This window comes from Pinus tabuliformis, chromosome 4_2 (genome assembly GCF_031772625.1).
Source record: "Pinus tabuliformis cultivar Carrire ecotype Pingquan chromosome 4_2, CPIR1, whole genome shotgun sequence".
Taxonomy (NCBI): domain Eukaryota; kingdom Viridiplantae; phylum Streptophyta; class Pinopsida; order Pinales; family Pinaceae; genus Pinus; species Pinus tabuliformis.
The window spans coordinates 533,517,136-533,589,224 of NC_142304.1; positions in this window are offsets into that span (position 1 = coordinate 533,517,136).

Consider the following 72,089-nt stretch of genomic DNA (forward strand, 5'->3'; position numbering starts at 1 on the left):
AAAGTCCATGCCAAGTTATTCTTGACAGCACCAACTACTTCCAATGGTGGTCCTACATTGTGGGTTTACTTAGAAGTAAAGGTCTTTACAGAATAGCCACAGGCCAAGAGACCAAACCGAAAGATGAAGACAAGGCAGCTAAATGGGAAAATAGACAAGACCAAGCACGTGGGTTGATATGGATGTCTATTTCTCCAGATCTTAGATTCCATATTGCAGAACTTGATACTCCTGATGAAGCAATGAAACAGATTACTAAAGTCTTTGGAATTAAAAATGAAGTTAAAGCCCATCAACTTGAAAATGAATTGCTTACATTGGACCCCAATAATTTTTCTTGCATTGAAGATTTTTTGTCCAAGTTCAAGACCCTTAGACTTCTCTTGGAAGGTGTTAAGGTTAAGAAAGAAGATAGTAGCCTTATCTACTCCATTCTTACTAAGTTGGGACCAGCCTATTCTATATTTGTTTCCACCTTCCATTCTACAAGAGAAGCCTTCATTTCTCAAGGACAAACCTACAAGTCCCCTTTCTTTGATTCCTTTTATGATTCTTTAATAAGAGAACAAGAAAAACTCTTACACCTTGGTTTTCTTCATCTTGGAAACTCTTCTAAGTAAGCGTTAGCTGCCCAGCAGCAACCAAATCCAAAGAATCCTAAGAAGTTGTATCCTAAAAAGAATGGTCTTGAACCAAGAAAGGGTCCTAAGCAATTTCAGCCTCAAAATGAAAAATCATTTCAACAAAATGATAAGACAAATAAAAACAAAGGGAAGAAAACTGATAGACATTGTAGCTTTTGTAACCGAGATGGCCACTTAGAATCCAAATTCTTTAAGAATATGGAAGCCTTGGAAGCAGCAATGAAGAAGCATAACATCCATTTGGATCACTCTTCAACTTCAACTTCATCTTGAGGAATGGCACTTTCTGCATGTGGTTGTCAAGCATCTCGGTCTGGCTATGCACTAAATGTATCTTCTTCTTCTCATTCTCATGAGTGGCTCATTGATTCTGGAGCTTCTTATCACATGGCCAAAAACAAAGCCATGTTTTCTTCTTTAAATGATTGTAACACCAAAAATATATATGTTGGTGATGATAGATCTCTTAGTGTTGTAGGGACTGGAACTGTTCATATAGACAATGGTCAGTTTAATGATGTATTATGTGTTCCAACCTTATCATGCAACCTTCTATCTGTATATCAGATAACTCATTCAGGTGAAGGTAAAATCGTTGAATTTTCACCTCACGATGTTGTAATTAAGGACCTAAGAGATCCTAGACAGATTTTAGCTACTGGCATTGTTGATGATTCTACAAGGTTGTATAAGTTTCACAACTTTGGGCCATCAAATCTTCCCTCAGTATTTGTTGCTCATAATGATGAAGTGAGCAAACTTTGGCATGAGTGATTTGGTCACTTAAATTATCGCTCTCTTCAGAATCTATGCAAAGAAAATATGGTGACAGGTCTTCCAATGGTATCTTGCAGATATGGTGTTTGTTCCAGATGTGTACTCGGAAAACATCATCGAGACAATTTTGAAAAATGTGCCTCTTGGCACACCTCAGCCCCTTTACAGCTTGTGCATAGTGATTTATGTGGTCCACTTCCAGTTGCTTCATTCTCTGGCTACAAGTATTTCTTAACTTTCATTGACGATTTCTCCAGACGCACTTGGGTATACTTCTTAAAACTCAAGAGTGAAGTATTTAACATGTTCTTGGCCTTTAAGGCCTTTGTTGAAAAACAATCTGGACATCAAATTCTTAAGCTAAGATTTGATAATGGCGGACAATATGTTAAAATCACATTCATCAACTTTTGCACTGAGAATGGAATTCAAATGCAACATACTGTTCCATATACACCACAACAAAATGGTGTAGCTGAAAGGAAGAATCGCACCTTAAAGGAAATGGCTAATTGTATGCTTCAATCTAAAGGACTTAGTCTTAATTATTGGGCAGAAGCAATTAACTGTGCAAATTACATAATAAATCGCACTCCTACTGAGGTTTTAAAGAATATCACTCCAGAAGAAGCATGGAGCTCAATTAAACCAGATGTAAGTCACTTTCATGTTTTTGGAAGTGAAGCATGGGCCCATATTCCAGATGAGAAACACAAAGCTTTAGAACCTAAGAGTGAAAAATGTATTTTTGTTGGATATTCTGAAGATGTCAAAGGATATAGACTTATTCCACTTAAGTCCAAAAATGTTATCATTAGAAGAGATGTAAAGTTTGCTGAAAATATATCGACCTGCGAGCCTAGTTCGGCGGATGTGCCACCTCTCCCTATCTCTTCTAATTTTGAAAATATTTCTTCTTCAGATGATGAAAGCGGGGATGAAACTCCTCCCCCACCTTCTCAGGATCCTCCTTCAACTCCTCAGCTTCCAAAATGGGTCCATGCTACTCGGGATGCAGCAGGTGATCTTGTTGGTGATCCTACAGATCAGCGACGTACACGTTCTCAGTTCGATAGAGCCTCCTCTTTACTGGCTCAAGCTTCAGTGAATTATGATCCTAACACCTTTGCAGAAGCTTCAAGCCATCTAGATTGGGAAGCAACTATGAATGAAGAATATCATTCATTATTGGCAAATGATACATGGGATCTTGTTCCTCTACCAAAGGGACGAAAACTTGTTAGATGCAAATGGGTTTACAGAACCAAGTATGGACCAGATGGGAAAGTTGATAAACATAAAGCTCGTCTTGTTGCTAAAGGTTTTTCACATGTTGAAGGCATTGACTACACTGAAACCTTCTCCCCTATTGCCAAAATGAACTCTATCCGCCTTGTTCTTCCCCTTGCTGCCTTGTTCAAATGGGAAGTCCATCAGATGGATGTTAAATCCGCCTTCTTGCATGGGGACTTGCATTAAGAAATCTATATGGAACAACCTATTGGCTTTATACAAACAGACTCCAGCCTTGTATGTCGGCTTAAGAAATCCCTTTATGGTCTCAAGCAAGCTCCTCGAGCTTGGTATGCCAAAATGGATAACTTTCTTTTAGAATCTGGCTTTTCTAGGTGTCATTCTGACAATACTGTCTACACCAAGAAAGTGGGCAAGTCTCTTATCATTCTTGTTCTTTATGTTGATGATCTTATCCTGACTGGTAGTGATCCCAACCTTATAAACCATGTGAAGTCTAGCCTTAAAAGGAAGTTTGAAATGACTGACTTAGGACACTTACATTATTTTCTCGGTCTTCAAGTCTTGCAATCCAAGGAAGGTATTTCTCTTTCTCAGTGCAAGTATGCCTGTGATATTCTACGCCACTTTCACATGGAAGACTGTAAGCCAGCCCCTTCTCCCTTTCAGTCTAGAGTCAAACTTACAGTCACTTATACTTCTCCTGAAGTTGATGCTACGTTATACCGTCAACTTGTAGGAAAACTTTTGTATCTAACCTACACTTGTCCTGACCTTTCCTTTGCTGTTGGCCTTGTTGCTCGGTTTATGCAAAAACCACGTGAAAGTCATTGGAAAGCAGCTAAAAGAATAATTCGTTATGTTCGAGGTACAATTCAGTTTGGGATTCATTATAGTGCCAAAGCAGCTCCTCTATTGGTTGGTTTCACTGATTCTGATTAAGGTGGCGACCCTGATGATCGGAAGTCTACTGCAGGTTATGTGTTCACTCTTGGTTCAGGACCTATTACATGGGCTTGCAAGAAACAAGGTGCCATTTCTCTTTCTTCAGCAGAAGCAGAGTATCATGGTGCCGTAGAAGCTAGTAAGGAAGCCTTGAGGCTTCGTCAGATCCTGTCAGAGTTTGGCTTTCAGCAGCAGCATTCGACTACACTTTGGTGTGATAATCAAAGTGCCATTCAGCTATGCAAAGATCCAGTCCAAAATTAGCGCAACAAACACATTGAACTGCACATGCACTTCATCAGAAAGCTCATTCACGACCATGTTCTTGAAGTGCAATATTGTTCAACAGATGATCAAGTTGCAGACATCTTTACAAAGGCTCTCACAGAGGCGAAGTTCACTAAACTTAGATTTATGGTTGGAGTTCAGGAAGTTGTCACTAAGGGGGGATAGGCTCTAGTGCCTCCTTCCTTCTCCTATTGTGTCATATTTGTAAATCCTTCAATCCTATCCCAAGTTGTTCTTAAGGGGGGATGTTAGGATATTCCGACACATAGGAAATAGTTAATTACAACTTGGTCTAGTATAGAGTTATGTATAGAGTTAGGTAAAGTGTGTTTCTTTACTATGTACATTTTGTAACTTACAATTCGACGGTCACGATATGTAGTGATCTAACGATTCATTCTCTCCTCGGTGTTACCGACACTTGATCCATGGCTTAACACCTGATTGGTCCATGATCTCTATTTAAAGAACATGGAGGGTCATTTGTAGTGTAATCCGTCTATGAGAGAAGCATATGTAAATTTTCATTCTTTTATTAATAAATTGCCTGAAGTGGCCGCGTTGGCTCAGGCCGTGGACTGTTTCCCTCTTTGACGGTTTTAACCACATCAAAATACTGGTGTATTGATCTGTGATCTGTTTGTGAGCGGTGTCCTTTGGTGTTCTGTCTGAGGAACTTACCCTGTAAATTCCTACACTTCCGAATTACATTCTAAATAGGTGACCTTGGGAAAATCGTCATAACCTTCTATGTGAGCAACAAATTGAAATTTCATAAGAATTTATAGAAAGAGGACATATTGTAATTTTCTGTGTATATTTTTCAAATCCAAAGGTCGAAACAGTGACATGTGGGATGTCTTACAAGTTCGCTCTACTAAAACATTATATAATCAGGTCATCTTAGGAAATTGGGCATAACTCTTTCTTGGAGAATCAAATTCTAACCAAACTTGCCGGGTTAGAAAGAGGACACAGAGGGCTACTGCAGGACGCAATTTCAGAACTTGGAGATCTGAAATTACCAAATTACAGTCATTTCAAGATCAAGCTCCTAAAATCAAGAAAAGACGATATGAAGAAGTTTGATGGCAAGGATCTGGTAAATTGGATACTACAGATGGGGAAATATGTTGATGTACATGAGGTTTAATTGTTACAAAAGGTACATATTGCATCTTTATATTTAGAACCAAATCAATTTTTATGGTATAAAGGGCTTTGTTCTCGTAAAACACTTGTCACTTGGCCAATTTTCATGGAAGAAATGGTAGCACATTATGAGGATACAAAGAGTAACACCTTCTTTAGCCAATTGCTAAATGTTGAACAAAAGGGTTCGATGTTAGAGCACAATGAGGGCTTTAGAAAATTGACTATAAGGGTAAATGATATTCTAGAGAAGCAAAGGATTGATGTCTTCATAGGGACATTAATGGATAAGATTCAACATGTGGTTCGTCTTTGGGAACTTGGTTCATTGAAGAAGGCATTCAGGTTGGCAAGAAAAATTGAAAGCGAAATTTGGAAACAAGGAATCCCACCACTTACGACTATAATTATGGAAGTGTTTTTTCTCATAGCCTTCCACAACCTACAAGGTTTACACGACAACAATTGGAAGAAAAAAGAGAAAAACGGCTTTGTTACAATTGTGATAACAAATACACTAAAGGTCATAAGTGTGCTGAGAAGAAATCATTTTACATAGATTAAGAAGAGGAGGAAGAAAAGGATCAAGAAACATCAAAAGAAGAGGATATACATCAAGAACCAACCCCTGAGAAAAAATAAATGAATCTAAACATATCTTGTAAAGCATTGGCAAGAATTACCACTCCTTAAACTCGCAAGATAGATGGACATATCAAGAAGAAAAAGGTTCAAGTGAAAGATCACATCAAGAAAGAAGAAATGAATCCGACCATATCTTATAATGCATTGGCCGGAATTGCCACTCCTCGAACTATCAATATAGGAGGACATATCAAGAAGAAAAATGTTCAAGAAGTGAAAGATCACATCGAGCATCAAGAAATGAATCCAACCATATCTTGTAATGCATTGGAAGAAGTTATGACTCCTAAAAATCTCAATATAGAAGGACATATCAAGAAGACAAAGATTCATGAAGTGAAAGATCACATTGAGTATCAACAATAAGTTCTCCAATTTCTAAAGGATAACACCACTTTGGTACAGAATCGAATAAAACAACGGGCAGATCAACATCGTAGTAAAAGAAGTTTTGATGTAGGTGATTGGGTATTTTTATGGCTACATCTCAAGCAAACTATTTATGAGAAGGAAATGTTGGAAATACTATATGTACTTAAGAAATGGCGACCTTTCCTAATGGGAAGAAACTCAAGCTGAAAATGGATCATGATAGTCTTAAATACTTTTTAGAACAAAGATTATCTTTAGAAGAAAAAAAATTTGGTCACAAAAATGTTGGGTTATGACTTTGAAATCATCTATAGAAAAGAAAAAAAATGTTGTTGCAGATGCACTCTCAAGAAAGGATGAGGATGTGGAAGCATTTTTTTTGTTACTTCTATTATCCAACTAGACTGGATAAATGAAGCAAGGGATGAATAGAAGAAGGACAAAGAAGTGTGGCCACTCATTCAAAAGTTGCAAAAGATCCGAGTTCAAACAATATTTACAAAACTTGATGAGGAAGGAAAAATCATATTGGATCCTGGAGTAGTCATAGAAATAAGAACCCGAAAACTATGAAATCGATCAATTTTAGAGTATCTCATCAAGTGGAAGAACTTACCCGCTGAATATTCCACAGGGGAGGATAAGAATTTTATACATAGGAATCAAGAACTACTCAAGCGTTGAGGACAACACTTTTTGAAGGATAGGGGCATGTTAGGTCCCTATATTGCTAGTGTAACTCCTTATTGTTATTAGTACAACCTACTTGTTATATTGTTGTGCCCATGTAGTCCCCATATTGTTATTATTATGTCCCATAGAAGTCCACTATTGTTATTATTGTGCCCTTACATTATTATTGTTATGTCGGCTTTAATTATATTATGAACCCTTAGACTCCTATATATAGAAAGGTGGTCTTTTCATTTGTATCATCGAAGAATTGTTCATTTGTGTAATGTAAAGGAGGTTGCCCTCTCGAAGAGGCTTGTTTCTAAGGAATTTATCTAACTTTTCTTTTTGTGAGCTGGTTTCATAACACCTTGGATAGAAAAAAATTTAAATTTTACTGCTAAAGGTTTTTACAATATCTATTAGATTTATTCACAATTCAAAAAAGATAAAATGAACCCTCTATAATAAAAAAATTTACTATAGTTTATACTAGTAATTTTTTTTTTAATCTTTGTTCCTATCTAAATTTAATTAAAATTTAGAAAATTCAGAAAAAATAAAATAAAAATAAAACAAAAAATAAAACAAAAAAAAAACAAAACATAAACAGAAAACCCTTGCTTATTCTTGCAAAATTTCGCGTTAGGGTTTAACTTCCTATACCAATTTACAATTAGAGTTTTTCATTTTAGGCATTTTAGATCTAATGTGTTTGTGTACTTACTATATATAGTGCATTTGAAATTTAAAGTAGGGAAATCACTTATTGAATTAGATCTAAACCTTGTCGGCCCTCTCAATTTTTTTAAAAGCAGTTATATGTTCTACGATGCTCCCTCTCTAATATAACACACCAGTTGTCCCTATGTAATACAATACAATAGTATATTATAACACTGTTGATTTTGTCGAGTATGTTCATTGTTGCTCCCGGTGTAATATAACACACCAGCGTGCCTCTTCCGAATAACACTGCTAAATAATTGTGGTGTGTTTATCCTTATAAATCACAGCATCATAATTTAAAATTATTTAAAAAAAAACAATTTTCCATAATAATTTTGAACAATTAAACACTTGGTGTGATAAACACACTGGTGCATGTATTCAAATAAACACAATGGTTACGAGAGATCTTTTTTTTGAAAATTATTTGATTTATTTGTACAATGTATTTAATGACTTATATATTAAATGGTACATGTTGTATATTGATAAAAAAATGTCTCATGAGGTGTCAACTAAAAAAAGTAATGATAGATATAATGATAGCACATAAAAAAGGAAGAGAAGGCAAGTTCTTTATAAATTCTTTACAAAACTAATATGTTTGAACTACATGTAAGTTTAACTAATATGTATTGGTTGGTGTGTGTCATGCAGAGCCACAAAATGAAGAAGGTCAATACAATTATTTCTGATGTAAGTGGATAAGATCGTAAAATCCTGATAGAAAAGTTGCCAAAGAGTGAATTAGGTGAATGAAAAATTACTATTCAATATGAGGTTTTTTAATTAATAATATACTTAAGAATATAAGATAACATGTTTCAAACAATTTATTAATTTATATATTTTTAATGTTCTACAGGGAGCAACAATTAAGGAACAGTCGATCAATGTTGTTCTAAGAAAATAAAAAATAAAGAACATGTATATGAAAACGAATTGATCCTTAACTCATCTAGATTGGTGTTGTAGGCTAATGAAATGAGGATTTTTTTTACAAAACTATGAGGGATCTAGTGGAATGAACATATAGACACACTTTCCACTTATAATATAAAATTCAATTCAATGATTCTAAGAACCAAATTACATCTAAACTACAAGAAGTGTTCTAGAGCGATGGTCAATGAGACATGTAAGACTTGTAATAGAAAAAACATACAACAAAAAAAAATAATAATTCAAAAGGTAATATTCCTAGTTAAAATGATTTTCTAGAATGATATGTATATATTACTACAAACCATTCATTTATGATATTGATTTTGTTATATTTATTTTTTGTATATAAATATAAAAATAGTTTATTACTTTTTTTTAGGAAGATTATGAAAATCTCCAATGATCAATGACATAATTTGTGAAACATGGTAGTAGGAATGTCAAAAAAAGTGTACAAGGAGATGGTCAATGAAATGGAGATAATTTTATCACAGGAGGAGCCAACTCAACAACAACGTGATTCAAATGTATGTAATCATGATTGAATTTGTACATATTAAATAACAATTTAACATTAAATATTAATTTTCAAGTATTTCCTTGCAAAAATGAAAATAAAATGGAACTCATTCAGCACAAAAAAAGAGACGACAAGGATGAAAATGGTTGTTTTCAACATTTGTGAGTAATTGTTAATATTTACTTATAGCAACTTAAGATTTCATTTTTGTATATTTTAAGTTGGTTTACAACAACCATCCTTGAATTTTTTTGGCTTACGAGGTCCTGACCTAGGTTCAGATTAGTTGCGCCAACAAACAAAACCCTACATTACTGGCCCTTTTAGAAACAACCTGTGTAGCGCAAACTGCAGTCTTAGCCAAAGCAGTATGGGCGGATGCTAGAACCAAGTTTCTACATCTAGATACTAGTGTGATGTATTTTAGCGCAAATCGATACACTCTTAGGGAACCTTGTTGCAACCCTATTACAATAGCCTTCAGACCTTCAGGAAGGGCTGCGATTAGTCCTTGCGGACCTTTAACAGTCAGTTTTTCTGCTTACGTGCATTAGAGAGAAGTCCTAAATTAGGGTTCACATAGATTTACTTGAGTTATTAATAAACATTAGAGACTTCATTAGAGTCTTCGTGAAAATACTTAGACATGCGTTGCATACATCAATAACACTTATTCAAGATAATCGTGTAACATTTAATAAATATTCCATAAAACACATAATTCATCGACATCATATAACATTAACAAAGATAAACATAAATATCCAAGAATTCTTGAAAAACTATCTTTATTGATCTTCCATTCAAGGTTATAGACTCAAAACTACCCTACGCACATAGCTGCAACGGTCCACACACTTAGCTGCGGACTCTACCTAGGCCTCCACGCACTTAGTTGCAGAGCCTTTCTTCTTGTATCTTACCCACTTATTCTCGCTATCACTTCTTCATACTACTTCTTAATGCCTTAGAATCCCTAAGACACGCCTATTTATAGCCCTTTTCATATAATTCCATAAAAAAATCCACGGACCATGGGTGAATCTCAAAACTGACTCAAACTTTACATAAAACAAGGGGCTAAGCCCATTCTACTCCTATTCATCTACCCACTATGCATCCACAAATCATGGAAACATTACACCTTACAAAAACTGTACCAAAACTTGGGTTATCATAACCCCAAAACTAACCCAGGTGACCCTATCCCAATAGGCCACCAACACAAAGACCATGACTCTCCCTTGATTTGCTCTGCTAGCATTGCGATCTTACTCCGAAGATCCCCCAGCTACACCTGGACCACTGTAACTTTAGCAATGCTCTGTGTTGCTTCCTGTTGAACTTCCTTGACATTTTTCCTAGATGTGTTTTGGAGAATTTAACATCTACGAATAAATACTAATTCACTAGACAAGTAGTTGTGCCTAGAACAACAATTTAAAGTGTTTTAGACTTTTCCTATAAGCAATAGTTAAGAAGAGAGGATAGAAGGCCTACCTGTAGTTCCGATTTCCTCTTGCTTCCCTTATATCAATTCCCTCGCTCCTTCACGTACTTAATCCACTTGAAAAGTACCCTGTAAACACAACAGAAGATGAAAACCGATCAAAGCATATGATCTATTGAGTATTAATGAAAGGAATGAGAAGCAATTCATACATATAAGCATTATGAAAGAACACATCATGTGGAAAAAAAGGTTCAAACCATTTATTAGATAGAAGAAGGAATTACAACGATCCGTGTCTGATCCAAATTCATTCCTTTAGCTTGGATCCCATCCACATCACATCAAAAGTAAGGCAAGCTTCTGGCATCACACCATTTGCTCCAAAGTCAAGTCTCATAACAGCATTATCTCCTTACAATTCAACATATTCCAGCCCCTGATCACTTAGATGAGTGGTCAATTTATAGGAAGATGAAGGAGGTTTTGTCATTAATGGTGACATTGAATGGCCTTCCATACTTAGAATTGGTTCCATGGAGGAAGGGATGAGAGGATAGGATGATCCTTAGCTCATTCCTCATCCATTTTTGAGCTCATAGGAGTAGATAACTGAGGGAAGCTTCTAGATGACTCCAAGAGATAAGAATATTCCCCAAGCCCCAATTGAATTTCACTCATTCTCTCCCAACGCAGGTGAAAGGAAGCCTAAGTGCTCTACAGAGCACCTTGGCAGTGGACTCAACTGCTCTGCAGCACACCTTCATAAGGGCTTACCTACGCTGGTCCCTCTAGAGGAAATTTCTGGATGTCTTCAAGTCATGAAACTATCTAGGAAGGAGGCACTCAAAGGGTTGACTTGTTTAGGGCATGAAACAACTTATTTTAGGGTTTGATGAGCCCTAAAACACTGATCTGAATGTTGGGATTTGATGTGCCCAAATGGATCTATAACAGTTGCCCCCTAAAGCATGAAGTCAGAAAAATGCCAATGTCAAATGAAATTCTTTACGATGTGATGAGGAGGTATCGAAGTGGAAGGTGATCTGCATCAATTACAATACACATATCATGATATTTTATTTCACATGAATTGCTGAGGGAAGGCATACCCATGCTCAGCTTATAATCTTTCATTACATGTACATAAATAGTCATCTACAGATATAGACCCATGATCAGAGTGACTATCAATGTAAAGCCATTGTACACATGAATTAGTACTCTTTATATTCAAGCCCGGATGGATGAAACTAGATTTGAGGTCTCCAATCTCTCTCAACTGTTCACTCAAGTTTGATTCTAACCATGTGAATATGTGTTCTAAAGTCAAACATGGGAAGACACCATTTAATTACCAGCCAATGATGTAGGCTGTTAACAGATGCGAGAGAAATCACTGATAATGATAATGATCCTCAAGGTACTGCAGTACATTCTTCATGGTGTGAATGGATGATTTGATTTTGAACACCATACAAAGTCTTTTTGTCGAAGGCCATTGATGTATGCCTATTGCCAAAATTGAGAAACCTGCCATTGGTGCATGCAAGCCTCAAGGTACTAAATGAGTGTTTCTAAGTCTACTTCTTTGATAATGAGTTGATGTCAACAAGAAGTGACTCGTCACAGGAGGGTCTTGATGTATCCCACATCAATGACATGAAACAAGTGTAGTGATTCTAGAGATGGAATTTGATTGATGACACAAGGTTCAGGAATGTCGGTCATGAAAATGAAGGTTTATGGTATTACAAAAGATGGATTTTGATTGAATGACTTCTCTTGAACATGTCAGCGACACTAAAGTGAATTGGTAGCATTGACCCAAAACAAATTGATGGATGGTATAACAGACCAATGGTGTGATAACCATCAAGCTAGTAACCCAACCAAAATAATCACGGTGGTGGAGTGAAAGTGTCATGTTCAAGAGCGAGTTGCTACCATAAAGTGTTTTTCCCTCTTCTCCATTTTGCCTAGTTGTTGCTGACCAATACCACTTTATTGTTATCAAGACTGAGGAGGATAACATTTGCTTGTTGTATAATTTCACCCTTCGGGTGAATCCATCATTATTTGATGTTTTAATGACTCTAGTGAAGGTGAAACTGGGTCTTGTCTAGATGGACAAGTTTGTCGCTATTTGATGTTTTTAGTGAGTTTAACGACAAATATAACTCGGTCCTTTTCATGTTTATAGAGTTTGAAAAGGGACAGAACAAAAACTCCACAAGTTTGTTTTCGTAAATTAATCTCTCAAGCTGAAAAAAGTGTAAAATAATACAAGAGAGATATCATTTCCAATCCGTTAACAAGCTAGAAAGGACAAGCACTCGGCAATCTTTTCATATTTAGAGAGTCTGAAAAGAGCTTAAAGAGGACTCCAAGGGGGTTCCTTTTACATTTTTAACAAAGCTCGAAAAAGAGATAAAAGTGTGCTTGGTGGTCAAAAGTACAACTTAGAATCGAGCACATTGAATTATGCAAATCAGTCACAAAACATGCTCAAAACATCACCAAATGGATTAAAAATATTTGTTTCATAAGAAAAAATAGGTAGATAATAATGTTTAGTTGATTAATTAACATGAAATAAACATATAACAAGTTTTTACCATATCATTTTACCATTTGGAACTTACCATCCAGTTTTGTGCTTTGAGCTCAGTTTTTACGTCGAACTTCACCAACTGATTGTGAAAGATTCTATGGACCATTTCTCCGGCCGTCCAAACCAGGTACATAGTCTTGCAAGGATGGGAAAATAAATATTAGGGATGTAAGTGATTTTCCTTTAAGAACAATCCTCTTCACAATCGAAAAATTAGCTGGCAGTGTGACACTACATCTGGCAAACAGATCTTATATGCAGTATGCAGTGGAGTGTCTAAAGCCAAAAGTTTTCAACTACAGTGAGGTTGTACTTTCACTACTGAAAGAACAACTTACTAAGGTAAAAAGCGGGAAGACAAAGAATTTCTGCTATGGTTCGATCTTGATTGCTTTTCCTTAGAGAAAATCCCATTGATGCAACCACAACATGTATTATTGGATGTGGCTGGTCTTAGAGATTTACGTATGTAGAGGTGGGTTGAATTTATGGCTCAACATGCTAGTTAGTCAACAATCATTTTCCCCCTTGCACTTTTCAGTTGGCTTCAACAACAACATGTCGTTATCGAAAAGCATCCATACTTAGGGATGGATTATTGTGGAGATCCAGATTTGATTCTACCAGTTGGAGCACAATGGGGTGCTATGGGTAAGTTGTTTGACCAAAGTGTTTTTTGATTTTTCAAGTTTCTACATGTTTTTTGTGTTTTTTTAATGTTCCCAAGACTAAAATAAAATTACTCTTATGCATTCAAATGTGGGTATTGTTTGAACTGTAGTACACCAACAGGTTGCAGGTGGACCAACACAGAGGAACATCGTCAGAGCAATTCTCCAGGACTTGGATTTGGCCAAGACCTTAGCAGAGTTACAGGATCTCACAGAGGGATTAAACCTTGGTATTCCGGATATCCGAAGGGACGAGTTACCTATGAGGTTGCAACACCATAATATTGGTGTTCCTAATTGTTGGGCTAGGCTTTTACACATGATAGCATAGGCTATGACTTGTTACCATGAGCACCACTAGATCTACTTAGGATGTTTTGTATGCATTTTTGAGTTTTTGGGTCAGATGACCAAATGTGTCTTGGGCACAAATTTTCTAATTTTTTTTAAAAACACCTATCTATTTTACTCTCATAGTTTCTTATGGTTATATGCAATCCTATTCAGTTGATGATGTGAATTGAAACACTATTTTTACATGTGTCGCAAATGTCTATTTAACACATAATTCGCTAGAGAATCAGTTAATGTGTCAAGATTTTTGGAAATGTGTAATATTGAATATGTTCAGAACGTCTTTCCAAACTATGAATTCTAAGGAACATTCGAAAAATTGTTGGATTTCAGATAGTATAAATGTTTGTTAGTTGTAGCACAATGAGTTGCGAGTCCATCCTAATGATGATTCGTCAAATGTGAAGTAAAATGGCATCAAAGTGTAGTTCAATCAATGCGCTATACTCAGTGATATTGTTTTTTGATTGACCGTACAAATCCCCTGGAAACTCACTAACTCACCACTTGGAGCGAAAATAGCCCATGCTGCAGAAGATAAATTCTACGTACTACAACTAGCACCATCAGCGTAACCAATAAAAGGTTCTGAAGACTCTGACATCCGCAACAAATGCAAAGTGGATTACCAACTAGATAAAAATCTCTAAAAGGCACACACACACACATGCAATGAAAGCATATATACAGTTTGTTTTACTACACTTAATCAAGCTTAGTAATGTTTGAGGTACAACTCATTTCGAGGTTGTGACAATCAAATCCCGTCATAATCTACTAACTCATAGGCTCCTTATGTCAGAACACGCTTGATAACATAAGGACCCATCCACATTTGTTCGAATTTCCCTGCTCCAAGTTTATCATCTTCCTGATCGTAAAGTAGGACGGGTCTCCTTCTAAGAAGATACGAGGATCGACATTCCTATCAGATTTCACCTTAATACATTTCTTATGCACTTCATTAGCCAATGCGAAAGTACGACAAGTTTCATCCAGATGGATTAATTCCAGGAAACGTGCTTCTTCTTCAAAAATGTCGGGTAACAAGTTAATCACAAGTTTAAGCGATGAAATTTCACATTGTGTCAGTAAGATTGCTTCCAAACCATACACCAACTGAAAGGGTGTAAATCCAATTGCATTTCTCACCAAGGTTTGATATTCCCACAAGGCAGAGTACATGATTAAGTGTCAGTTTCTTTTATGAACCCCTATCATCCTTTGCAACATCCACTTCAAGACCTTGGTTATGGCCTCAACTTGTCCATTCACTTGCAGGTAATACGAGGTAGAACTATCATGTGACAATGCTAACTTAGCAGTCAACTCAACCATCATGTGATTGCGAAAATGTGACTCATGATCTGTAACTATGGTTTGTGATACACCAAACCGAGCAACCACATGGTTAAAAAAGAAAAGAGTAGTCGTTTCGCCACTGTTGTTCAATGTTGCCATCGCCTCGGCCCATTTGGTAAAATAGTCAACAACAACTATAATATACCCATGCCCCCCAGCCGAGGTGGGGTTACATTTCACAAAGTCAATGCCCCATTTGGTGAATGGGCCAAAAGAAATGACTGGATGTAGTGGTGTAGGTGGTAATCTAGTTTTTCAGTCATATATCTGGCATGCATGACAACTTCTGAAAACAATAATACAGTTCTTAAATATAGTTGGCCAGAAGTAACCGGCACAAAGAATCCTTTGTGTGGTTTCATATCCAAATAAGTGTCCACCATAGACACTGGAATGGAAATCATTCAATGCTTTCTTGGCCTCCTCATGCATGAGGCACCTCCATAAAACTATATCGATACCATGACGGTAAAGTGTGTCGCCAATGATCAAATAATCTTTGGCTTGGTAATGAATACACCATTGTTGCAAGCGAGAGGTATCTTGCCAGAAAGTTTGGGTCTGGAGATAGATCAGCATATCTCCATAACACGCGTCAGATGACGAAATTAGAAATAGAGACTCATCCATAATCGATGGTTCAAATGTTGAATTGATGGAGGTCGAAGGTCACATAGTAACTCTTCAAAAACTAGTGATTTCTTTGATTTAGACTTGATGAATTCCAAATCAAATTCCTGTAGAATAACTATCCATTTTGAATATTCCCCCCCCGGAAATTGACTTGAAAAAATGTATGTCATAGGGTTGCAATCTGAAATGACAGTTGTTTTTTGTAACAGGATATAGTAGTGAAATCATTGAACAGCTTGCACAACTGCCAAAGCTAGTTTTTCAACATAAGACTACTTACTTTCTATATATTTTAGATTACGACTCAAGTAATAAATAGGATGTTCAATCCAATTTTCTTCCTAGACTAAAACCATGTTAATGGTTGTATTTGTAGCGACGAGATACATGCAATAGTCATTTTGGTAATTTGGAGAATACATTAATGAATCTATAATCAGGGTATCTTTAAGAGCATCAAAGGAAGCTTGCGTGACCTGATCTCAATGAATGGGTATCTCCTTTTCCAAAACATGTGTAAAACTTTTAGCCATCTCAACGTAATTAGGAATGAACCTCCTCAGAAAGTTTGCTTTCCCCTGGAGTCTCTATAACTGTAAAATATTTGAAGGTGGAGGCAAATCCAGAATTGCCTGAACCTTTAATGGATCAAGTTGAATCCCTTCTCGAGACACTACGAATCTAATCAAGTGACCAAAACCAATGCAAAACACACATTTTTGTGGATTGAGTTGAATGTTGTAGTGTCGGCACCGTAAAAATATTGCTCTCAAGTGTTATTGGTGATCAGTCCACTTTCATGAATGAGCAGGTACAATGTGCTTGATATCATGGAAGGCATAATTCATTGCCCTCTAAAATGTGGCCCGAGCATTCTTCAAACCGAATGGGAGTTTCCTATAGGTGAATGTGCCCCATGGACAAATAAAAGTTGTTTTCGATTGGTCATGTGGGTGCATATTGATTTGATTGTAGCCATAAAAACCATCCATAAATGAAAATATTTCACGTCTCACACATTCATCAATAATATGGTCGATAAAAGGAGTAGGATAATTTTCCTTTGGACATGCCTAATTTACATCCCTACAATCAACGCACACTCGTATTTTTCCTTGTTCTTTGATGAAAGGAACAATATTGGAAACCCAGTCAGTAAGAGAAACAGGGTAAATGAAACTAGCCCGCAAAAGTTTCTCAAGCTCTGCTTTAATTATAGCAGCTTTCTTTGGATGAGGAGGTGTAAGCCGCTGTCGAATTGGCTTGATATCAGGGTACATTTTGATTTCGTGTTCAACAATACTTGAGTCAATGCCTAGCATATCCTCGTAAGACCATGCAAATATATCTCTAAATTCACGAAAGAGAGCATGGTAATTATCGAGTTTTGATGGAGAACAAGATTTTCTGACATGAATATTCTCTACAATATTAGGCTTCATCGAAATATTAATAGAAATCGTTTCTTCAATATTTGACACGTTTTTCTCATATTCGATTGTGTCTATGAAAACCAAATTAGATAGGAAATCAATGATTTATGGGTGGTTTATTTCATTCGAATAATCTTCAATGTCATTTGGAAGATGAGAACAATGATGAAAATCTTCCCATGGTTCCTCTCCTATCATCATTGATTGGATGATTACTTCATCCATAGAATGTATACGTGAAAAAGGATCTGAAGAGGTACCATATTCTAACGACCTATCTACCCATACAATTGTTGAGTGTGGTTTTGGGTTTGCCGCACAAGCCCGGAAAATTGATTGTTATGATGATCCAATGGGGCTTAATGGCATCACTTCAATATTACTATCAACTTCAACTTTGTTGCTAATTCTCCTTAAATTAGATGAGGTGGAGGAAATCACGTTGCAAGTCTCTACTCTTGCCACTTCCACCAAATTAGATGGTAATGGTAGGGTAAAAGTACCCATTAGTATGTGTTCACTCTTGGTTCAGGACCTATTACATGGGCTTGCAAGAAACAAGGTGCCATTTCTCTTTCTTCAGCAGAAGCAGAGTATCATGGTGCCGTAGAAGCTAGTAAGGAAGCCTTGTGGCTTCGTCAGATCCTGTCAGAGTTTGGCTTTCAGCAGCAGCATTCGACTACACTTTGGTGTGATAATCAAAGTGCCATTCAGCTATGCAAAGATCCAGTCCAAAATCAGCGCAACAAACACATTGAACTGCACATGCACTTCATCAGAAAGCTCATTCACGACCATGTTCTTGAAGTGCAATATTGTTCAACAGATGATCAAGTTGCAGACATCTTTACAAAGGCTCTCACAGAGGCGAAGTTCACTAAACTTAGATTTATGGTTGGAGTTCAGGAAGTTGTCACTAAGGGGGGATAGGCTCTAGTGCCTCCTTCCTTCTCCTATTGTGTCATATTTGTAAATCCTTCAATCCTATCCCAAGTTGTTCTTAAGGGGGGATGTTAGGATATTCTGACACATAGGAAATAGTTAATTACAACTTGGTCTAGTATAGAGTTATGTATAGAGTTAGGTAAAGTGTGTTTCTTTACTATGTACATTTTGTAACTTACAATTCGACGGTCACGATATGTAGTGATCTGACGGTTCATTCTCTCCTCGGTGTTACCGACACTTGATCCGTGGCTTAACACCTGATTGGTCCATGATCTCTACTTAAAGAACATGGAGGGTCATTTGTAGTGTAATCCGTCTATGAGAGAAGCATATGTAAATTTTCATTCTTTTATTAATAAATTGCCTGAAGTGGCCGCGTTGGCTCAGGCCGTGGACTGTTTCCCTCTTTGACGGTTTTAACCACATCAAAATACTGGTGTATTGATCTGTGATCTATTTGTGAGCGGTGTCCTTTGGTGTTCTGTCTGAGGAACTTACCTTGTAAATTCCTACACTTCCGAATTACATTCTAAATAGGTGACCTTGGGAAAATCGTCATAACCTTCTATGTGAGCAACAAATTGAAATTTCATAAGAATTTATAGAAAGAGGGCATATTGTAGTTTTCTGTGTATATTTTTCAAATCCGAAGGTCGAAACAATGACATGTGGGATGTCTTACAAGTTCGCTCTACTAAAACATTATATAATCAGGTCATCTTAGGAAATTGGGCATAACTCTTTCTTGGAGAATCAAATTCTAACCAAACTTGCCGGGTTAGAAAGAGGACACAGAGGGCTACTACAGGACGCAATTTCAGAACTTGGAGATCTGAAATTACCAAATTACAGTCATTTCAAGATCAAGCTCCTAAAATCAAGAAAAGACGATATGAAGAAGTTTGATGGCAAGGATCTGGTAAATTGGATACTACAGATGGGGAAATATGTTGATGTACATGAGGTTTAATTGTTACAAAAGGTACATATTGCATCAATATATTTAGAACCAAATCAATTTTTATGGTATAAAGGGTTTTGTTCTCGTAAAACACTTGTCACTTGGCCAATTTTCATGGAAGAAATGGTAGCACATTATGAGGATACAAAGAGTAACACCTTCTTTAGCCAATTGATAAATGTTGAACAAAAGGGTTCAATGTTAGAGCACAATGAGGGCTTTAGAAAATTGACTATAAGGGTAAATGATATTCTAGAGAAGCAAAGGATTGATGTCTTCATAGGGACTTTAATGGATAACATTCAACATGTGGTTCGTCTTTGGGAACTTGGTTCATTGAAGAAGGCATTCAGGTTGGCAAGAAAAATTGAAAGCGAAATTTGGAAACAAGGAATCCCACCACTTACGACTATAATTATGGAAGTGTTTTTTCTCATAGCCTTCCACAACCTACAAGGTTTACACGACAACAATTGGAAGAAAAAAGAGAAAAACGGCTTTGTTACAATTGTGATAACAAATACACTAAAGGTCATAAGTGTGATGAGAAGAAATCATTTTACATAGATTAAGAAGAGGAGGAAGAAAAGGATCAAGAAACATCAAAAGAAGAGGATATACATCAAGAACCAACCCCTGAGAAAAAATAAATGAATCTGAACATATCTTGTAAAGCATTGGCAAGAATTACCACTCCTTAAACTCGCAAGATAGATGGACATATCAAGAAGAAAAAGGTTCAAGAAGTGAAAGATCACATCAAGAAAGAAGAAATGAATCCGACCATATCTTATAATGCATTGGCCGGAATTGCCACTCCTCGAACTATCAATATAGGAGGACATATCAAGAAGAAAAATGTTCAAGAAGTGAAAGATCACATCGAGCATCAAGAAATGAATCCAACCATATCTTGTAATGCATTGGAAGAAGTTATGACTCCTAAAAATCTCAATATAGAAGGACATATCAAGAAGACAAAGATTCATGAAGTGAAAGATCACATTGAGTATCAACAATAAGTTCTCCAATTTCTAAAGGATAACACCACTTTGGTACAGAATCGAATAAAACAACGGGCAGATCAACATCGTAGTAAAAGAAGTTTTGATGTAGGTGATTGGGTATTTTTATGGCTACATCTCAAGCAAACTATTTATGAGAAGGAAATGTTGGAAATACCATATGTACTTAAGAAATGGCGACCTTACCTAATGGGAAGAAACTCAAGGTGAAAATGGATCATGATAGTCTTAAATACTTTTTAGAACAAAGATTACCTTTAGAAGAAAAAAAATTTGGTCACAAAAATGTTGGGTTATGACTTTGAAATCATCTATAGAAAAGAAAAAAAATGTTGTTGCAGATGCACTCTCAAGAAAGGATGGGGATGTGGAAGCATTTTTTGTGTTACTTCTATTATCCAACTAGACTGGATAAATGAAGCAAGGGATGAATAGAAGAAGGACAAAGAAGTGTGGCCACTCATTCAAAAGTTGCAAAAGATCCGAGTTTAAACAATATTTACAAAACTTGATGAGGAAGGAAAAATCATATTGGATCCTGGAGTAGTCATAGAAACAAGAACCCGAAAACTATGAAATCGATCAATTTTAGAGTATCTCATCAAGTGGAAGAACTTACCCGCTGACTATTCCACAGGGGAGGATAAGAATTTTATACAGAGGAATCAAGAACTACTCAAGCGTTGAGGACAACACTTTTTGAAGGATAGGGGCATGTTAGGTCCCTATATTGCTAGTGTAACTCCTTATTGTTATTAGTACAACCTACTTGTTATATTGTTGTGCCCATGTAGTCCCCATATTGTTTTTATTATGTCCCATAGAAGTCCACTATTGTTATTATTGTGCCCTTACATTATTATTGTTATGTCGGCTTTAATTATATTATGAACCCTTAGACTCCTATATATAGAAAGGTGGTCTTTTCATTTGTATCATCGAAGAATTGTTCATTTGTGTAATGTAAAGGAGGTTGCCCTCTCGAAGAGGCTTGTTTCTAAGGAATTTATCTAACTTTTCTTTTTGTGAGCTGGTTTCATAACACCTTGGATAGAAAAAAATTTAAATTTTACTGCTAAAGGTTTTTACAATATCTATTAGATTTATTCACAATTCAAAAAAGATAAAATGAACCCTCTATAATAAAAAAATTTACTATAGTTTATACTAGTAATTTTTTTTATAATCTTTGTTCCTATCTAAATTTAATTAAAATTTAGAAAATTCAGAAAAAATAAAATAAAAATAAAACAAAAACAAAAAACAAAAAAAAAACAAAACATAAACAGAAAACCCTTGCTTATTCTTGCAAAATTTCACGTTAGGGTTTAACTTCCTATACCAATTTACAATTAGAGTTTTTCATTTTAGGCATTTTAGATCTAATGTGTTTGTGTACTTACTATATATAGTGCATTTGAAATTTAAAGTAGGGAAATCACTTATTGAATTAGATCTAAACCTTGTCGGCCCTCTCGATTTTTTTAAAAGCAGTTATATGTTCTACGATGCTCCCTCTCTAATATAACACACCAGTTGTCCCTATGTAATACAATACAATAGTATATTATAACACTGTTGATTTTGTCGAGTATGTTCATTGTTGCTCCTGGTGTAATATAACACACCAGCGTGCCTCTTCCGAATAACACTGCTAAATAATTGTGGTGTGTTTATCCTTATAAATCACAGCATCATAATTTAAAATTATTTAAAAAAAAACAATTTTCCATAATAATTTTGAACAATTAAACACTTGGTGTGTTTAATGGGATAAACACACTGGTGCATGTATTCAAATAAACACAATGGTTACGAGAGATCTTTTTTTTGAAAATTATTTGATTTATTTGTACAATGTATTTAATGACTTATATATTAAATGGTACATGTTGTATATTGATAAAAAAATGTCTCATGAGGTGTCAACTAAAAAAAATAATGATCGATATAATGATAGCACATAAAAAAGGAAGAGAAGGCAAGTTCTTTATAAATTCTTTACAAAACTAATATGTTTGAACTACATGTAAGTTTAACTAATATGTATTGGTTGGTGTGTGTCATGCAGAGCCACAAAATGAAGAAGGTCAATACAATTATTTCTAATGTAAGTGGATAAGATCGTAAAATCCTGATAGAAAAGTTGCCAAAGAGTGAATTAGGTGAATGAAAAATTACTATTCAATATGAGGTTTTTTAATTAATAATATACTTAAGAATATAAGATAACATGTTTCAAACAATTTATTAATTTATATATTTTTAATGTTCTACAGGGAGCAACAATTAAGGAACAGTCGATCAATGTTGTTCTAAGAAAATAAAAAATAAAGAACATGTATATGAAAACGAATTGATCCTTAACTCATCTAGATTGGTGTTGTAGGCTAATGAAATGAGGATTTTTTTTACAAAACTATGAGGGATCTAGTGGAATGAACATATAGACACACTTTCCACTTATAATATAAAATTCAATTCAATGATTCTAAGAACCAAATTACATCTAAACTACAAGAAGTGTTCTAGAGCGATGGTCAATGAGACATGTAAGACTTGTAATAGAAAAAACATACAACAACAAAAAATAATAATTCAAAAGGTAATATTCCTAGTTAAAATGATTTTCTAGAATGATATGTATATATTACTACAAACCATTCATTTATGATATTTATTTTGTTATATTTATTTTTTGTATATAAATATAAAAATAGTTTATTACTTTTTTTTAGGAAGATTATGAAAATCTCCAATGATCAATGACATAATTTGTGAAACATGGTAGTAGGAATGTCAAAAAAAGTGTACAAGGAGATGGTCAATGAAATGGAGATAATTTTATCATAGGAGGAGCCAACTCAACAACAACGTGATTCAAATGTATGTAATCATGATTGAATTTGTACATATTAAATAACAATTTAACATTAAATATTAATTTTCAAGTATTTTCTTGCAAAAATGAAAATAAAATGGAACTCATTCAGCACAAAAAAAGAGACGACAAGGATGAAAATGGTTGTTTTCAACATTTGTGAGTAATTGTTAATATTTACTTATAGCAACTTAAGATTTCATTTTTGTATATTTTAAGTTGGTTTACAACAACCATCCTTGAATTTTTTTGGCTTACGAGGTCCTGACCTAGGTTCAGATTAGTTGCGCCAACAAACAAAACCCTACATTACTGGCCCTTTTAGAAACAACCTGTGTAGCGCAAACTGCAGTCTTAGCCAAAGTAGTATGGGCGGATGCTAGAACCAAGTTTCTACATCTAGATACTAGTGTGATGTATTTTAGCGCAAATCGATACACTCTTAGGGAACCTTGTTGCAACCCTATTACAATAGCCTTCAGACCTTCAGGAAGGGCTGCGATTAGTCCTTGCGGACCTTTAACAGTCAGTTTTTCTGCTTACATGCATTAGAGAGAAGTCCTAAATTAGGGTTCACATAGATTTACTTGAGTTATTAATAAACATTAGAGACTTCATTAGAGTCTTCATGAAAATACTTAGACATGCGTTGCATACATCAATAACACTTATTCAAGATAATCGTGTAACATTTAATAAACATTCCATAAAACACATAATTCATCGACATCATATAACAATAACAAAGATAAACATAAATATCCAAGAATTCTTGAAAAACTATCTTTATTGATCTTCCATTCAAGGTTATAGACTCAAAACTACCCTACGCACATAGCTGCAAGGGTCCACACACTTAGCTGCGGACTCTACCTAGGCCTCCACGCACTTAGTTGCAGAGCCTTTCTTCTTGTATCTTACCCACTTATTCTCGCTATCACGTCTTCATACTACTTCTTAATGCCTTAGAATCCCTAAGACACGCCTATTTATAGCCCTTTTCATATAATTCCATAAAAAAATCCACGGACCATGGGTGAATCTCAAAACAGACTCAAACTTTACATAAAACAAGGGGCTAAGCCCATTCTACTCCTATTCATCTACGCACTATGCATCCACAAATCATGGAAACATTACACCTTACAAAAGCTGTACCAAAACTTGGGTTATCATAACCCCAAAACTAACCCAGGTGACCCTATCCCAATAGGCCACCAACACAAAGACCATGACTCTCCCTTGATTTGCTCTGCTAGCATTGCGATCTTACTCCGAAGATCCCCCAGCTACACCTGGACCACTGTAACTTTGGCAATGCTCTGTGTTGCTTCCTGTTGAACTTCCTTGACATTTTTCCTAGATGTGTTTTGGAGAATTTAACATCTACGAATAAATACTAATTCACTAGACAAGTAGTTGTGCCTAGAACAACAATTTAAAGTGTTTTAGACTTTTCCTATAAGCAATAGTTAAGAAGAGAGGATAGAAGGCCTACCTGTAGTTCCGCTTTCCTCTTGCTTCCCTTATATCAATTCCCTCGCTCCTTCACGTACTTAATCCACTTGAAAAGTACCCTGTAAACACAACAGAAGATGAAAACCGATCAAAGCATATGATCTATTGAGTATTAATGAAAGGAATGAGAAGCAATTCATACATATAAGCATTATGAAAGAACACGTCATGTGGAAAAAAAGGTTCAAACAATTTATTAGATAGAAGAAGGAATTACAACGATCTGTGTCTGATCCAAATTCATTCCTTTAGCTTGGATCCCATCCACATCACATCAAAAGTAAGGCAAGCTTCTGGCATCACACCATTTGCTCCAAAGTCAAGTCTCATAGCAGCATTATCTCCTTACAATTCAACATAGTCCAACCCCTGATCACTTAGATGAGTGGTCAATTTATAGGAAGATGAAGGAGGTTTTGTCATTAATGGTGACATTGAATGGCCTTCCATACTTAGAATTAGTTCCATGGAGGAAGGGATGAGAGGATAGGATGATCCTTAACTCATTCCTCATCCATTTTTGAGCTCATAGGAGTAGATAACTGAGGGAAGCTTCTAGATGACTCCAAGAGATAAGAATATTCCCCAAACCCCAATTGAATTTCGCTCATTCTCGCCCAGCGCAGGTGAAAGGAAGCCTAAGTGCTCTACAGAGCACCCTGGCAGTGGACTCAACTGCTCTGCAGCGCACCTTCATAAGGGCTTACCTACGCTGGTCCCTCTAGAGGAAATTTCTGGATGTCTTCAAGTCATGAAACTATCTAGGAAGGAGGCACTCAAAGGGTTGACTTGTTTAGGGCATGAAACAACTTATTTTAGGGTTTGATGAGCCCTAAAACAGTGATCTGAATGTTGGGATTTGATGTGCCCAAATGGATCTATAACAGTTGCCCCCTAAAGCATGAAGTTAGGAAAATGCCAATTTCAAATGAAATTCTTTACGATGTGATGAGGAGGTATCGAAGTGGAAGGTGATCTGCATCAATTACAATACACATATCATGATATTTTATTTCACATGAATTGCTGAGGGAAGGCATACCCATTCTCAGCTTATAATCTTTCATTACATGTACATAAATAGTCATCTACAGATATAGACCCATGATCAGAGTGACTATCAATGTAAAGCCATTGTACACATGAATTAGTACTCTTTATATTCAAGCCCGGATGGATGAAACTAGATTTGAGGTCTCCAATCTCTCTCAACTGTTCACTCAAGTTTGATTCTAACCATGTGAATATGTGTTCTAAAGTCAAACATGGGAAGACACCATTTAATTACCAGCCAATGATGTAGGCTGTTAACAGATGCGAGAGAAATCACTGATAATGATAATGATCCTCAAGGTACTGCAGTACATTCTTCATGGTGTGAATGGATGATTTGATTTTGAACACCATACAAAGTCTTTTTGTCGAAGGCCATTGATGTATGCCTATTGCCAAAATCGAGAAACCTGCCATTGGTGCATGCAAGCCTCAAGGTACTAAATGAGTGTTTCTAAGTTTACTTCTTTGATAATGAGTTGATGTCAACAAGAAGTGACTCGTCACAGGAGGGTCTTGATGTATCCCACATCAATGACATGAAACAAGTGTAGTGATTCTAGAGATGGAATTTGATTGATGACACAAGGTTCAGGAATGTCGGTCATGAAAATGAAGGTTTATGGTATTACAAAAGATGGATTTTGATTGAATGAATTCGCTTGAACATGTCGGCGACACTAAAGTGAATTGGTAGCATTGACCCAAAACAAATTGATGGATGGTATAATAGACCAATGGTGTGATAACCATCAAGCTAGTAACCCAACCAAAATAATCACGGTGGTGGAGTGAAAGTGTCATGTTCAAGAGCGAGTTGCTACCATAAAGTGGTTTTCCCTCTTCTCCATTTTGCCTAGTTGTTGCTGACCAATACCACTTTATTGTTATCAAGACTGAGGAGGATAACATTTGCTTGTTGTATAATTTCACCCTTCGGGTGAATCCATCATTATTTGATGTTTTAATGACTCTAGTGAAGGTGAAACTGGGTCTTGTCTAGATGGACAAGTTTGTCGCTATTTGATGTTTTTAGTGAGTTTAACGACAAAGATAACTCGGTCCTTTTCATGTTTATAGAGTTTGAAAAGGGACAGAAAGAAAACTCCACAAGTTTGTTTTCGTAAATTAATCTCTCAAGCTGAAAAAAGTGTAAAATAATACAAGAGAGATATCATTTCCAATCCGTTAACAAGCTAGAAAGGACAAGCACTCGGAAATATTTTCATATTTAGAGAGTCTGAAAAGAGCTTAAAGAGGACTCCAAGGGGGTTCCTTTTACATTTTTAACAAAGCTCGAAAAAGAGATAAAAGTGTGCTTGGTGGTCAAAAGTACAACTTAGAATCGAGCACATTGAATTCTGCAAATCAGTCACAAAACATGCTCAAAACATCACCAAATGGATTAAAAATATCTGTTTCATAAGAAAAAATAGGTAGATAATAATGTTTAGTTGATTAATTAACATGAAATAAACATATAACAAGTTTTTACCATATCATTTTTACCATTTGGAACTTACCATCCAGTTTTGTGCTTTGAGCTCAGTTTTTACGTCGAACTTCACCAACTGATTGTGAAAGATTCTATGGACCATTTCTCCGGCCGTCCAAACCAGGTACATAGTCTTGCAAGGATGGGAAAATAAATATTAGGGATGTAAGTGATTTTCCTTTAAGAACGATCCTCTTCACAATCGAAAAATTAGCTGGCAGTGTGACACTACATCTGGCAAACAGATCTTATATGCAGTATGCAGTGGAGTGTCTAAAGCCAAAAGTTTTCAACTGCAGTGAGGTTGTACTTTCACTACTGAAAGAACAACTTACTAAGGTAAAAAGCGGGAAGACAAAGAATTTCTGCTATGGTTCGATCTTGATTGCTTTTCCTTAGAGAAAATCCCATTGATGCAACCACAACATGTATTATTGGATGTGGCTGGTCTTAGAGATTTACGTATGTAGAGGTGGGTTGAATTTATGGCTCAACATGCTAGTTAGTCAACAATCATTTTTCCCCTTGCACTTTTCAGTTGGCTTCAACAACAACATGTCGTTATCGAAAAGCATCCATACTTAGGGATGGATTATTGTGGAGATCCAGATTTGATTCTACCAGTTGGAGCACAATGGGGTGCTATGGGTAAGTTGTTTGACCAAAGTATTTTTTTATTTTTCAAGTTTCTACATGTTTTTTGTGTTTTTTTAATGTTCCCAAGACTAAAATAAAATTACTCTTATGCATTCAAATGTGGGTACTGTTTGAACTGTAGTACACCAACAGGTTGCAGGTGGACCAACACAGAGGAACATCGTCAGAGCAGTTCTCCAGGACTTGGATTTGGCCAAGACCTTAGCAGAGTTACAGGATCACAGAGAGGGATTAAACCTTGGTATTCCGGATATCCGAATGGACGAGTTACCTATGAGGTTGCAACACCATAATATTGGTGTTCCTAATTGTTGGGCTAGGCTTTTACACATGATAGCATAGGCTATGACTTGTTACCATGAGCACCACTAGATCTACTTAGGATGTTTTGTATGCATTTTTGAGTTTTTGGGTCAGATGACCAAATGTGTCTTGGGCACAAATTTTCTAATTTTTTTTAAAAACACCTATCTATTTTACTCTCATAGTTTCTTATGGTTATATGCAATCCTATTCAGTTGATGATGTGAATTGAAACACTATTTTTACATGTGTCGCAAATGTCTATTTAACACATAATTCGCTAGAGAATCAGTTAATGTGTCAATATTTTTGGAAATGTGTAATATTGAATATGTTCAGAACGCCTTTCCAAAATATGAATTCTAAGGAACATTCGAAAAATTGTTGGATTTCAGATAGTATAAATGTTTGTTAGTTGTAGCACAATGAGTTGCGAGTCCATCCTAATGATGATTCGTCAAATGTGAAGTAAAATGGCATCAAAGTGTAGTTCAATCAATGCGCTATACTCAGTGATATTGTTTTTTGATTGACCGTACAAATCCCCTGGAAACTCACTAACTCACCACTTGGAGCGAAAATAGCCCATGCTGCAGAAGATAAATTCTACGTACTACAACTAGCACCATCAGCGTAACCAATAAAAGGTTCTGAAGACTCTGACATCTGCAACAAATGCAAAGTGGATTACCAACTAGATAAAAATCTCTAAAAGGCACACACACACACATGCAATGAAAGCATATATACAGTTTGTTTTACTACACTTAATCAAGCTTAGTAATGTTTGAGGTACAACTCATTTCGGGGTTGTGACAATCAAATCCCGTCATAATCTACTAACTCATAGGCTCCTTATGTCAGAACACGCTTGATAACATAAGGACCCATCCACATTTGTTCGAATTTCCCTGCTCCAAGTTTATCATCTTCCTGATCGTAAAGTAGGACGGGTCTCCTTCTGAGAAGATACGAGGATCGACATTCCTATCAGATTTCACCTTAATACATTTCTTATGCACTTCATTAGCCAATGCGACAGTACGACATTTTTCATCCAGATGGATTAATTCCAGGAAACGTGCTTCTTCTTCAGAAATGTCGGGTAACAAGTTAATCACGAGTTTAAGCGATGAAATTTCACATTGTGTCAGTAAGATTGCTTCCAAACCATACACCAACTGAAAGGGTGTAAATCCAATTGCATTTCTCACCAAGGTTTGATATGCCCACAAGGCAGAGTACATGATTAAGTGTCAGTTTCTTTTATGAACCCCTATCATCCTTTGCAACATCCACTTCAAGACCTTGGTTATGGCCTCAACTTGTCCATTCACTTGCAGGTAATACGAGGTAGAACTATCATGTGACAGTGCTAACTTAGCAGTCAACTCAACCATCATGTGATTGCGAAAATGTGACTCATGATCTGTAACTATGGTTTGTGATACACCAAACCGAGCAACCACATGGTTAAAAAAGAAAAGAGTAGTCGTTTCGCCACTGTTGTTCAATGTTGCCATCGCCTCGGCCCATTTGGTAAAATAGTCAACAACAACTATAATATACCCATGCCCCCCAGCCGAGGTGGGGTTACATTTCACAAAGTCAATGCCCCATTTGGTGAATGGGCCAAAAGCAATGACTGGATGTAGTGGTGTAGGTGGTAATCTAGTTTTTCAGTCATATATCTGGCATGCATGACAACTTCTGAAAACAATAATACAGTTCTTAAATATAGTTGGCCAGAAGTAACCGGCACAAAGAATCCTTTGTGTGGTTTCATATCCAAATAAGTGTCCACCATAGACACTGGAATGGCAATCATTCAATTCTTTCTTGGCCTCCTCATGCATGAGGCACCTCCATAAAACTATATCGATACCATGACGGTAAAGTGTGTCGCCAATGATCAAATAATCTTTGGCTTGGTAATGAATACACCATTGTTGCAAGCGAGAGATATCTTGCCGGAAAGTTTGGGTCTGGAGATAGATCAGCATATCTCCATAACACACGTCAGATGACGAAATTAGAAATAGAGACTCATCCATAATCGATGGTTCAAATGTTGAATTGATGGAGGTCGAGGGAAGGTCACATAGTAACTCTTCAAAAACTAGTGATTTCTTTGATTTAGACTTGATGAATTCCAAATCAAATTCCTGTAGAATAACTATCCATTTTGAATATTCCCCCCCCCGGAAATTGACTTGAAAAAATGTATGTCATAGGGTTGCAATCTGAAATGACAGTTGTTTTTTATAACAGGATATAGTAGTGAAATCATTGAACAGCTTGCACAACTGCCAAAGCTAGTTTTTCAACATAAGAGTACTTACTTTCTATATATTTTAGATTACGACTCAAGTAATAAATAGGATGTTCAATCCAATTTTCTTCCTAGACTAAAACCATGTTAATGGTTGTATTTGTAGCGACGAGATACATGCAATAGTCATTTTGGTAATTTGGAGAATACATTAATGAATCTATAATCAGGGTATCTTTAAGAGCATCAAAGGAAGCTTGTGTGACCTGATCTCAATGAATGGGTATCTCCTTTTCCAAAACATGTGTAAAACTTTTAGCCATCTCAACGTAATTAGGAATGAACCTCCTCAAAAAGTTTGCTTTCCCCTGGAGTCTCTATAACTGTAAAATATTTGAAGGTGGAGGCAAATCCAGAATTGCCTGAACCTTTAATGGATCAAGTTGAATCCCTTCTCGAGACACTACGAATCTAATCAAGTGACCAAAACCAATGCAAAACACACATTTTTGTGGATTGAGTTGAATGTTGTAGTGTCGGCACCGTAAAAATATTGCTCTCAAGTGTTATTGGTGATCAGTCCACTTTCATGAATGAGCAAGTACAATGTGCTTGATATCATGGAAGGCATAATTCATTGCCCTCTAAAATGTGGCCCGAGCATTCTTCAAACCGAATGGGAGTTTCCTATAGGTGAATGTGCCCCATGGACAAATAAAAGATGTTTTCGATTGGTCATGTGGGCGCATATTGATTTGATTGTAGCCATAAAAACCATCCATAAATGAAAATATTTCACGTCTCACACATTCATCAATAATATGGTCGATAAAAGGAGTAGGATAATTTTCCTTTGGATATGCCTAATTTACATCCCTACAATCAACGCACACTCGTATTGTTCCTTGTTCTTTGATGACAGGAACAATATTGGAAACCCAGTCAGTAAGAGAAACAGGGTAAATGAAACTAGCCCGCAAAAGTTTCTCAAGCTCTGCTTTAATTATAGCAGCTTTCTTTGGATGAGGAGGTGTAAGCCGCTGTCGAATTGGCTTGATATCAGGGTACATTTTGATTTCGTGTTCAACAATACTTGAGTCAATGCCTAGCATATCCTCGTAAGACCATGCAAATATATCTCTAAATTCACGAAAGAGAGCATGGTAATTATCGAGTTTTGATGGAGAACAAGATTTTCTGACATGAATATTCTCTACAATATTAGGCTTCGTCGAAATATTAATAGAAATCGTTTCTTCAATATTTGACACGTTTTTCTCATATTCGATTGTGTCTATGAAAACCAAATTAGATAGGAAATCAATGATTTATGGGTGGTTTATTTCATTCGAATAATCTTCAATGTCATTTGGAAGATGAGAACAATGATGAAAATCTTCCCATGGTTCCTCTCCTATCATCATTGATTGGATGATTACTTCATCCATAGAATGTATACGTGAAAAAGGATCTGAAGAGGTACCATATTCTAACGACCTATCTACCCATACAATTGTTGAGTGTGGTTTTGGGTTTGCCGCACAAGCCCGGAAAATTGATTGCTATGATGATCCAATGGGGCTTAATGGCATCACTTCAATATTACTATCAACTTCAACTTTGTTGCTAATTCTCCTTAAATTAGATGAGGTGGAGGAAATCACGTTGCAAGTCTCTACTCTTGCCACTTCCACCAAATTAGATGGTAATGGTAGGGTAAAAGTACCCATTAGGGAAGAATATCTAAAGAGACCTACTCCAACACTTTGAAGTGACAGCAGGGGTCCCTGTACCAACGGAATGCTTCCCACAAAATGTTAACTATTGGCAAAGAAGCCTAGCTGATCAATGATTGTGCTTCCACCCTTAAAAGGGAATGTGATAGTATGAAAGTACGTGGAAACCACAACAACCATAACATATACCCAAGGCCTTCATAGTAAAATGTTGTAATTGAGGGGTCCATCAACTACCTAAATCTTAACAGTAATTGTCTTTCCCCCCAGTTCGATTTGTAGGTTACTCAAAATCCCACATGGAGTATATGTTCTTCCATCAAAAGCTTTCAACGTGGTTGGTGATTGTGACAATGGCGGTGAACCAAGTGTTTTTCAGCAGCTCATTGACATAATGCAAGTAGATTCCCCCTCGCTAATAATAATTCGGTGAACACTATTATTGAGAGATTTTACTTGAATTAGGAAAGCTATCTGTGTTATTAATTGTGGTGTATATCCCGCATGGTTAAAAACCACAAGATTTGAATATGTAGGACCTATTCTACCTATTACTGACAGTAAAGCCTACTTTTGTGAGCGATAGTTTTGCAACAACTCGAGTGTCGACATAGCAGAAGCCGATTGAGCAAGGTCTTCCATTATGTTATAATTTTGAGCTGATCGAGCCTGAGGGTTAAATGTCGATTTATGCACAACTCCCTTTGGTGGTTTTATTTTCAATTCATGTACAATGGGTGGATCATTTTCTGATGAAGTCAAGGTCAAAGGATTAGGTTGATCAATGGCATGATTATTTGACGATGACGAGGGACTTCCATAATCTTTGTTTCTTGTTGACACCAAAACTTCATTTTTTGGCTTGTGATTGATAACATGAGTACTTGGGATGTGGAAGCATGGTTTGTTGCAACCAAATGTGTCTTCGGGGTTGGAAACGGATCATTCAACACTGTCGATGTGTTTGAAGTCATTAAAAGTTTAGATACCTCATAGCGGTGTGGACAATCTCTTGTAAAATTCTCTTCATTACAGATTAGACATGGATAGCAAGGTTTCCTTGCCGAAGCAGAGGAATTATATGATTTCTCTAGAGGGGAATTATATTGTTTCTTTTTGTTCTTCCCCTTTTTCTTTCTCCCTTGTTGCTTTGGATTTTTTCCTTTGTCCGATGACACAGCATTAATCTCGGAGGCAAGAATATTTTCTGATGCTTTGGTAGTTTGATTGGTAATGGCAAGGGTTTGAACATATCATCTTCTTTCCGTTTGCATGCTTGAAGAACTGATCACACCATCGCCGGCATGACAGCCCTTAATCGATTATGGAGGAGGAGGAATAGTGAAAGCTGGTCGAGGTGCATTAGGAATTTTATCATAAAGCGTGACGGATTGTGTTTAGATAAAATCCAAGTACTGGGCACGAGCAATAGCTTGCTCTTCTCTGACAACTCCACCTTTTACCACATCCTCGGTGATTGATGGCAACAAGGATTTTATGAATCACTTAGCTAAAAGATGATTGGGAACATATGTCTTAACCATTCAATGGTGACACTGCCACTCATGAATATGATCTGATATATGGTTAGCAGTAGTTTGTTTAAAATTGGTTAGGAGTTCCGTTCGGGTATCGTATCTGATGGATAACTAGAAGTGGGTCAAAAAATTAGTGAGTAAAGTGGTGAAATTATCCAAAGAAGCTCTTAGTAACTCAATGTACCATTTAGTAGCTGGACCAGTAAGTGTTCTTTGGAAAAGACAAAGTCTAACCGAATCATCATTTAAGGAGTTTGATGAACACCACAAATGAAAGGTCATGACATGATTTGATGGGTCTTGTCTAGGATTTCTATTAAATTTTGGAATGTCAGATGGTAACTTATGCAGAATTATCGGCCACCAAGGTGCATATAAGATTGGATCATTAGTGAGCCGATTTAAATCTAGTAACTCTAAAGTTTCTACAAATGCAAACTATCGATTCAAGTTAGGTTGAGCATATTGATGATATGATGGAATTGCCTAAGCAATAGGTCTTTCCATACCAACATAGGGCATCTCCATTTGGTAACCTTGGTATGGTTGTTGTTTAACAAAACCAGCATAAGGTGGTTGTTGATAACTAGGTTGAATGTGTGGTTATCCAAAACCTACAAACCCTTGTTGACCAAGACCTTGGTAAGCTTGAGATTGACCAAAACCAGGTTGAGCCTGTGGAACAAGTCCAAACTGGGGTTGGAATTGGGGTTGTTGAAATTGAGGCTGCCACAGTTGTTGAATCAACTGTTGTTGTTGTTGGTACAATTGTTGTTGATTTAATGGTTGTTGTTGCCCAACAATGAAAGGTTGGCTAGTTTGTGAATAAATTATACTAGTGTAAGCTTGTGTCAATCCAGATAAGGGTATACTAACCTGAGGTTGATGCTGAACCTCATAAACAAGTGGTTGTTGTATAGCAACTTGAGGGATTTGAAATTCTTGACCTGAAACCTGGGGTTGAAAGGCAGAAGGATCAATTTGTACTGGTTGATATACAATAGTTCGAACTTGTGACTATGGTACGGTAGTAACAAAAGGTGTAGTAGGAACAACTGACATAGTTTGAATTGGTTGCATTGGATACACAAGCCTGAGTTGAACTGGCATTGTTGGTTACCATTGACAAACTCTAATTCCAGATTCACCTGAATACTACGGGATATTACCATATGATGGTCCTCCAGAATAAGGAGGATATGGTGAATAAGCATATTGTTATCCATATGGTGGCAATCCAATATTTAATGGATACAGAGGTCTTTGTTAACAAGATTTCCCAGCTTGATATTGATATGTAGGAGCAAACTGTTGAGTTCCCATTAGAGAAGAACTAGGTAGAATTCTAGTTGAGGACATGGATTATGACCATGGTGTAGAAGCAACCCCTGAGTTGGTTCCAGATAAAGATTGGTAACCAACTGAGACAGATGGTTCACCATATAGGTGTGACTCAGGTGTGGTAGAAAACATCGAGGAGGTTGCAACAAAATATTCTACTACATCTGCATCAAATGATACAGTTTGAGATGTTGATGGTTGTTCATCCATAGTTAACTGACCCAAAATTTGTCCTAAAGATTCGACGGGTACTTGAAAATAAGCAGGATCAAATGGAGCAGTAAAATGAGGAGTATGAGGATAGAGATAAAGCCAAACTCCAAAATGGAAAGGGGTTCCTAGTGTAGAATCTTCTTCCAATTATTCCTCTATAGCAATTAGACTTGGTGGAAGAACTTCGTTGTCAGGTCTGTAAAATATTTCTGGTGTTGATAAAGTTGAAGTTTTAGTAGTTACTGATGTCTGAGGGGTGACCAGATGATCGCCTTCCAGTAGAGTAACCACTTCTGAATTTTAAATTGCGAAGTCTAGATGTTCAGGTAAATGAACAACAATTTCAGTAATAGGTTCCTGAACAATTTCAGGTTCAGATGTAACTTCCTTTTGAACTGGGATAGGTTCTGGATCAACTTCTGGTTGAACTGATTCAAATTCAGAAGTACTTTCTTGTTGAGCAACTTCAAGTTGACGATCAACTTGTTGTTGAACAACTTCGGTTACTGTTTCACTAGGATCGGTGCTAATGTCCTCAGGTAATTGTGAAACTCCTTCTTCAAGAACATGTGTACTAGAAATAGTTGGAGTAACTGGAGTCTCAGTACTTACCGAAATAGATGATTTAGCTAATTCAGATGAATAAGTAGAAGTTATTGATGTACTAGACTCAGTTAAGCGAGATCATTTTGCCCGTATTGGTGTTGCTTCAGGAGGCAAAGGCAGTTTTCTCACTGTTCTTCGTGAATGACGGGGTAAGGGTTGATGTTACTCCAAGATTGCTGACTAATTTTACTATAAAAAAGAAATAAATGAAAAGGGGTATACTAGGAAAAATGTTTACCAAGCAATTTTGAACTGCACAATACCTCTTGGCGAACCAAGAAGTACGGGCAGGCAATCTCCCCGAATGCTATGTTCAGTGTATCATAGTTTAAAAGGTAGCTGAATCGGTTACTTAAGGATGGATAGTAGCCTAAACTTGTTCTCCCATATATACCTGAAGGTACATGGAGGCCCAGTCCTTATAAGCATTGTATAACACAAAACCGCACAGTGAGAGCATTCCCATATACTTTACGTACTGTAACACCATCCTATATACCTGAAGGTACATGGACGAGCTACGATATACTCACGTACGTCGAATGAGGTATCACATTCAGGATGTATTGCAGACAAGTTAGCAACAACTTCTTTGTTTTACGACACTGGGACAAGGCTCTAGCCTAGAACCACTAAATTTTCTCATTAATGACAATGCTCCGTTAGGTAAATTGATTTTTATTTTAAGTTGATCTTGCTTAGGAATTTTCCTTTCAAGTTCACCACGTAATGTATTCTGAAATTCCTAGGAATGAAACTATCATGATAAGCATTATTTCCATTCAATTTAACGATGAAAATCCTAAGCTCTTAGGGATAGAGCAATCGGTTTTCTTTTGATCAAAGAGCAAAAAGCACAATATAAATGCAATTTCCCTACACTATTCCTATCAGCACACACAATATTTTTCATTGTAACATGCATGTATTTCTTTTTCGATTTCCTTAATGTGAATATGAACAAAAAGGAAATATGCACATACAATTAATCAATCTTTCATATGAATGAAGACTTTTATGACAGTTCAAATTCGAAGGAAGAGAAGACTTTATGACACTTTCTTTCGAATGAAGACTAATCAACTATATCCTAACTTTGACTATTGATTTATAATGACAAAGAAAACATGAAGAAACATTAATCAATCAAATCAAAGTCTGGCTAGACCAGAAGATAACAACTCATTTTCTAAGACATATCATTCATTGATCAATCAACAAACAATCAAACAGAGAGAACTTGGCAAAAACGCTTTCCAGAAGTGGGAAACTGATCCTAGGAGGATCAACGTAGACCAGAGTGGAAGACAATGTGCTTCAGAGCACTGTCCCTAAGCCAGGGATGCTCTACAGCGCATTGTGTCCCTCACAAGCCTACGCTAGTGAGAGTAAGCCATTTCAAAAGGCAACTTGACACAGTTTTGACCAATTTTTCAATATAAACAATTGAATTACAATCTATGAACAAAAATGAGGTTTACAAGGATGTCTTAGGAGGTGGATATGATACAAGGAAAGAGGATTCTTCCCCAGTAGAGTCGCCAATTTGTTTTGGATATTTTAGCATCTACAAATAAATACTAATTCACTAGACAAGTAGTTGTGCCTAGAACAATAGTTTAAAGTGTTTTAGAATTTCCCTATAAGAAATAGATAAGAAGAGAAGATAGAATGCCTACTTGTAGTTCCACTTTCCTCTCGTCTCCCTTATATCAATTCCGTCGCTCCTTCCTATACTTAATCTGCTTGAAAAGTACCCTATAAACACAACAGAAGATAAAAACCGATCAAAGCATATGATCCATTGAATATTAATGAAAGGAATGAGAAGCAATTCATACATATAAGCATTATGAAAGAACACATCAAATGGAAAAAAGGTTCAAACACTTTATTAGATATAAGAATGAATTACAACCATCTGTGTATCATCCAAAGTCATTCCTTCAGCTTGGATCCCATCCACATCACATCAAAAGAAAGACAAGCTTGTGGCATCACATCATTTGCTCCAAAGTCAAGTCTCATAGTAGCATTATCTCCTTACAATTCAACATAGTCCAGCCCCTCATCACTTATATGAGTGGTCAATTTATAGGAAGATGAAGGAGGTTTTTTCATTATTGGTGACATTGAATGGCCTTCTGTTAGTTACCTATACCAATAGGTTTCATATTTCATGATTGGCAAAGAAAGTTCCAAATATGCTCTGCTTTGATGATGCAAAGATCCCATATTTCCAAGAGAAGACAATGTGTGTACATAGCTTGATGTGGACTCAATTTTGATGGATGGTCCAACAGCATAATCTGGATCATGCCATCTCTCAATTTTCTGTTGTAGAATAGAGGAAGAAGTCTGTCCAAACTGATTAATCTTGGCAGACTAGTAGCTAGGTAGAGAAGTAAGGTTCCCAACTGCTTAATCTGGGACCTTGGAAGCAATAAGGGTAGAATTAGGTAGAAAATCAAAAGGAAAAAGCCAAGGAAAAGAAAAGGCATATGAGGGTCTGCAAGTCTAAGTTCACCCTCCAGGAAATAACAAAAAATGCTAGGAAATAGATGGGTAAGCAGATGGGGTTGCATAAATATAATTCTTTTCAATGGAGGGTTTGATAACCTGGTCATAAAGGCAAATCAGTGGATGGAGAGGCTCCTCTTCTACATCATGTGCAGCAAAGAAAAGGAGCATGTCTAACTTCCCATTTTCCCCCTTCACATTCATTTACTAACATCCCTTAATTAGCTAAAATTCATGGAAGAATTTGAGGTTTTATGCTGGTTCTTATGCCTTTAAAAGCCACATTTCCTGTGTAAAAATCTTTTCATTTTGATCTACTCTTAAAGCTAAGTGGTTTTCAAATAAACTTAGTGATTTCACTCCTCATTCACCTTTTCATCCATATTAACCCTTAACTTTTATTATCTAAAGCCCCTATGTCACCCTTTCCCTACTATTATAACACTATGGTGTATAAATCCCAGCATTGTATAAATATCCTCCCTCTTTAGCACTATAGCTAAATAAGTTAGTCTTGGGGGACTTTAGTCCAACAGGGACTATGGTCAACCCTGTAATGGGATTGCTCCAACCTCTGGTTGGAGTGATAACCTCCTCCTAAGCCCTCACCTTCCCTCTGCTCAAAAATGCCATAGAAAACCCCCTTCCCCCTGCTAAACCCACTCTTAACCTCCTTTTCCTAATAAAAAACCCTTGAAAAACCCAAAAATCCCGAAAAAAACCCACCAAAACCCTTTTATCCTAAGTTCCGCGCATTTAAATTAAATTGAATATTTTAATATGGGCGGGACCCAACCCAGAAAGCTGCGCGACCGTCGGCATTACCCGCCAGCCGTCCGATCTCTGCTGCCCAGATCTAACGGTGGGCGGTCGATTTCGCTCCCCGACCTGCTTCCCTTTAACGTCCGGGGAAAGGCGGTATTGGGCGCCGTACCTGGGACGTGTGGCAGGCGGCGGGGTTGTTCGGAGCCCCCCTCCCCGATACCGCCTTTTCCCAAAGGTGGTGCGGGGAAACCGCTTACCACCATCCCCGTTACCACCTCCCCCTTACGTCATACATACGTCATCATGACGTAGCACCCTCCCCTCGCCCCCGCGCCGTGTGGCCCTCCACGTAGCCCTGCCACCTTATCCGCCCGCCACCGTGTCAGTCCACTCTGGCCGCCAGCTCAGCGCCCACGTCACCTCCGTACCCAGGCCCGCCATGACGTCATGCTGACGTCATCAGCGGAAAGGCGCCAATTACTCAATTTTTCCGAATTTGTCGTTAAAAGTCGCGGTTTGGGCCGTTTTATGTCATTTTCGAGCGAAAAAGACATAGTCGTTGCCGCTGGTTCACTGCCAAATCGCCTCCGGACCTCCAAATTCAAACTTGCGGCCGTGCCAACTCATCAACCAAGCTACATTCAGCCTTCACAGTTCGGCCCGCAGGCTTTCTAAGCAATTTTATACAGGTATTCACCATAATTCCCCCATTTCGCCCATGCATACCATTTCTCTATAAATTCACCATTAAAACACCTGTAAAGTTCCACAATTAATCATTGTCTGCTAGTTAAATGAGAGTTAAAGAAACCTGCATTGCCACAGCCCTATAATTCGACATTGAAATAGTCAAATTCGCACACCAAAATTGCAAATTCGTCCCCAAGGTGCCCAGCATTGTTCCCTTTTGCCAGGTGTAGACCAGCTGCAGTTTCTTACCAGAGTAAACCTCACATACCCTCTGCAATTTACCCCTAGCAATTCACAACCCCTGTGAATTTACCAAAAACTGCAGAAACAAGCCTGCTTTTCCACTGTAAAAAACATTTCAGACATTGTCTACAGTTGGCCTATCATTTAAGCTCTTAAGAACTTTGCAAACCATTGCACTCACCTTATTCAAAATCAGATCATACAATGGCTGCCCCTGCACCCACAGCTCTCAGTGTTGCTCCATTAAATCCACCCAATAAAGACCTGTAGTCCTTGCCTCTTGCTGACAAGGACTACCTTATTGAAGACTGTGTGGGAAATAGGGACTTTCTGCAGACCTTCAGGCAGTTGAGAGAGGGCTACCTGAATGGTCATGATACATATGGGATATGGGAGTCAAACCTGCCATACTATTGTCTCCCATATGTAAATGTCTTTCCTGAAATCATTTGCCTATGTGCTGAAAACTATGATGTGCAGCACAGAGCTATTAGCACTCCATCTGGGAGGATCCTCTTCTACATTAATCCTGAATCCACCAAAAAAATGCTACATTTTTATCAGACAGAACTGCTAATCCCATTCTCCATGAACTATCTGCTGGACACTGGTGCCAAGATGACCAGTGAGGAGATTCAAAAGGTCACCAGGAAATTCATGAGACCTGAGTGCCAGCCTGCAGGGCCACCTCCTTATTTAGATGTCTACTTCACTGAAGTAGGTAGATTATTCCTGGACATGATTGCTTATGTGCTGGGATACAGAACCAGCGAACATGTGGATGAGACAATGCTAGTATTACTAGCTGTTTATAGCCCAGGCCAACCCCTTGCCCGCAAATATAACTTTGCCAAGTTCATAGCTAACAAAATCCATGATCAGTTGGGTGCAGTGGATAGACAAGGGGTCTTCAAGTACTCGGCCTATATCTATCACCTTTTCATGTACTATCAGTCTGAGGCTTTTCCATGCTATATCAAAAAGCTGGATTATAGAGGGGAAAGAAGATCTGTGATCTTCTGGACCTCTGTCTATCACAAAGTCACAAACTCACCCTATTCTTATTGTGAATTTTTTGACCAATTTGTATATCTAGTCTCTTGCCTATTGATGAGGTCCCCTCCTCCCAGAATATCAACTAAGATACAGAAAGCTCTGCAGCTTTCCAAAAAATACAAAATAGGTGATTGGTACCTATATGAGGATCATACAGTCATCAGAGTCTATGGCTGTGAGCTCTGTCCATACAGGCTCCCAAAATATGTGCCTATGAGGTTATTTTCCTTGGAGTACTACAAGCAGCTGATTCAGTCCGACCTCACTCACTTCCATAGCTCCAAGAATAAGGCCCACCTCAAGTTCAAACACCAGTTGGGCCCCTTCATCATGAATCAGAAAGAACGATGGGAAGATGCTGACCTCATCCTCAAGGACAAATATAAACTGTCATATAGTTTTCGATGGGTCCCTTATGACCCTGAGGGATTCATTACTGCCAGAAGAAACAAGTACAGGCTTCTAGGTTATAGGCATTGTCAATACCCACACATTGAAAGATATGCCAACCAACAAGAATGGCAGCAGGGTACTCTAGTTGAAAAGCTAACTGAAGAAGAGACAATGCTAAAGAATATAAAGGAGCTTGAAAAAACTATTGACCTGGACTCTGTGCAGCAGGTACCTTTCAAACGGCCTTATTCAGCAAGAGATGGGACCTCGGTCTCAAGGACTGCACCAGTCACACAGGCACCTTCCACAGCAGCACCAGCTGTAGACAAAGGCAAAGGGATAATGGGTGCAGAAGAAGAAACAGTGAAAGAAAAACCTGCCCCTTCAAATGAGCAGCAGCAAGAGCCCAAACAAGGGCAGCAAACAAAACAACAACAAGAGCAAACTACCCCTCAACAAATGGAGCTACCAGCAGCTCCAGTAATGCAAACTCCACCTCCACAGACTGAGCCATTGACTTCTCCAAGTTTGCAGACCCCGGCACATGAGGAAAGGGGTATGAAAAGAGATAGAGAAGAGTCCACCCCTATCAGTGGATCCTCCCAACAACCAGGAGCCAAAAGGCAAAGGCTAGACTCCCCAGAGGTAGAAGACATCACTGAAGAATTCCTTGACAGCTCAAGGAAAAACAAGGAGGGCAGCCAGCACACAGGGACAAGCTCCTTTCAGCAGGAGCAAGGATTGCAACTTGGTTTGGAGGTGTCTTCCTCCTCCCAGCAGAGCAAGAAGCCTAAGAGCACTAAGGCTTCTTTCAAACAAATAAAGGCTCAGAATGATCTACTGAGGGCTGAGGTCTACAAGCAATTTCTAGATGCAACACCAGCCCAGCAAGAAAGGCTAATGTCCGTGTATGACATTAAAGAGGAAAAAATAATCCTAAGTCACTTTAAGCCTACAATACCACAGCCTAAGTCAGCTCTAGATTTTGTGAAGACAAGGGTGGAGGTCATGGCCAAAGACATCCATCCCATGGACCAAATCGAACTCCACAAGCAAGCTGGAGGGATGGTTTATGCAACCTTGGTGGAGAGGGCAACCATGGCCCATGAGCTAAAAGAGTCCCTGAAAAACACCAACACACAGTTGGATTTTGAGAGAATGTCCTCCTTGGCCAAAGACAATAGAATAAAGTCTCTTGAGGACATCATCATTGATCTAGGACATGATCCTAATGATCCAAAGGGTGTAAAGGCCCTTCTGAAGAAGAAAGAGGATGACCTGAATGCATTAAAGAAGAGGTTGAAGCTGCTGCCCACAGAGCACCCTCAAACCACAGAGCTTCAAAAGGAAAAACAGGTTGATGACCAACTGGACCTCATAATGCAGCTAAACCAGAGGATCCTAGATTTGGAGAAAGAGCTGGAAGGAGCATTATAGGATAAACAGGGAGAGTCCACATCCCAAGCTCCTCCAACTACTTCAACAACAGCAACAACTACAGGGGCAGCAGTGGCCCCCTCAACAGAAGCAGCAGGAACAACAACAGCTCCAGATGCCAGCGCAAGTGTAGAAGAATTGACTAAGGCCATCAAGGAAATGGAGCTCCAGGCAAATGAAATAAAGAAGGCCAAGGAAAAATTGGCAGAACTGGATGCCAAATATGACAAATCAAAAGTAACTGTAGCAGAGCAGGGCAGAGAAATAAAGGCCCTAAAAGACAAGATAAAGGCCTTAGAGAAGGAGCTAAATCTAGAGACTGCCATGGCCGACATAAAGAGGATTCTATGGGCCAAAATTGGCCAATCCATCAGTCAACAATGGAGGTCAATCAAAACAATACATGAACAGATGGACTTAATGGGCCAAGCACAAGCAGAAATCCATAAGGCCAAGACAACACTGGGAGACAAGCCAGAACAGGCCAACAGGATGATAGACTTCCTGAACAGGCAAGAAAAGGAGGAACTGGCAGCCATAGGCATTGCCAACAGAACCGAGGCTGTCCTCACTGCTAAGAAGGTACTAACTCTCAGAAACTATGTACAAACTGTGGAGAGGAAGTGGTATGATATACAAGCTGAGGTGGAGGAATATAAAGTTAAGATGGCAGTACTGCAAGCAAAGGGACTGCCCAGCCTCCTAAGCGGTGCAGGAAGACTGATCTCTCGAGATCAATTTGCCAACAGAATGGCAACCTCTATTGAAAATCAAATTATTGCATCTGGCAGTACATCTGAGCAAACAGGGCCCCCCACAGGACAGAACTTGTATGATAAACTTGAAGGCATGTTCTTCATTGAAAATGAGGTAAATCATCTGTTTGAAACTCCTCCTAACTTTTATAGGTATACAGAGGCTGATGAGACCTTGATAAAAATTCGGAGACATCAAATGCCTAAGGAGGATTGGTGGCAAGCGATGCTTCAGATTTTGCCACGGTAGCCTCAGTTGCTCGGCCACTGCCAGCTCCAGGTCACTACAAAACAAACAGCATGACAAAGTCAGTAATAAAGGCAGCTGAAAGGGTGACTCAACACAAGGACAATGACAGCTAGCCTAAAGGATAAGAAAATACGCATATTTGGATAGCTTAGCCTCAGCCGACTTCGACACCCACCAAGTCATCAATTTCTGACTATTTTTGACAGCTAAAGCAATAAAAGTTACTGCAGCTTTTACTTTCTCAGCTACCAAGCTCCAAGAGTTGGCATAACATTTATGAGCCATTAACTCCTTTTCTTGATATTTTTAGATGTAAATTTTGTATAAATACTCCCCTTAGTAACGCATAAGGGGTTGGTGATTTTTAACTCTAGGGAGAATCTATTGTATACTTTCAGTTTATCTAATACAAAGGGCTGGACCAGCTCAGTAATTTCCTGAAATATTTGATGTCTGGATGATGCTAGGTGTGCTGATGCAGAATTCCTGTGCTGTCTAATGAAATAACAAGTTTTCCTCAATCTCTGTTTCTTGTCTTCTTATGTTTATCAAACCATACTCATGTTGTACTAAGCTAGCAGTGAAGAAAAAGAATAGTACAAGATTTGTTTTATTACACCTTGTGCTCAATTTTTACTGCTGTGAATGTTTGTCTTCAGGATTAACGATGTACATGAATTCTTAACTGCTCATGTGTCTATTAATTCTATATGTGTGAATGTTAACTAGAAATTCTTCATTGCTTCTAGATTGATATTCTTACTGTCTTTTCTTTAGCAGTTTACTGTGAGATTCTTAATTGCCTTACATAAACTGGATACACCCCACTTAATAACTATTATGAACGTTTTTCCTCAGACACAAATCTGGCTCTGCAGCATCACTACGGTATCACACAGCATCTCAGACAAACTAAAGGACCACTGACTCCATGCCCAATGGACTAGGACATACTAGTGAGAACATATACATGTTGACTAAAGTCATCACCAAACACATTCCGAAAACAAAAGCCTGAATATCATAGCTAGCCTAAAATACTATCAAAACAGAGCTAAACCTTAAAGAGAGAGCCCTCTCTGATTACAGCTTGGCTAGAAGCTGCAATCCAAAGACTGGTTAGTGGTTACCCCAGCCGTATTCCCTTGGGAGTCATAGGGAACAACCTGGGTGTTAACATAAATGGCGACTCCACTGGGGAACTGAGCATATTGTTCTTCAACTGTTGTCTGCTAAGACAGTGGTTTTAAAAGCTTGAGCAGTCCCTTGAAACAGTCCTAAAAAATATTTTAAAAATACCAAAAAGAAGTTCAGAAGCTGGCTCCTAAAAAGGAAATCAGGCACACTAGGTCAAATCCTGACCCTAATCCACCAGCTATTTTTGAAAACCCCAATACAATCCCAAAAATCATCAGGAGGAAACAAAGGCAGGGAGATCCTACTGATTTGAGCCCTGAGATAGCTAACCCTGAACCAGTTCCAACTCCAATCAAGGTTCTATTTCGATCTACCCTTGATTCCCCCAGTTCACCATCCACCTCTCAAAGTCCTCTTTTCACACCTCCATCCACTGCACATACCCCCTTGACCAACACTTTGGTTTCCACTATCCCCATCACCCCTGTAGTACCAGTCATTCATACTATCCCAGTTGCCCCAAACAATCCTATAAATCCTGTAAACATGGCTAATAGGTATGCACCCCTGCAGTTGCCTGCTAATGCTACAGCTCTGCCTCATGAGTACCAATCCAAGATCACATATTTTGACTCCACTGGCCCTTTTTCAGCAATTCAGCATGCCAAGAGGATGCAAGACCATTTTGAGAACTATGAAATAGACGATGATAGTGTGAGAATGAGAATCTTTGTTCAGAGCTTGACAGGGGATGTAAGGACTTGGTTTAGATCCCTGGCTGCAAATTCCATCACAACCCCTGATGAGCTTTATCAAGCCTTTACTAACAGATGGGAGAAGAAGAAAGATCCCTTGCACATACTTGGTGAATATGATACAATCAAAAGAGGTCCCCAAGAGACTGTCTTGGAGTATTGTGCAAGATTCAACAATGTATATAATGCAATACCACAAAATTTGAGACCTCCTCCTGATTTAGCCTTGTACAAATTCCCTGATGGTTTTGACCCTGACATGGCATATCAGTTAAAGGAAAGAGCACCTGAATCCCTTGAAGAAGCCCAGAAGGTTGCTGTCACAGTAGAGGCTAACCTAATTGCCAAGAGAAACCGGGCAAGGTTGGAAAAGAGAACTACCTTCAAAGATGAACCCTCAGCCTTTGATCAAAAATTGGATGCAATACTCACTGGTATGAAGAGGTTGGGAGATAGAGTAGAATCAGTGGAGAGAAAATCATCATGGGAAGCACCACCTAACAACCCTAACAGGAATCCAAATTTTAGGAGAAATCAAAACCCAAACGTTGGCAAGACCGGTTCTGACCCAGACATAAGACCTCCTTTCCAGGAAAACTATACTGAGGCATCCACTTCAGATGAACAAACAGATGATACCCACATCAACCTGATGGGCCTGAATGATGAGCAGCAAGTCTTTCTAAGTCAAGAAGATCATGAGGATGATGACATTCAACAATTCCAAACTAGGTCAGGTGAGTCATTTGACTTTAAACAAGGCTATGACACAGCTGTTTATGAAGTTCATAAACAATACAAGCTAAGGAGTAGAACTATAAATGTAACACAGCCTGAAAAAACAAAGGATAGTCAGCAGCCTAAGAAAGCCATTATCACAGAACCAAGTGACAAAACTGGTCCAATTACAGATGAGGTAACCGTTGAGGAAATAGCTGAAACTTTTTCCTCAAAACAGCAACCAGTAGATCCCTCACCCTTGCAGCCCAATCTAAGTAACACCTCTCAAGAAATGAGTAAGAAGGACAAGCGTCCAGATCAAGAAAAGAAACAAGAGGAGGACTTGGTAAACAAGGAAAAGGCTGCCACCCACAACACCAAGATCCAATCTGATAGACCCTTTGACTTAGAAACTGAAATTGGAAAATTGAAGGTAGTTGTTCCCCTTTCAGAACTGGCCAAACATGACATTTATAGGCAGCAAATCAAGAAGTCCCTTTTCGGTCCAGAAGTTGATGGAAAAGCAGATGTTGCCGGTATCTTACCCTTTTATGTTAGTTTACATGTTCATGATAAGATATTACACAATGCAATGTTTGATTCAGGTGCCTCTCACAACTTGATGCCCAAATCAGTCATGGAAAGATTGAATCTAGACATAACAAGGCCATATAAGGACCTATTCTCATTTGACTCCAGCCAAGTTAAGTGTTTAGGTCTCATAAAAGATCTCTGTGTCTCACTTGTCCAATATCCCAATAAGACAATCCTGATGGATGTTGTAGTTGCTGATATCCCACCCAAATATGGGATGCTGTTATCAAGGTCATGGGGGGCTAAACTCCAAGGTTCTTTGCAGTTAGACATGCCATATGCCACTATCTCTATCTTTGGGCAACCAAAAAGATTGTACAGAGAAACACTTATGAAATACATGGTCAGCAGTGAAGAAAAACCCCAAAATTTCCCCATATATGTTGTTCACTCTGATATAGATTCATACATTCTTTTCAATGATAATACAGGTCTTACAAACAATGATGAAACCAAGGCACTTAAACAAGAGCAGGACATCAATCAACCAAATGTTACCCCAGAAATAATGGCTGATCAATCATCAAACAAAGCTGCTGCTCTAGAAGTCAAATTGATCCAATCAAGAGATGAGACAGTCCTAAAAGACAAACCAGAACTTCAACTTACAATTCCAGCTCATGAAGAGGTCACCAACTCTTCCCTAGAACAAAATATCCTGTGGTTCCTTGAATTTGATGGGTCAGTAAACAAATTAGGGGCAGGAGCTGGAGTTTGGATACATAATAAACAAAACAGTCATGCAGAAGGCAGAGCCTATAGACTAAATTTCAGATGCACTAATAACATGGCAGAATATGAAGCTCTCTTACTAGGCCTTAAACTAGTAAAGTCCTTACAAGCCATAAAGGTCTCAATTATGGGAGATTCAGATTTAGTCATCCAACAAGTAAAGGGAAATTTTGTCACTAATGACAAAAGATTGAGGTCTTATAGGACTGCTGTTGCTGAAATACTAAACTCCTTCACTGAATTTCAGATTACCAAAATTCCTAGAACCCATAATCTGCATGCCCATAGCTTGGCCACATTTGCAAGTACCTGCAAGCTACCTTTTGAGCCCCACCATTGCTTCACAGCTGAGGTAAAACATAGACCTTCTGTCCCAAACAATGTCAAGGACTGGCAAGTATTTGAAGATGATGCACAAATAAATAATTTCTTGACCTTGCAACAAGAATTTGTAGGACTAAATATTGACACTGATAGAGCAAGTCAATCACAAATACTTGAAAGAGCAAGTCAATCACAAATACTTGAAAGAGCAAGTCAATCACAAATACTTGAAAGAGCAAGTCAATCACAAATACTTGAAAGAGCAAGTCAATCACAAATACCTAATCAACAGAATCATAAGCCAATATCACCCAAAACAGCCAACCAAATCCTACATCCAACAATTTTCAACAAAGACAATATACTACAAATTCAACAAATTGGTTGTGAAGAAATGGCTGATGCTGAGGCTGAAGTTATACAATTGAAAGATAACTTTCTACCAACAGGCCTAGCTCCACTAGAGGATATTTTTGATTCAAATGATGTCCCTAGGAAACCAAAAATGCAGCCCCTTAACTCTGCTATTGAAGAATGCAACATAGGAACCGTGGAGGAACCCAAGATAATAAAATTATCTGCATCCCTACCTCCTGATCAGAAGCCCAAATACATTGACCTCTTCAAAGAATTCCAAGATGTCTTTGCATGGAGTTATGAGGACTTAAAATCCTATGACACCTCTGTTATCCAACACACAATCCCTCTCAAGCCAAATCAAAAGCCATTTAAGCAAAAATTGAGAAGAATAAACCCTATGCTTCTCCCTGCAATTGAGAAAGAGGTACAAAAAATGTTTAAAGCTGGTATCATAGCACCAATCAAGTTTTCTGATTGGATTTCAAACTTGGTGCCTACAAGAAAGAAAACTGGTGAAATAAGACTTTGTGTTGATCTGAGAAATCTAAACCAAGTGTCCCTCAAAGACAACTATCCCCTACCTAAGATGGATCACATTCTCCAAAGAGTGGTAGGAGCATCAAGGATCTCATTACTTGATGGATTCTCAGGCTTTAATCAAATCCTAGTGCACCCTGATGATCAAGACAAAACTGCATTCACAACCCCATGGGGAACTTTCAAATATGTGAAAATGCCTTTCGGATTGAAAAATGCAGGGGCAACATTTCAAAGAGCAATGGACATTGCTTTTGCCAAGGAGATTCATGACTTTCTTGTCATTTACTTAGATGACCTTACACCTTTCTCAAAATCAGACCAAGAACACTTGAAGCACTTAAGGCAGATCTTCCTAACATGCAGGAAATATGGAATTTCATTGAATCCAAAGAAGTCCCTGTTTGGTATGGAAGAAGGAAAGCTCTTAGGGCATATCATTTCAAAGGATGGCATCAGAATTGACCCAGATAGGATACAAGCTATCCTGCAAATGCCCCACCCTAGAAACATTAAAGAATTGCAAGCCTTCTTAGGGAAGATTAATTTTTTAAGAAGGTTTATCCCAAACTTAGCAGAACTGATCAGATTACTGAACAACACGCTAAAAAAGGATTCAAAGGTGAAATGGACAGTGGAAGCAAATCAAGCCTTTGAAGGTATAAAATTGGCCCTTACCCAAACCCCAGTCTTAACAAATCCTCAATTTGATAGAGAATTTATCATTTTCTCTTTTGCCTCTCAGCATACTATTGCTGCAGTTTTATTGCAGAAAGATAACCAAGGAAATGAGAAACCCATTGCTTTCTTTAGTAGAGATCTTAGAGATGCACCTTTGAAATATCAAATCATGGAGAAACAAGCTTATGCTTTGGTCAAGGCCATTAAAGACTTTAGGATTTACATCCTTTATTCTCATGTTATAGCTTATGTGCCAAGTCCCATTGTAAAAGACATACTCACCCAAGAAAATTTAGAAGGCAGAAGAGGAAAATGGATTGCCAACATTTTGGAATTTGACATTGAAATAAAACCTACTAAACTGATAAAAGGGCAAGGTTTGGCCAAACTAATGACAGAAGCAAATTTCCAAGCCTTAGACATAAACCAGCTGGACAATGAAATGGAGTTGGCGACTCCAAAGATCAATGTAGCCTTCGAAAAATCCCCTTGGTATTCTGATATATGTTATGTATTACAAAACCTGTGTGCTCCACCAGGATTGTCCAGAACTAAGTGTAGGTTCCTAAAAATGAAAGCTTCTAAATTCTGTGTTATGGATGGCAATTTGCTTTGGAAAAGCCATGAGGGTATACTGTTAAACTGCTTGACTGAAGATGAGACTAATAATATCACCAAAGAATTTCATGCAGGTGACTGTGGTGGACACTTGTATTGGAAGTCCACTGTGGATAAGATACTGAGGGCTGGTTATTATTGGCCCACCATTTTCTATGATGTCAAGAAATTCACCACCTCATGTCACAAATGTCAAGTGTTTGAGGGAAAGAGAAAGTTACTGCCACTTCCTTTGAGGCCTATTGCAACTGAGAGACCTTTTCAACAATGGGGCTTGGATTTCATTGGGGAAATTCATCCCTCATCTTCAGGCCAACATAGATGGATTCTGACAGCTACAGACTATTTTACTAAATGGATTGAAGCTGTTCCATGCAGACAAGCAAATGATTCCACTATCATTCAGTTCCTTGAGACCAATATTCTTTCTAGATTTGGCTGTCCTGATAAAATAATAACAGACAATGCTGCTGCTTTCAGATCTAAGAAGATGGTGAATTTCTGCCACAAGTTTCACATTACCTTGGGCCATTCAACTGCATACTATCCTCAAGGAAATGGCCTTGCTGAATCATCAAATAAAAGCCTGGTAAACATCATAAAGAAGGTATTGGAGGAAAATAAAAAGAATTGGCACAAGAAGCTTGTGAATGCCTTATGGGCAGATAGACTAACAACCAAGAGATCAATTGGGGTCAGCCCATATGAGTTAGTCTATGGACTAGAGGCCAAATTCCCTTCATCACTAGGGGTTCCTGTTATGAAACTACTGCAAGAAAGTCAAGCTGAACCAAATGACATGCAAAGAAGGATAAATCAAATAATATGTTTGCAGCAAACTAGAGAACAAGTTTACAGCAGAGTGCAAGTGTTACAAGAAAAGTTAAAAAAAGCTTTTGATAGAAGGACCAAGGCAGAAGATTTCAAAGTTGGTGACAAAGTCCTTAAGTGGGATTCCAGAAGGGAAGATAAAGGAAAACATGGAAAGTTTGATTCCCTTTGGAAAGGACCATTTGCTGTTCAAGCAGTCCAAGGAAACAATACTTACTTCCTTAAAGGACTTGATGAAGCTGGTCTAGATGAAGGTCCTGTAAATGGCAGGATGTTGAAGCACTATTTTGACTACTATCCATAAATGCAGCCCGAGTTGCCCTTGTACATACTCAGATGTATATATTACTTTCTGTTAAAATGTAAAAATGCAGTTTCTCAAGTTTTATTGGTTCTCAGCAAAAGCTAATCAGTGCAGAGAGCTACCAAGATGGGAAGAGTACAATTTGGCATGTCAAAGCAGCATACTTCAAGTTTTGGTAAAAGCAGTCAAGGGCCAAGGCATTCTGACCTGCTGTTCTTGGTCTTTCAAATGGAAAAACCATCCCCATGTGGAGCCACTGTTAGTTACCTATACCAATAGGTTTCATATTTCATGATTGGCAAAGAAAGTTCCAAATATGCTCTGCTTTGATGATGCAAAGATCCCATATTTCCAAGAGAAGACAATGTGTGTACATAGCTTGATGTGGACTCAATTTTGATGGATGGTCCAACAGCCTAATCTGGATCATGCCATCTCTCAATTTTCTGTTGTAGAATAGAGGAAGAAGTCTGTCCAAACTGTTTAATCTTGGCAGACCAGTAGCTAGGTAGAGAAGTAAGGTTCCCAACTGCTTAATCTGGGACCTTGGAAGCAATAAGGGTAGCATTAGATAGAAAATCAAAAGGAAAAAGCCAAGGAAAAGAAAAGGCATATGAGGGTCTGCAAGTCTAAGTGCACCCTCCAGGAAGTAACAAAAAATGCTAGGAAATAGATGGGTAAGCAGATGGGGTTGCAGAAATATAATTCCTTTCAATGGAGGGTTTGATAACCTGGTCACAAAGGCAAATCAGTGGATGGAGAGGCTCCTCTTCTACATCATGTGCAGCAAAGCAAAGGAGCATGTCTAACTTCCCATTTTCCCCCTTCACATTCATTTACTAACATCCCTTAATCAGCTAAGATTCATGGAAGAATTTGAGGTTTTATGCTGGTTCTTATGCCTTTAAAAGCCACATTTCCTGTGTAAAAATCTTTTCATTTTGATCTACTCTTAAAGCTAAGTGGTTTTCAAATAAACTTAGTGATTTCACTCCTCATTCACCTTTTCATCCATATTAACCCTTAACTTTTATTATCTAAATCCCCTATGTCACCCTTTCCCTACTATTATAACACTATGGTGTATAAATCCCAGCATTGTATAAATATCCTCCCTCTTTAGCACTATAGCTAAATAAGTTAGTCTTGGGGGACTTTAGTCCAACAGGGACTATGGTCAACCCTGTAATGGGATTGCTCCAACCTCTGGTTGGAGTGATAACCTCCTCCTAAGCCCTCACCTTCCCTCTGCTCAAAAATGCCATAGAAAACCCCCTTCCCCCTGCTAAACCCACTCTTAACCTCCTTTTCCTAATAAAAAACCCTTGAAAAACCCAAAAATCCCGAAAAAACCCACCAAAACCCTTTTATCCTAAGTTCCGCGCATTTAAATTAAATTGAATATTTTAATATGGGCGGGACCCAACCCAGAAAGCTGCGCGACCGTCGGCATTACCCGCCAGCCGTCCGATCTCCGCCGCCCAGATCTAACGGTGGGCGGTCGATTTCGCTCCCCGACCTGCCTCCCTTTAACGTCCAGGGAAAGGCGGTATTGGGCGCCGTACCCAGGACGCGTGGCAGGCGGCGGGGTTGTTCGGAGCCCCCCTCCCCGATACCGCCTTTGCCCAAAGGTTGTGCGGGGAAACCGCTTACCACCATCCTCGTTACCACCTCCCCCTTACGTCATACATACGTCATCATGACGTAGCACCCTCCCCCCGCCCTCGCGCCGTGTGGCCCTCCACATAGCCCTGCCACCTTATCCGCCCGCCACCGTGTCAGTCCACTCTGGCCGCCAGCTCAGCGCCCACGTCAGCTCCGTACCCAGGCCCGCCATGACGTCATGCTGACGTCATCAGCGGAAAGGTGCCAATTACTCAATTTTTCCAAATTTGTTGTTAAAAGTCGCGGTTTGGGCCGTTTTATGTCATTTTCGAGCGAAAAAGACATAGTCGTTGCCGCTGGTTCACTGCCAAATCACCTCCGGACCTCCAAATTCAAACTTGCGGCCATGCCAACTCATCAACCAAGCTACATTCAGCCTTCACAGTTCGGCCCGCAGGCTTTCTAAGCGATTTTTACAGGTATTCACCATAATTCCCCCATTTCGCCCATGCATACCATTTCTCTGCAAATTCACCATTAAAACACCTGTCAAGTTCCACAATTAATCATTGTCTGCTAGTTAAATGAGAGCTAAAGAAACCTGCATTGCCACAGCCCTATAATTCGACATTGAAACAGTCAAATTCGCGCACCAAAATTGCAAATTCGTCCCCAAGGTGCCCAGCATTGTTCCCTTTTGCCGGGTGTAGACCAGCTGCAGTTTCTTACCAAAGTAAACCTCACATACCCTCTGCAATTTACCCCTAGCAATTCACAACCCCTGTGAATTTACCAAAAACTGCAGAAACAAGCCTGCTTTTCCACTGTAAAAAACATTTCAGACATTGTCTACAGTTGGCCTATCATTTAAGCTCTTAAGAACTTTGCAAACCATTGCACTCATCTTATTCAAAATCAGATCATACAATGGTTGTCCCTGCACCCACAGCTCTCAGTGTTGCTCCATTAAATCCACCCAATAAAGACCTGCAGTCCTTGCCTCTTGCTGACAAGGACTACCTTATTGAAGACTGTGTGGTTAACAGGGACTTTCTGCAGACCTTCAGGCAGTTGAGAGAGGACTACCTGAATGGTCATGATACATATGGGATATGGGAGTCAAACTTGCCATACTATTGTCTCCCATCTATAAATGCCCTTCCTGAAATCATTCGCCTATGTGCTGAAAACTATGATGTGCAGCACAGAGTTATTAGCACTCCATCTGGGAGGATCCTCTTCTACATTAATCCTAAATCCATCAACAAAATGCTACATTTTTATCAGACAGAGCTGCTAATCCCATTCTCCATGAACTATCTGCTGGACACTGGTGCCAAGATGACCAGTGAGGAGATTCAAAAGGTCACCAGGACATTCATGAGACCTGAGTGCCAGCCTGCAGGGCCACCTCCTTATTTAGATGTCTACTTCACTGAAGTAGGCAGATTACTCCTGGACATGATTGCTTATGTGCTGGGATATAGAACCAGCGAACATGTGGATGAGACAATGCTAGTATTACTAGCTGTTTATAGCCCAGGCCAACCCCTTGCCCGCAAATATAACTTTGCCAAGTTCATAGCTAACAAAATCCATGATCAGTTGGGTGCAGTGGATAGACAAGGGGTCTTCAAGTACTCGGCCTATATCTATCACCTTTTCATGTACTATCAGTCCGAGGCTTTTCCATGCTATATCAAAAAGCTGGATTATAGAGGGGAAAGAAGATCTGTGATCTTCTGGACCTCTGTCTATCACAAAGTCACAAACTCACCCTATTCTTATTGTGAATTTGTTGACCAATTTGTATATCCAGTCTCTTGCCTATTGATGAAGTCCCCTCCTCCCAGAATATCAACTGAGATACAGAAAGCTCTGCAGCTTTCCAAAAAATACAAAATAGGTGATTGGTACCTATATGAGGATCATACAGTCATCAGAGTTTATGGCTGTGAGCTCTGTCCATACAGGCTCCCAAAATATGTGCCTATGAGGTTATTTGCCTTGGACTACTACAGGCAGCTGATTCAGTCCGGCCTCACTCACTTCCATAGCTCCAAGAATAAGGCCCACCTCAAGTTCAAACACCAGTTGGGCCCCTTCATCATGAATCAGAAAGAACGATGGGAAGATGCTGACCTCATCCTCAAGGACAAATATAAACTGTCATATAGTTTTTGGTGGGTCCCTTATGACCCTGAGGGATTCATTACTGCCAGAAGAAACAAGTACAGGCTTCTAGGTTATAGGAATTGTCAATACCCACACATTGAAAGATATGCCAACCAGCAAGAATGGCAGCAGGGTACTCTAGTTGAAAAGCTAACTGAAGAAGAGACAATGCTAAAGAATATAAAGGAGCTTGAAAAAACTATTGACCTGGACTCTGTGCAGCAGGTACCTTTCAAACGGCCTTATTCAGCAGGAGAAGAGACCTCGGTCTCAAGGACTGCACCAGTCACACAGGCACCTTCCACAGCAGCACCAGCTACAGACAAAGGCAAAGGGATAATGGGTGCAGAAGAAGAAACAGTGAAAGAAAAGCCTGCCCCTTCAAATGAGCAGCAGCAAGAGCCCAAACAAGGGCCGCAAACAGAACAGCAACAAGAGCATACTGCCCCTCAACAAACAGAGCTACCAGCAGCTCCAGTAATGCAAACTCCACCTCCACAGACTGAGCCATTGACTGCTCCAAGTTTGCAGACCCCAGCACATGAGGAAAGGGGTATGAAAAGAGATAGAGAAGAGTCCACCCCTATCAGTAGATCCTCCCAACAACCAGGAGCCAAAAGGCAAAGGCTAGACTCCCCAGAGGTAGAAGACATCACTGAAGAATTCCTTGACAGCTCAAGGAAAAACAAGGAGGGCAGCCAGCACACATGGACAAGCTCCTTTCAGCAGGAGCAAGGATTGCAACTTGGTTTGGAGGTGTCTTCCTCCTCCCAGCAGAGCAAGAAGCCTAAGAGCACTAAGGCTTCTTTCAAACAAATAAAGGCTCAGAATGATCTGCTGAGGGCTGAGGTCTACAAGCAATTTATAGATGCAAAACCAGCCCAGCAAGAAAGGCTAATGTCCGTGTATGACATTAAAGAGGAAAAAATAATCCTCAGTCACTTTAAGCCTACAATATCGCAGCCTAAGTTAGCTGCAGATTTTGTGAAGACAAGGGTGGAGGTCATGGCCATAGACATCCATCCCATGGACCAAATCGAACTCCACAAGCAAGCTGGAGAGATGGTTTATGCAACCTTGGTGGAGAGGGCAACCATGGCCCATGAGCTAAAAGAGTCCCTGAAAAACACCAACACACAGTTGGATTTTGAGAGAATGTCCTCCTTGGCCAAAGACAATAGAATAAAGTCTCTTGAGGACATCATCATTGATCTAGGACATGATCCTAGTGATCCAAAGGGTGTAAAGGCCCTTCTGAAGAAGAAAGAGGATGACCTGAATGCATTAAAGAAGAGGTTGAAGCTGCTGCCCACAGAGCACCCTCAAACCGCAGAGCTTCAAAAGGAAAAACAGGTTGATGACCAACTGGACCTCATAATGCAGCTAAACCAGAGGATCCTGGATTTGGAGAAAGAGCTGGAAGGAGCATTACAGGATAAACAGGGAGAGTCCACATCCCAAGCTCCTCCAACTACTTCAACAACAGCAACAACTACAGGGGCAGCAGTGGCCCCCTCAACAGAAGCAGCAGGAACAACAACAGCTCCAGATGCCAGGGCGCAAGTGTAGAAGAATTGACTAAGGCCATCAATGTTGGGGGGAAAAGTATCTAATGCAGAATGCCCCTATCCCACTCTGAAGGTGATAGTACTTCAGCAACAACTGAATGCAAAGCTATTCAAAGTTTCTTCTTTATGAGATGAGAGAGGGAAGAAAAGGATGATCTACTAACCGTTATCTTGCACTAATAGTCGATCCAGTCTTCACTCCTTGCCGCTTGCTCCTAGCTCCTTGTTCTTTCACCGGCCCAGCTGCACACAGATCCTGTAAAAGCACAAGAAAAGGAAACTACGAGAAGCATACATCCATAATCGATTATAGGATTAGCATAAACCAAATATACAAGCATCTATTCATCATAAAGACACATGCATATAGAAGAACCTCAAATACTTTATTGATAAGAGAAGTAAAGTTCTGAGGGAGTTACAACCATAATAGGCCCAATCCAGCAACAACTCCTAGCTGAAAGAAATCTCCTCTTCACCTCCTTCAAGCAAAACACCCAATAGCTCTATACTCAAACCAACAGCACTTCCTTACTTGCACAAAATTCCAGCCTCCCTAGACCTCATGAGAGAGATCTATATATAGGGTTTTGGAGAAAGGATGAGTCATCTTGAGACTGGCATGAAGCTGACTAGTGTCCTCTCCCACTTTAGTTAATCTTTAGTTCTTGAGTCCAATTGGAGAATCTTGCTTCCACTTGGAGATCAAGACCCTCTTACTCATCACTAGGCAAATTCCTTGACCCAAGTGTCAGTTTGGAAGCTTCCTGGGCAGTTGACACCTTGCAGAATGACTGTGCCACTTGGCCAATCTCGCCCAGCGCAGGTAGCCTTCATTAATTTTGACCTTCAGCGCACGTACAGAGAGGAGCAGTTGACATTCAGCGCAGATGCTAGAGGAGTGATAGCTTTTCATCCTCCTTTACATCCCTTAGTGTGTCCTTGACTGATAGCTTCTGATTTGAGCAAAAACTGTGAATTTTTGAGCAATCTGTGACCCGGAAACCAAGACGGACGAAAGTCTCGTTCTTCAGTGCAGGCTATACAAAGGCTGTCTGCATTTCAGCGCAGTTCCCGAAGGGGCTACCTGCGCTGAAGGTCAAACAGGCAGTGTTCCACCTGCGCTGGACCAGTCTTGGCTTGAGCTACTGGGGTTTCCTGCTGTGTCTTGCCTTGTTTTCACTATTGTTTTGCTGTTTGTTGCCAGTCAGTGGGCCTATCTGAAACCATCTTCCTTTGTCATTATTCCGCCTCAGTTGTATAAAGAAACTGTATTTGTTCTTTTGTATTTCTTGTGTCATTTACAGTTTCCCATAACGAAAGTGAACCAGTCTTGCATTGACCTCTTAGATCTAGACCTGTGATTAAGTGTCGTTCTGATCTTAAGAGTTAGTTTATTTGCTATTCATAGCTGATTGAGTTTGAAGCTTTCGTTATATGGTTTGAATTTATATATTTCTAAGTGTCGAAACAAGTGAATCGTAAGGTGTCTTTCGATTTTGGACAAACTTGTTTGCTTTCGCTTGAAATTGAATTCAAAGTTATACAACAGCTTTCTTTTTGCATTTCATCAACATTAAGAAAGAGAAAAGAAATACTTGCATTGTGCATGTGCATTATGACAGTTTGCATGTTGATTTAGGAAAGTGCATTAGTGTGTGCTCTATGATCTGTGTGAAAAGGTGTTATCTTCCTTCTCCCTCAGTAGTTAAGGTTTTCAAAGTTGAAAAATTGAAAAGCTTGCTTATCATCTTAGATTGCATTCAGGAGCGTTTCTATACATCTCGCGGTGATCCATAAAGGCAAACTGCTAAACAAGATCAACCTTAAAATAAATTGAATTTACATAACAACGCATTGAAACATAACGCAAACATCTAGAGGTCTAAGCTAGAGACGTGTTCCGGCGTCGTTAAACGTGATATCTTAGCGTTGAGTGGTTGGGTGATTCCTCCACGGTGAAGCGATAAGTATCAATACGGACTTGTGCTCCCACGTACCGTCGCATATATATTGGGAGACCCCTATAGGATCAAAGCCTTTATCCATAGGAAACCATGTCGGCCGCCCTACTGATCGCAATGCAGTGAACATAGCATTCACGAAGATCGACCACTCGTACCGTAAAACGTATTCTGTGGTTTTGCGAAAGGTTTGGCACACCCTTTGCCTAGAACTCCAGAGCAGTTTCTTTTGGCCTTTTTCAAACTCTATAACTGAAAAAGTCCATCCGAGCATTTGTCACTTCGGGCTCATTAAAACATCGAAGGAGACTACAGTCATCTTTAGCTTTTTCTCGACTCTTAAAAAGTGAAAAAGCAAGTTGTGTCTAAGCGTCGTTATAAAATTTATTTTAAACGGAACATAATCACCTCCTATTCCCGCGTTGATCTTTAAGTTGAGAACATGGAACGCCCCAACCAAGGAACTCCACATGATGGAAATCCTGGTCCTTTCTCCTCTTGGGGAGAAGTTGGTGCGCCCCACATGGCCACATTGTCGCTTCCAGGACTGACAATTGGCCTACCTATTTGGCTTTTCTCAACTAGTGTAGTTCAGAACACCATGGTTCCTGAGCAGTCGAATCAACAGTTAGATGAGTCTAGAGCCTCCCACCAGCCTTCTACTTCCTCTAACCCTTCCTCCAATCCTTCATCTTCAAAAAGTGGAGTCGGCAAAAGCCAAGCTCCCACGGAGAAGAAGGAAAAGAAGAAGAAGGAGCCTAAGGCGACTGGGGGCAAGCAAAAGACATCTAACAAAAACCCACACACAACACAGACCGGGCCTAAATCGCCATGTGTCATATGTAGAGGAGACCACTTCCATAGAGATTGTCCCTGTATTCCCCGGATACTAAGGGACTGGTCACCTCGTTTGCACAATTCGGGAGCATCAACCTCTGATAGCCATGTTGATTGCTTACCGTCAACCAGCGAAAGTGAAGGTTCAAGACAAAGAGGGGGAGCAAGATCCCCCTGCAAATTGTGCAAAGGAGGTCACGCCATCCACCGTTGTCCCTTCTTAGACGAAGCGAAGAGAGTTTTGGAAGATCGCCTGGTTTCACCGGTAGTGCTTCCTCCTGGATACAAAAAACTCGTGCTAAGTCCTTCGTTGGTTGAAAATACAGCTGGCCCGCTCAAGTGGTCAGCTAAAGCATCAGTCATTGAAAATGAACCTACTGAATCCAGACCAGACGAAAGTCTAAAGGTCGATACGGCAGTTGACCCGGTTCTTCCCTCAGAGGTTTCATCCTCAAATGACACCGTCACTGAAGATTCATCATCAAATGACACCCTCACTGAAGAGAATAAGGATGACACCATCCAGATTCTTTTCAACAACACAGATTCTGATGAGCATCAGGGCAATGCGCCCATTCCTTTATCGCAGGAAGGAACATCGTCAGGATCGTATCCGGCCGTGTATTCGGTCCCACCACCAAGCAACCTGGTTGTGTCCTTTGATTGGAACCAACTGGGCAGACCCCGGTTACCAGCCAGTATACCATTCAGAATCATAGTCCAAATTTATAGAATGGTGATGGCTGGGACTATCATTGATGAAGGGGCATCTGTGAGTATCCTTTCCTCTATTGCTTGGAAAGCACTGGGTTCCCCGGCGCTTTTGCCTGAGATAAGAAATCTCTCGGGCTTTGATAAAGGAACCAGTCGACCGTTAGGGATCCTCCCCAATGTGCCTGTTACATTGAAAGGGAAGACCGTTAATTTGAACGTGATGGTCGTTCAGGGACCCTTGGATTATAACCTACTCCTTGGACGTGACTATATATATTGCATGGGAGCTATAGTCTCTTCACTCTTTAGAGTAATGTGTTTTCCACACGAAGGAAGGATGGTCAAGCTCGTAGACCAACTTTCATTTCCGGGATCACGCATCGCAAATAGTCAAATACCAACCCTCAATGGTCTATTCACCCAAGAAATGTCTCCACCCCCAGTCCTCCTTCCCGATGAATGCGAGTGATTCGGAAAGATAGAACTGGAACCCAGGGGGCATGCATCCTGGTCTGCTCCGGGCAGAGGAAACCTTGGGTATAGAGTAGAATTTCAGCGGAAGAATATGACTAGTCCGTACCCCGTCCGTATGTGGAAGAGGGGTTGTTCTGGAACAGGATTTTTTTGATAAGGTTACTTGTCTGAAAAAGGTCATTAAACTTTGTCTAAATAGGTAGGCAATACCAAAGAAAGGGATTCTTTTGCGGCAACAAATTGTAACCATCTTTGGGTAAAAGGCAAGCCTCACCCATTAAAACTAATGTTTTAGAGGATAAGTAGGGGCAGCCTCCAAAGAAAGAGATTCTTTTGCTGCAACAAATAGCAACCATCTTTGAGTAACCTAATGATAGACATCGCCGAAGAAAGAGTTTCATTTGCGACAGCAAATAAAACCATTCTTTGGGTAACCAGAAAGAGGCAAGCCTCACCCTTTAAAACAAATGTTTTATCGGATAAGTAGGGGCAGCCTTGAAATTGTACTTTATACCTGGGGGCATGCAAACCTTTTGGAGTGCAAGCTAGGAGCGGTTATTTATCTGTTTCCGAACTTGCATAAAGAAAGGATGAGAGGGAGCATAGCTTTGGTAAGGCGCAAGCTCTATAAAAAATGGGATCTTTCAGGAGACATTCTTATCTTATGACTGGTATATCGAGCAGTTTTAGCATAAAGTTCATGCTCGTTAAAAAATAAACGCAAGATCCGAGCAGTTTTAACGCGGTCTTCATGCTCGTTAAAAAATAAATAAAAGCAGTGAGCAATGTTTCCTCCAGAGTTTAAGCTCATTTTTATCTAAAAAAGAACCTATTTCGGTAAATAACCATTGTGATCGAAAATTTATTAGCCATAAAAGCCTTGGTTGTGTTTGCACCCGCCACCTCCATTCCATTTGGACGATCGTTCACCCCCATATGATTGTTTACCCATTTTGATGAACAGCTGCAAAGAGTGATTTCACTTAGCCATCCTTGTGACACTGCCGTGATTGGAAAATTCCAACCTGTACCTGGAATCTGCTGCTATCCCTGTTTATCACTCGTTCCTCAAAAGACGAGTCTTCTTTGAGCTCTTTTCAATTGACTCGTAAAACATGAAAAGTTTGCCGAGTTTTGGCCTTCCAGCTCGTTAAAAGGACCGGAAGAGCTATCCCTCCTCTAGATTTTAATCTTTTTGGACCTGAGGGATTATTGCACAAAAAGGTCGAGCGCTTGTTTTATTCAGCTCGTTAAAGTTATCGAAAATTCATCCCTTTTGTATTGTTTTATACTTTTTCGGACTTAAGGGATTAGATGACGAAAAAGGAATTTTGGAGTTAACTTTCTGTACCTTTTCAGACTCTCTAAAAATGAAAAGGACCAAGTTTTCTTTGTCGTTAGACTCGTTAAAATGATTAAATAGCGACAAACTTGTCTTTAGACGAGAACGAGTTTCCCTATCGCTAGGCTCGTTAAAACATAGCGATGGGCTTGCCCGAAGGGCAGGTTATAGAACAAGCATATGTTATCCTCCTCAAGCTTGAAAAAAATAAAGAGGTACTGGTCAGAAATGACTGGGGAAAAAATTGGGAGAACCTCAAAGATTTAATGGTAGCAAGTCGCTCTTGAACATGACACTTTGTCCTCCGTACCACATCGGGTTGGGTTGTTTCATTCACCGGTCTCATCACCATGGTCCTCACCAAACCATCCGTATTTGGGGTAATGCTACCGATCCATCACATTAGTGTCGTTATATGTTCAAGAGATGTGTTCAGAAAGAGTCAACCGTGTCCCATCCACTACCATACATTATCCTTCATCCACCCATGATCGCCACCCTGAATCATATCTCACAGGTTGTTTTCACCTCCACTAAAGTCATTAGCTCCGTTCCGTGTCACTGATGTGGGATTCATTAAGGCCCTCCTTTGACGGATTGCTTCTTGTCGACTTCAGCTCATTATCCAAGAAGTTGGTCTAGGAACACCCCCCCAGTACTTTGAAGCTTGCATGCCTCAATGGCAAGTTTCTCACTTCCGGCGACAGGTATACATCAATGACCTTCGACCAGAAGATTTTGCGTGGTGTTCGACGCCAAGTCCTTTATTCACACCACGCGAATTGTACTGCAGTACCTTGAGGGTCATTGTCATTATTGGTGATTCCTCTCGCGCTTGTTAACGGTTTACGTTATTGACCAGTAATCAAGCGATGTCTTTCCATGTTCGACTTCAACGCAATTCTCACATGGATCGACTTGTACTTAGAGTGAAGATCGAACGAGATTGAAGACCCCGGATCTAGTTTCATCCATCCGGGCTACGATATATATTCAGGAAATATAAAGACATTTGATATGTACATTATTGCAGCAGATGATCATCCTACTCAAAGGATGATAATTTCAGCAGAGAATTATCAGTCTATCATCAGACGGTTGTCTGTTACATGTACCAAAATGAATTTATAAAGTTCAGCATGGGAATGCCCGCCTCAGCTAGATCATGAAAGCAGAATGAAAAATAATGTATTGTATTGTATTTTATTACAGGGCACCTCTCAGCGATTGAATGAACTTCGGATCCTCCTGATAAAGCATTTCACCCGATAAACAACCTCATACTTTAGGGGGCAACTGTTATAGACATTTTTGTGCCTAACAGCATGGAGCATGAAATGTCAATAATCTGAGGGATCCAAAGTCCCTAAACATGTTGTTCTTACCCCTAGAGGAACAAGGTCAGCAAACCACAGCACTGAAAATCAGTTCTCCACCTGAAAACACTCAGAAACAGGCTATTTCTGGATCATGTCAGTTGCTCCACTGAGCATCTGACATGATCCAGAAATAGCCTGTTTCTGAGTGTTTTCAGGTGGCGAACTGATTTTCAGTGCTGTGGTTTGCTGACCTTGTTCCTCTAGGGGTAAGAACAACATGTTTAGGGACTTTGGATCCCTCAGATTATTGACATTTCATGCTCCATGCTGTTAGGCACAAAAATGTCTATAACAATCAAGGAAATGGAGCTCCAGGCAAATGAAATAAAGAAGGCCAAGGAAAAATTGGCAGAACTGGATGCCAAATATGACAAATCAAAAGTAACTGTAGCAGAGCAGGGCAGAGAAATAAAGGCCCTAAAAGACAAGATAAAGGCCTTAGAGAAGGAGTTGAATCTAGAGACTGCCATGGCCGACATAAAGAGGATTCTATGGGCCAAAATTGGCCAATCCATCAGTCAACAATGGAGGTCAATCAAAACAATACATGAACAGATGGACTTAATGGGCCAAGCACAAGCAGAAATCCATAAGGCCAAGACAACACTGGGAGACAAGCCAGAACAGGCCAACAGGATGATAGACTTCCTGAACAGGCAAGAAAAGGAGGAACTGGCAGCCATAGGCATTGCCAACAGAACCAAGGCTGTCCTCACTGCTAAGAAGGTACTAACTCTCAGAAACTATGTACAAACTGTGGAGAGGAAGTGCTATGAGATCCAAGCTGAGGTGGAGGAATATAAAGTTAAGATGGCAGTACTGCAAGCAAAGGGACTGCCCAGCCTCCTAAGTGGTGCAGGAAGACTGATCTCTCGAGATCAATTTGCCAACAGAATGGCAACCTCTATCGGAAATCAAATTATTGCATATGGCAGTACATCTGAGCAAACAGGGCCCCCCACAGGACAGAGCTTGTATGATAAACTTGAAGGCCTGTTCTTCATTGAAAATGAGGTAAATCATCTGTTTGAAACTCCTCCTAACTTTTATAGGTATACAGAGGCCGATGAGACCTTGATAAAAATTCGGAGACATCAAATGCCTAAGGAGGATTGGTGGCAAGCGATGCTTCAGATTTTGCCACGGTAGCCTCAGTTGTTCGGCCACTGCCAGCTCCAGGTCACTACAAAACAAACAGCATGACAAAGTCAGTAATAAAGGCAGCTGAAAGGGTGACTCAGCACAAGGACAATGACAGCTAGCCTAAAGGATAAGAAAATACGCATATTTGGACAGCTTAGCCTCAGCCGACTTCGACACCCACCAAGTCATCAATTTCTGACTATTTTTGACAGCTAAAGCAATAAAAGTTACTGCAGCTTTTACTTTCTCAGCTACCAAGCTCCAGGAGTTGGCATAACATTTATGAGCCATTAACTCCTTTTCTTGATATTTTTACATGTAAATTTTGTATAAATACTCCCCTTAGTAACGCATAAGGGGTTGGTGATTTTTGACTCTAAGGAGAATCTATTGTATACTTTCAGTTTATCTAATACAAAGGGCTGGACCAGCTCAGTGATTTCCTGAAATATTTGATGTCTGGATGATGCTAGGTGTGCTGATGCAGAATTCCTGTGCTGTCTGATGAAATAACAAGTTTTCCTCAATCTCTGTTTCTTGTCTTCTTATGTTTATCAAACCATACTCATGTTGTACTAAGCTAGCAGTGAAGAAAAAGAATAGTACAGGATTTGTTTTATTACACCTTGTGCTCAATTTTTACTGCTGTGAATGTTTGTCTTCAGGATTAACACTGTACATGAATTCTTAACTGCTCATGTGTCTATTAATTCTATATGTGTGAATTTAACTAGAAATTCTTCATTGCTTCTAGATTGATATTCTTACCGTCTTTTCTTTAGCAGTTTACTGTGAGATTCTTAATTGCCTTACATAAACTGGATACACCCCACTTAATAACTATTATGAACGTTTTTCCTCAGACACAAATCTGGCTCTGCAGCATCACTACGGTATCACACAGCATCTCAGACAAACTAAAGGACCACTGACTCCATGCCCAATGGACTAGGACATACTAGTGAGAACATATACATGTTGACTAAAGTCATCACCAAACACATTCCGAAAAAAAAAGCCTGAATATCATAGCTAGCCTAAAATACTATCAAAACAGAGCTAAACCTTAAAGAGAGAGCCCTCTCTGATTACAGCTTGGCTAGAAGCTGCAATCCAAAGACTGGTTAGTGGTTACCCCGGCCTTATTCCCTTGGGAGTCATAGGGAACAACCTGGGTGTTAACACCTTCCATACATAGAATTAGTTCCATGGAGGAAGGGATGAGAGGATATGATGATCCTTAACTTATTCCTCATCCATTTTTGAGCTCATAGGAGTAGATAACTGAGGGAAGATTCTATATGACTCCAAGAGATAAGAATATTCCCCAAGCCCCAATTGAATTTAGCTCACTCTCGCCCAGCGTAGATGAAAGGAAGCCTAAGTGCTCGGTAGAGCACCCTGACAATGGACTCAATTGCTTTACAACGCACCATCATAAGGGCTTACCTACGCTGGTCCCTTTAGAAGCAATTTATGGATGTATTCAAGTCATGAAACTGTCTGGGAAGGAGGCACTCAAAGGGTTGACTTGTTTAGGGCATGAAACAACTGATTTTACGGTTTAATGAGCCCTGAAACACTGATCTGAATGTTGGGATTTGATGTGCCCAAATGGATCTGTAACAGGTTGGTCCTTCTACGGTGAGCCTCATCATTTCTTGTTTCTGATGTAGTCCTTTAAGCTTATCCTGAATGGTAGTTGTGACTTGATAAGCCTCCTCCATCCAAGGTTGCAACCTGGCCTTTAGCAAGGCCTCCTTCTTCTATGCTTCCTCCAACTGTGCAAGAATTTTTTTCCTTCGTGTAACTTGGCAAGGAACTGTGTTGGTGCTAAGGAGCACGCAGTGACCCTGAGCTCATCATATTGGCAATGTAACTCTGTTACCTTTGTGTTCAACATCTACAGGTTTCGATCCTCCTGCAGATTGTTCACTAGCTCCATAGCCTACTTGAACAATGTCACAAAATCATTGACTATGGTATCCAAGGTAGCCATGCCTTCCTTTATCATGGCCCCACACTGCTTGTGGACCTCAAGCAGAGTTGTGGGATTCCACTTCAACTGCAGCTCTACAATCTTCATGTTGAACTCAAAGGTTACCCATTTAACTTCTGCTTTAGCCTCATGCAGAACAACGACTAGTTTTTTGATTTTTGATTCTGGCTGTGCATCCTCTGGGATGTGAAGCTCAAGAACTACCTTGCGTGCCTCTACTAATATTGACTCTAGACTTAAACTACACGTCTAAAATGCATCCTTTTCCTTCAAAGCCTGTGTCTTTTCAGTGAATATTTGCTCATTGTTGGCTTTGTACTCACTTATGAGGTTGAGGGCATGCTGCTCCATGATTCTCAATTCATCTGCCACCTCCGCATGTAGCGCGTGGAGGGTCTCATTAGAGAGTGCCACTATATTTAGTCCTATGTTATTGATTGTGCTAGGTATGATACGATCATTAGTGGACTTTGCGAATGGACCCGTCGGGAAATGGTATAGTTTTAAGGTCTAGGGTCCTGACTATCACTGTTTCTTGGCTTGTCTTGGGTGTTAGGCTTACTTGCTCTACACTCGCTTGTCTTCTTGTTTGGGTCTATATCTCACATAGATCCTTCCGGATGCTCCCCATCATCTGCATGTATTGTTGCTCGAATTGTTGTAGCACTTTTGTGGTGGTGTCCCAAATTTTATCCATGATCTCATCGAGATCACCCTCTTTGAGTACCATCAGATCAACCCAGGTTCTATTAGATTCCTATTTCTTCCATATTCCATGATGCTTCTCCTTGCCACATCGTTTCAAAATAAATGGGGTTCTCTTCCCCTCATCGCCTCTGCCGCCTTGTCCTGAAAGTTCTTCTTCCTCTGTCTCTGGCAAAGGTGACTTTTCACCTTTTTGTGACTCGCGTTGTTCTTGTTCTACCTGCTCCTTGGAAGCACATTCTTGCTCCACACGAGCCTTTTCTATGGCTTCTTCCTTTTTCTATTCTGCAGGGTATGCACAACCTTCTTAGTGTCCTCCTTTCATTTCTGTGTGGCAGAAATTTCCACACCCATGCTTGGTCCAACAACTAAGTCTGACGAGGCATACCACTCTGTAGGCCATTTCGAGACAATCTCCTGGACGTCCATTTCTGACACTAAATAGGGCATCTGGTGCCATTTTTGCTCTAGATCCTTTTGTGCTTGGATATATACTCTGTGGAAGTAAACCTTGAATGTCGCGTAGGCTGACAGTTACGTGAACAACATTGGGGACAACCTTAGATGTTGATTAATAGCCATACAGAGATCCATTTCCATAAGAACCCAAAATATATTTGTTTCTGCAATCTGCATGGCATCCTTTGTAGACCAAAATGAAGTGAATTGTGCTACCTCCGAGAATCCTTCCTCAAGAGGAGGAATTTGGCTATCCTCTAGAAATTTCCATGCAACAAGCACAATTGACAGCAGTGAGGAAGCATAGTGGAATGACTTAGTTTCATCCTAGGCTTTGCAGCAGTTCACTAGGAGCTCCTGACAGAGGTATCTTGTCCAATTAAATTGTATGCCTTTCACACACTATGCATTCAAGGAAACTACTGGTGCCAAAACTTAATCCATGTGACATTTTCACATAACCTTCCCTGCTAAAATCTGGGTAGCCAATTGAACTTCTTAGTCTATTATAGAAATAATGTAATACCCTCATGACTTCTTAAGGAGGTTGTAATCCCTCTTCATCCTTTAAGCAAGGTATTTCTCCCTAGTCTTCCTGCCTAACTCCTTAGCTAGGTTCACACCATTATAAGGCAGGTGCATGATTCTGTGAATGAGCATGTCTGTAATGGGCATAATCCCTCCTAGGCATAAACAAACATCATGCACCAATGTGAGCAGTTGGCGCACACATATCATATTAATGGTGGTGCGGTGGTAATGTGGCACCCATAACAAATTGAGCAACACTGATTTCTCAACACCGCGGACCCATTGCTCCATTTTCATTAGCAAGGGCACGGATATTGTGAATTTCTCGGCATCTAGATCCTTCATGACCTTTGATTTTCCCTTCTGTGGAGGTATATAATTAGGGATCCTTGTCATAGGTTCCGATCCTTCAACATCAATATCCTTTGTTCCATGTAATTCTTCCGCCTCTAGGTCCACTAGCCTCTCTGCCTGCTCATCTTTCTTTTGTTTTGTCTAGGTTTCAATATGTTTTCTTGGGGAGGATCACACTGACACCTTCTTCTACTTATCTTTTGTGCATTTTTTGGGTTTGGCATGTTGGCTTTCTCTGGTAGGGGTAGGCTTCAACCTAGGCAACCTCAATGCCGTAGGCATAGTAGCCGAAGCTTCCATACTTACAAATTTTGGGGCAGTGGTCTCAGAGGCAACATTGCTAGTACTAACAGTTCAATTAGGACTTGGTTTAGACATTTGCTCAAGAATAAGCTTCTAGCTTATCTCAGGAAATTCGGCAAACACGGGGCTGGTGACTAAATCTTCCCAAATCGATTGGTTCATACACGACAAACAACGAAATTTGAAATTCACCAATAATTCTGAGAGCATAAAGTGTTCTCTGTTGGATCGGCACATGTAATTTATAGGGGTTTTTGAATTCAAATTTGACCGTTCCCCCCAATTTCTGACAATAAATGCTATTTTGGCGGCAGATCTTCAAATATTTTTGCCTTAAATGCTGCCACCCCACTCCAATTAAACGTCTTTTGGTTGTCCAACCACGAACAATAACTCAAACCATCACTTTTCTGCTGTGTTTTGCGGTACCTTCCCCCATGGTGCATCTTCCTGCATGCAGATTCTTGGGTTGCATCTTCATCAGTCTTCATACAACTTGCTCGCTTTGTTGTCCTCCAAACCTGAAAGTGTAGTTTATAGTATCGCACTCCCTTGCAACTTCCTGGAGCACTAAGACTATCCTGCTACCATATAGTCATTGTGTAGGATCCGCTATATACAACTTCAACCTGCTTCAATTCACTCTTCCCAAGAAGGGTTCCCCATTCAGCTTTGTGAGCTAAACTGCACCTCCATCTATAATTTTTTTGGCAATATATGGCCTTAACCAAGGCATTTGAAATTTACCCAAAAATTTAGTGAATTTACTATCATAGAACAAGACAAGATCATCTACCTTAAAGGTGCGAAGCTTGATATGGTGATCATGCCACACTTTTTCACGTTCCTTCTATAATTGTTGATGAAATCCTGCCAAAAGTCAATCCTCTTCAAGCTCCATCAGTTGCGCGAGCCATTCCTCCAAGGCCTCACAATCTGCGATATCTGTTTGGGATTCTATGCGCAAACTATGTACAACGTACTCCTTAGAATTATAGCTTCAACCCCATATTCTAATATAAATTGTGTTTTCCCTGTTAGCTTCTTACAAGTAGTCCTATAATCCCATAGTACTACAGGTACACACACATCCTAGTCATTTTCTTGCGCATTGCAGATTTTTGTCAACGCGTTCTCCAAAATATTATTGAAGGATTCAATAATATCGTTGGCCTGCAGGTGATATGGTGTACTCTTTTGATGGTATACTTGGAATGCTTTAGTCAATGACCTGATCATCTCATTCAAAAAGTGCGTACCCCTCTCACTCATCAGCACTTTAAGGCAGCCGAATCTAGTTAAGACATACTTAAACAAGAAATTTGTTGCCATAGCCCATATACAATCCTTAACCGGTTGTGCTTCTGCCCATATGGTTGGATATTCCATCACGGTGATGATATAACACACACCCATTTTCTTTCCAAGGGGCTAAATTGGCCCAATAAAATCAATTTCCCATTTCTCAAAGGCCTACAAAGATACTGGAGGATGTAGTGGCAACTCATCTCTTCGAGATGGTTTGCCAATTCTTTGACATGCATCGCATACCTTACAATCGCCTTGGAATCTTTGTGGCAAGTTGGCCACCATAGACCTACGCGTAAAATCTTCTGCATAGTTTCCTTGCCTGCAAAATGGCCTCCCGCAGCTCCCCCATGAGCTTTAGCAAGAATGATATTCCGCTTAAAATTCGGCACATATCTTCATAATATTTCATCTACACCCATCTTATACAGATGTCTCGCAGTGACTGAAAAATCAGCTGTGCGCACTACTAATTCCTTTTTCTACTGACTTGTATTTCCTTCCGGTGCCATCCCTGTAGTCAGGAAGTGAATAATGTCTGCAAAATGATCATCCGCTAGGTACACCACAAAGAGATGCACATCTGGCAATCGTTCCTTTGGATTATTAGGCTCCTCTCCTCTTTCAATCCACGATAGAAGGTCAGGCCCCACATTTAACCTTGTTGGCTTCACAATGACTTCAGAGTCATACTCCTAGAATAATAACAACCATCTACAGAGCTTCCCCCCCAACACAATCTTATTGACCAAGTATTTCTAGGCAGAATAATCTGTGTACATATTGAAATTCCCTCTTAACAAATAATGCCTTGATTTCTTGTAGTGCGTACACCATGGCCAATCCTTCTCTCTCATCCATTGAATAATTCTTCCCGACCTTCGATAATTTCATACTACTTAAGCCTATAGGATGGTCCATTTCTCCTTCACCGGCCTGTGGTAGCACTGCACCCAACGCAATGTGAGAGGCATCCACATGTACGTGAAACTCCTTTTTCCAATCAAGAAATACCAAAATCAATTTAGTGACCATCTTTTCTTTCAATACATATAAGTTGCGTTGGCATTCTTCATCCCAACAGAACATTGCATCCTTCTTCAACAGTTTCTCCATGGGTGTTGTAATTTGAGCATAAGCTTTGATAAATTTTCTATAGTATCGTGTATGTCCTAGTGTCCTATGAAACTACTTAACGTCCTTAGGTGCCTCAAAATTGAAAATTACCATAATATTTTTAGGGTCAACCATCAATCCTTGCTTGCACACAACGTGACCCAACAAGATCCCAAAGGAAACACAAAATATGAATTTCTTCAAATTCAGCGTGATTTGGTATCTGTGACATGTATCCAACATCAAGCGTATACTTGCTACATGGTGCTTCAATATTACAAACACTGTCCAGCCACCAAAGTATACTTCTTGGAACTTATGAATGAATTATTTGAAAGCTGCTATGACTACGTAGGAAAATATCGCAGGCACATTCTTGAGTCCAAACGGCATCACAGTGTACT